Here is a 68,062-nt window from a genome sequence, read left to right on the forward strand (position 1 = left end):
GTTCTGGAATCTCTGCCTCCTTTTCCCAACTCCCAGCCTCAGGCAACCACTGGTCTGCTTTCTGTCACTAAGGATTAGTTTGCATTTTTTTAGAATGGAACCATACACAACTCTCTCTCTCTCTCTCTCTCTCTCTCTCTCTCTCTCTCTCTCTCTCTCTCTCTCTCTCTCCCTCCCTCCCTCCCTCCCTCCCTCCCTCCTCTCTCTCTCTCATCTGTTGGCCCGGGTTTTTGAAGAATGGTCAGCAGTCATCATGAAATAGTACATGCATGCTGACCTTAGATTGGAGAGGCCAGGGCCATTGTTCTTTGGGCAGTAGCCTGTGACTTTAAACAGGTCATGTGGCACTGTGCCTCACATGAGTCAGTTAGGGAATAATAATGTCTGCACTACTTCACAGATTCATTTGTGGTGGAAAAACTTCATAAAGTCTAATACTAAAAAAATGTAGAATACATCTGCCTGTGTAAGTAGTCAGATGATATTTGGTAATAGTAACCTATTATTTTTTCCTACCTAAAAAAAAAAATTTGTTTTCCTTCCTCCATTCAAGTAATTCCTGTGTTTTCCTGTGAAACAGATACCCTCCATTCAAGTAAATAACTAACTCTGTTAGCTTATTTTGCCCCAGGAAGTATTGTATGGAGTGGAAAAACATAAATGGCCTGCAGATATTCCTGGCTTTGGACTCCCTAAACCCCAACCCTTGAGAAGGATCCAGGTTTGCAGGAAAGCAAGAGGGGTGTGTGCTTCTCACACAGGGTGTTTTAGGGACTGGAGGGAGAGTGAGGGGAATCCTCTCTACAGGCTCTCAAACAGTCCCTGTCAGCACCCCTCACCCACCTCTTGCTCCCTCTCCTACCTGAGCCTCTGCGGGACTCTCCCGACCTGCCTCTTGTTGATGGAACAACCCCCCCACCCCCACCCCTCTCCTTCTGGGCTCAAGGTCGGCTTCCGTCCTCTGTCACTCCCAGCTGCTTTCTGTCTCCGTGTAATACAGATCTTATCTAGTTTCACTGAGCTCAAGTTTGTTTTGCCCACTTTTTATTTGTTATTTGTTCTACTAGTTATTTGTGGGTTGTTTTTCAGAGAAAAGAGTAGAGGAAAGGGCTTGAGCCGACTTCTTGAAAATGGATAGTAGGGATTCCTCTTCCCTAACATGTTTATTAGGCTTTTCTAAGAGCATGTCTTTAGGTTCGCAGCAAAATTGAGCAAAAGGTATAGATTTCCCATCTACTCCCTTCCCCCACCAATGACAGCCTCCCCGCTTATCAACATCTCCACCAGAGTGGTACAGGCATTGACCATCCTACGTTGGCCCACCATTACCATCCAGAGTCCATAGCTTACATTAGGGTCTGCTCTTGATGTCATGCATTCTGTGGGTTTGGACGATGTACAGTGTCATGCAGCCCCATTACAGGGTCCTACGAGTCATTTCATAGCCTTAAAAATCTCCTGTGCCCTGCCTCTTCACCCTTCCTCCCTACAACCCCTGTAAAGTGCTGACCCCTTCACTATGGCCACGATTTTGCCTTTCCAGAATATCACTGCCTAATATTGAGTGTCTGCTTTGTAGACAGCAAAATGCTCAGATTTTAACAGCATTAGCCCAACGAGTTATAGGAATGCATCCACCCACATAACCCACATCACTAGGGATATATGGAATGTTCCCAACACCCCACATGTCCCCTTGGGCCCCTCCCTCAGTTTCCTGCTGACCTTCCATCCCACCCCACTCCACTCCCAACCAGGCATCTACTTTTCTCATTTTTTTTTAAGGCCATAGATTAGTTTGCTTGGTCTAGAATTTCACGCAAATGGAATCATGCAGAATGTGGTCTTTGGGGTCTGGCTTCTTTCACCCAGCACGCTTTGGCTATTCATCCATGTTGGAGCATTGATCAGTAGAACATTCCCATTGATCAGTAGTACATCCGTAGTAATTATCTGGGTTGTTTCAAAGTCTTTCCTCTGTGAATAAAGCCGCTGTGAACATTTGCATACACGTCTTTGTGGACATGTTTTCAAGCCTGTGAGTGAAGTCTCTGGGTCACAGTGGAGCAATACATCGAGCTTTATAAGAAACTACAAAGCTGTTTTCTAAAGTGCTGTGTACCTTTTTGCACTCACACCAGCACTGTGTAAGAATTTCAGGCCTGCCACATCTTTGCCAACCCCGTTTGTGATCAGGATGTTCATTTTACACCTTCTGCTGGGCTTTTAATGGAATCTCACTGAGGGTTTTGGTGTTGTTTTTCCAAATGCTCCCAGTCCCTAGGAGAGCTTCTCAGAGCTCCGAGCAGGGGTCTCTCAGCACTACTTTTGGCTGTCATTTATACTCCAGAAATGCAGCTGTTTATGGGTAAGCAAAACCCGGTACAGGGCTTCAGGACAGTAATGTGGGTTTGCGTGTTTACAGAGGGTAGTAACTGACCCAGTGGGAGACTGCTCCCTGGAAAAGAGAAATATTAATACGTCACTTGTGGATTTAGAAAAGAGGTCTCTGAGGCCAGAAGTGGAAAATTATGTAAGCATTGACATCTATGGAATCTAGCTGTGTCCCCATAGCTTCAATGCTGTAGATAAAAATAATTTGGAGGCTGAGGATGGATATGAGAAAAGTTTCATAACTAAAAAGAAAAATGCACTGGGGGTTGCTATGGTTTGGGAGAGTGTCCTCAAAAGGTCTCTGTGTTAAAGGCTTGGTCTCAAGCATGGTGCTACCAGTAGAACCTCAGAGAGGCAGGGCCCAGTGGGGGGTCCTTAGGTCACTGGATTGCAGGATCCTGGCCTCTCGGTCTTTCTCCTTTGCTTCCTGGCTTGTGATGCAAGTGGTTTTGCTCCTCCACAGGATCCCACCCTGTTATGTTTCCCCAACCAGAGGCCCAAAGAATGAGGCCACCCAATCTTGGACTGGAAGCTTTAGAATCATGAGCCTAAACAAGCCTTTTCTCTTTATAAATTAATAACCTCAGATATTTCATTATAGCAATGAAAAGTTGACTGATATACAGGGATCTGGGGAACTGGTAAGGGCAAAAAGCTCTTTCAGCCAGGCGCAATGGCTCACATTTGTAATCCTAGCAGCTTGGGAGGCTGAGGCAGTTCACAAGTTCACAAGTTCAAAACCAGCCTCAGCAATGGCAAGGTGCTAAGCAGCAGCTCAGTGAGACCCTGTCTCTAAACAAAATACAAAATAGGGCTGGGATGTAGCTCCTTGATCTGGTGCCCCTGAGTTCAGTCCCCAGTACCAAAAAAAAAAAAAAAAAAAAAAGTTCTTTCAGATTCTGGCACCACTATTTATAGAACAAACTTTGACAACTGGTTTGATTTGCATTTCCCTAGTGAATGATTACGGGTCAGTTTTAAAATTTAGTTTATTGGGCATTTATGTACATTATTTTATAAAGTATCTGTTCAAGCCTTTTGATCAATGTTTTGATCAATACAAGACTATTATCAGGTGTATGTGATGCTAATATCTTTTCCCAATCTGGCTTCCTTATTTGTTTTAAAAGTGTCATTTTATGGGCTGGGGATGTGGCTCAAGCGGTAGCGCGCTCGTCTGGCATGCGTGCGGCCCGGGTTCGATCCTCAGCACCACATACCAACAAAGATGTTGTGTCCGCCGAAAACTAAAAAATAAATATTAAAAAAAGTGTCATTTTATGATCAGAAGCTTTCAATTTTGATGTAGTCTAATTGATCATCTTTTTCCTTTTATACTTTGTGCTTTTTTGCATCTTAAAAATTCTTTGCCCATCCCCAGGCCACGAAAGCATCCTCCTGTGTTCTTCTAGAAGCCTTATGGAAATGAGTGCTTTCTGAACTGGCCTCTGAGAAAGCCTCACAGGGCCCTGAGGAGAAAGGGTGAGCCCCAGCCGCAGCACCTCCAGCCCCTTTCATTTCCAGCTCAACTGAAGCCCCCTCTTCGTTTCATTTTAACTAAAATTTCATTCAACAAAACAACTTCCACTCTCTCTTTTTTTTTATCCACTCCACTAAACGATAAATTCCGTGAAGACAGGAACCACGCTTATATCATGTTCCTTTCTACCGTCAGCTAGGCCTGGGCATGTGGTGAACACTTAGTAAAAACAATTTTAATTGAAATAAATCAAACCGAATTTGGACTTGGAAGAGGAACTGTTTTCAATTTAGCCAATTCTTACATAAGACGTCTTCCTGAGAGTCCAATCTGGGTCAGGCTTCCAGTGGAGTGGGAGCCGAGGCCTCGCCTGCAGCCTCCATAGGAAGGGGTAATAAAAGCATCACCTTACACTTACGTAACCTTCGCTATTTATAAAGCACTTTCATATATCTTACCTCAAAAAAAAAAAATAGTTCCTATAGGTAAAAGGCCTTTGCCTGCTCACAAAGACAAGCAAGTACCCGAGAATGATCTGAGAGATGAGGAGAGGGAGAGGCAGCCCACATTTTGAACTAGGACAGAATTCTTGCCCCTCCAGTGCCGAGCAGGGCACCCAAAGGTGCCTTAATAAATCTCCCTTCCCCACAGATTCAGACCAATGTTTGAAGCCTCACCAAGCTTTACCTCTCAGGGTGACGCTTCCGCCCCATTACACCTGGGCAGACATCAGACCCCCGGCCTTCCCTCTAGTGGGCCAGGATTGGCAGCATGAAAAGGTCAGTAATGGCAGGGACATTTCCACCTAGGAAGCCGAGGGTCTCCAAAGGGCACCCTCCCAAGTCTCATAACTGCCTGGTCAGATTCCACAGAGGCCACACACACACACACACACACACACACACACACACACTGCCCACTGAGTTAGACAGGCAGGTGCCACTTGAGCTCAAAGGCAGCTGAACTTCCTGTCTGTGACAGCAGGCAGCACCCACCTCCATCAGCCGCCTCCACCCCCACTCTTGGTTTCCCCGCCCGTGGTTTCATTATGTATCTCTGGGTAACCCCATCTGACCCCCGCAAAAAAAATGACCTCAAGTCTCTTTCTTACGCAGGAAATGAATATTTGGAGATACACAATGATTAGATCCTATGGGCTTTTTTTTAAGTATTAGAAACTTATCAGTGCCTAGCACATAATAGTCACTCAGTCTGTTTTGGAAATAACTAGCAGATTTCAGCCCAGGCTTCCTGTCTGTCTCACAGAACCAGACTGAATCACGCAATCGGGCCTGGCTAAGTCACTTTTGGGGGAAAGGGGAGGCATCTTTCTAGGGTCAAGCCGAACCATAAAATCACCAACACATCCTAACTTCCCCCCCAACTTCCATCCCCATTAGAGTCCCCAGATGCTTTTCACTGGCTCCTTTTACCTTCTGGGCCAGCTTTGGTGGTCTCCCTCCCTTGGTTCCAGTGCTAAGACCTGTAGTATCTTGTCCAGTGTGTATGGGGATTGGGGAGCATGGGTGGGAATCAGGAAACCACCCCCAGCCCTGTGACAAATGTCGCCTGTCTGTCTCACCAAGGATCAGTGTTGAGACTCAAAATGATCCTTTTTGGCCAAGTTTGGGTTAGACCACTTTGCCTCTACCTGAAGCATATCATTCCCTGGGAGAGAAAATGGAGCTCTGGAGAAGAAGAGGAAGTAGGATTCAGATGCAGCAGACCTGTCTTGAAAGTCCATTCTTCTTCTCTCTCTCTCTCTCTCTCTCTCTCTATATATATATATATATATATATATATATATATATATATATATATATATTTTTTTAAGTTACATCATATGGATGCAGAAAGCAGGGCTAAGCTAGGCATGGTGGTGCACACCTATAATCCCAGAGTCTTTGGAGGTTGAGGCAGGAGGATCACAAGTTCAAAGCCAGTACGAGCAACTTAGTGAGGCATTCAGCAACTCAGCAAGACCTTGCTCTAAAAAATATATAAAAAATGGAGATGTGGCTCAGTGGTTAAGCACCCCTGGGTTCAATCCTCAGTACCGAAAAAAAAAAAAGAAGAAGAAGAAGAAGGAGGAGGAGGAGGAGGAGGAGGAGGAGAAGGAGGAGAAAGAGGCAGGGCTCAACCTGTGAATAAGTAAGAAAGTCAAGATTCTAACCTATGCTTTACAATTCCCAGTCCAAGGTTCTTTCCATTAAACCACAAATGCTGTCCCAGGTGTGTATTAGACAGTTTTTTGCTGCTATGATCAAAATATCTGATAAGAACAACTTAAAGGAAGAAAAGGTTTTTTTGGCTCATAGTTTCAGAGGTGCAGTCCCTGGTTTGATGACTCCTTGCTTTGGGCATGAGGTGAGGCAGGACATCGCAGCAGAAGGCTGAGACAGAAGAAGGCTGCTCATCTTTATGGCAGCCTGGAAGGGGCCATGGACCGACATGGTCCATGCCCTCAGGGACCCACTTCCTCCAGTCCTGCCCCACCTGCCTACGGTAATCACCCAGTTAGTCCATCCAAATTATTAATTCTTCATGGATTCATCCACTAATGAGGCTACCGCTCCCACAATCCAATTCGCTTCTGAACATGCCCTCATTGCAATACATGAAATTTGGGGGAAAACTAAAATCCAAACCATAACAAGGTGAAATCCTAGGCCACCTGCTCCAGCCTTCTCCTAGACTATTACAGGTCACACCAGTCTCTTTACCTGCTAAACACCAACAGGATGGCCACGCGTCTATTTCACCTGGGAGTGGACCTTCAGAAGGCCTGGAAGCTCCCCAGGCCCAAGAGTTGTGCCTTGTTCTTCTCATCTCCTGACAAAATGCAGGGCTTATAAGAAAATAGTCCACAGGGCACTTAACAGTCTCAGAACTTCTCATATACACTGTCTCTTTAACTCTGTGTAACATGAGAAACTATTTGCTCTGGGAAGAGAAGGAAATGGAAGGAGGTGAGTGATTTAGGGTTTAACTCTACAGTGTCAAAGCACTAAGAATCCTGAGTTGGGGCACCAAGGCAAAGTCCCTGCCTGACTGGGAGGATGGAGAGATGAATTTATTTCTTCAACACCTCCAGGTGAAAGAAGGTGCCTTTGTTGGTAGTGGTGCATATTATCTAATTTAAAGTAGTCCTGCAATCCCTATGATCGTATTTTTAATGGAGCTCAGTGCACAAAGCCCATTAATCTTTATAACCCTTGATCCATTTTATACTATCCTTATTGGTCCCTGCTTGGGTCTTGATAATTTATTTATTCTTTCTTTCAGTCATTTGTTTCAGTGATGTGATGAACAGACTTGAAACTATACACAGCTCAAGAACTAGAACACTGATCTTCATGTATATCTACTCACCCACTACTTCCCTCTCCTCCCCCTTGCTCTAGCTACCCAAGACCACCCCATGCCCCATCAATCACTTCCTTGCTCTCTTTAAGTCATATTGCACATGTATGAAAAAGTTAAAGTATATTCTTCATTTTTATCCTACTTTAATCTTCACAAAAGAACTTGCTCTTTCACACGTTATTTTTCTAAGTTCATCTAGAGGGACACTACAGTGTCACTATAGTCCCTTCATTTTCACAGCTATATGATATTCCTGTTAATGTGCCGCAATTTATCTGTTTCTCTTGTAAAAGCCTTCTGTGTGGTACCCAGTTTTTTGGATTACTACAATGCCGCTAAGAACCCTCTTGGTACATGGTTTCTGGTGTGCTCCTCTGTTTCGAAGATTCGTATACCAGCAGTTGGAACGGCTGGGTCCATATTACAGATGAGGAAACTGAGGCTTAGAGAGGTTAATGAAACTATTCAAGATCACTAGCAAGTAAAAAATCAGCATCAGGACTCGAAGAACAGAAATTTTCTGTCCTATGACCAACAGAGATGTGCGGAAAGGTGGGTCAGAGGCAATCAGAGTAATGAGGAGGGTCTCTCTGCAGGTTTATCTTGGGAACTTCTGTTTGCAAAGGTGCTGAGCATGCCATACATCTGTTTCCATATGCTTTGGCCTGTGCTGGCTTTACAGGGTGAGGGAACTGCTGGCTTTGGTTCTGATTGAAGAGTCCTTTGGTCATTTAACCACGGGCTGAGTGCTTTGTTATAGGAAGAGCTTTGTGGGCTTCGGGAACAGCCTCCTCCCAGGGCCTCCCCTCCCTCTCCAAGGCGCTCCCAGACAGCCCCAGGTAGGCACTCCTCACCCATAGCACATCCACACAGAGCCAGGGCCTCCTGGTTGCTCCTGCTCTGCCCATGATCCCAACTGCCCTCTGGCCCCACCTGCCCCACCCCCACCCCTGAGCACATGCCAACTGGGGGGAGGCCACCCACAGAGCCATTTAATCATCCCTGAGTGCAAGGCCAGGCTGGTGGTGTGTGCAACAGGAGGGGAAAACAAGACTCACAGCTGCACTGTGATCTCAGTGATGGGCAGACAGGCATTCAAATAAAAATTAGAATTATCGGGCAAATATGTCCGAGGCCAGCCAGCTGTTCCCTTCCCTCCGGCTCACAGGATTCTCAGATCCCTGCATATTGAAGTCCTGGCAGGGCCTAGAAAACCCCTCCTCCAGCCCCCTTAGGCTCAGGAGCAGGAGGCTCTTTCCCAAGCCCACTGACCTGCTCTCACCCACACCCTCATTTTCCAATGGAATTTGCTGAAGGTTTAAAGGGAGATTAGAAGAGACAGTGTAGGTTCCAATTGGAAAAACCATCTAGTATTGAAGCCCTACAGATAAAGGGTCAGGGAATTATCTTTGCCCAGGAAGAATGGTCCAGGGTCGCCTGAAATCACGGAGCCTTCAGGTGTCGATCCCAAATCCTGCAAGGGACAGCAGGGGCTGCCCGTCAAGGTGCTTCCGAGGGACTCTTCCCTCTGAAAGCTGAGACCTCAGTGGAGCTCAACAGATGCCCAGCTCTCCGTAGGTGTGGGCGAGGTGGCCTAGACAGTCAGGGCCCTCTTCAGGAAGACAAACACAGCCTCGGGGGTGGTGGGGGACGAGGCTAAGATTAGCACCATGCTGCCAAAAGCATGAGTCTGCAATCCCACCCGGCCTCTCACCTGGGTCATCAGGTAACCCCTGCAGAGCCTCACTTACCTTTCCTGTATCATGGGAATAACTCTATTCGCTATCTAGGGCCGTGGTGAAGATTAAACAATCTAACGTGTAAAATACAGGCATGTGACAGGGCTTCACAGTGGGGCCATCCCAATCCAGCAACGGAATGGCCCCTCCCCCACCAAGTCCTCGACTCACACTCAAGGTTAGCGGGTGCACCGCTCCCTTCCCCCTTCCCTATGGCCTGTTTCTTTCCACTCTTGATGGATGGTAAACGTGTACACAATGGCATTTTCTTCCATAGCTTTAGAGAGCATCTCCCTGCCCCCCACCCTTGCCCCCACCCCACAGACACACAGCAGCACAGATGCCCCAGGGGTGCTTGGCTCAGCTCAGCAGCCTGCAGGATAGGTTCCATGTGTCCTAGTAGAGGGACAAGCACAGGAGGCCAGAGTCCCTGAGTCCCTCCAAAGTGGCCAGGCCGCTCAGCCTGCTGCTAGCTGGCCTGGCTCTGGGACAGACCCTGCAGGGAAACAGGAGCAGGGGCAGGTGTTAGTGAGACAAAAAGGCCAGCAGGCTGGACAGCTGCCAGAACATGAGGGGCCCCGTGTGTGGGACCTGAGGTGAGGCCAGGGGAGGACACGTGACAGGCGCCTGGGCTACTACTGCACAGGGCTCACTCTGAGGCACTAATGGCCCATGCAGGAGGCGCTGAACACACCATGACGTCTCTCCACTGTTCCTCCAGCCCTTTATTCTTGGAGCCAGGCCTCCAGACTCCTGCTCAAAAGAGGGTTTAGCCCAGGCTGGTGAGCAGGTGGCCAGCAGCTGCTCCCTCAATAGAACAAGCGTGTCTCCAAGGCTGCAGAACAGGCCAGATGCCACCCCTCTGCACGAGAATGTTTCTTCCTGGATGGGACAAGTCCCTCCGCAGAGCCGTCTGCAACGGGCCATGTGCCAGCAAGAGGGGCGAGGGTCCCACAACTCCCCTGGCTACCTAGACACACCCTCCCCCTTTTCTTAGCAATGACTAAGTCAGGCATGAAAGGCTATTTGCCCCCTAGCAGGGATCAGTCCTCATGGGGCCTGCCCTCTCTTCAACCCCGCCATGGCCAAAGTGAGGGTGAGGTTACTTGTAAGCCACTACCCACATTCATTTGGAGTCGGCTGTCCTCCCTGTGTTGCAGGGAAAGGGTTTTTTCCTGATCCATCCTGCCAGTACCTCCTGGCTGCTGTGATTTCAATGCAATTAGGAACATGAGTATCCTAATCTCGAGTGAAGCCACACTTGAGAATCCCACTTCCGGGCTTCTCACCCCTTCCTTGCCATTTCCTGGAAGATGCTGCCAATGAAGGCCTGAAGCGTTGTGGGTTTAAATCATCCTTGCTTGTTGTTTACAGCTGACCTGACAAAGCCCTTACTGGAAAACCCCAACAATTTCATTTTTAGAACATATGATTAAAATCATTCCCCTTGACATTCCCACAAACCTACATATAGCTATTCTGTCTTCCATTTCAATCCATCTTGGAGCTGCTTTCACTGTCTCACCTAGTCTCTGAAGGTCCACATCACCACTTCCTGTGTTTCTCCAACATCTGCAGGTCAAAAGTGAGGCCGGGATAAGTTAGAGAAGAGCACACCCAAAGCGCCTGATCAGTTGATTTGGCTCAAGGATTTCTGCCAACTCAAACATCCAGATTATCTGTTTGTGTTTTGGTGCTGCATTGAAGAGCTAGCTCTGTGACCCATGAGTGATCCCTGTTATATTTAGCTCATAGGCCACCTAAGGAAAAGCACTAATGCCCTGGCTAGGGTAGAGCACCATCCTGAATGAAAGGCCCCCTGTCTTGGTCTCAGCTCACAGAGGTCCTGTTTTTGCTCAGGTACAGCCTATGTGCACCCACCTAGGTAGAACTTCTATTGCCAACTTCCTGGGAAGGATCAGACCCCAGACAAAATTGAGGCGCCTAGTGCTGAGATGGCTGTACATCAGGACCGGGACCTCCAAAGCTTACAGCTATGGTTTTTTGAGCATCTCTACAATACCAGGTCCTGCCCCAGATACTTTGCAAAAATCGTCTCTAATCCTTAAAAGAACCATGCCCAGAAATGTAGGTCTTATCACTCTCTTTAGTGCCTTCCTCTGATCTCACAGAGTGAGCACAGTGTCCGTGTCAACATTCCATCTCTGGCCTGTTCGCATCCAGATCCCATGTGCTTACCCATCACGTGGCTCTAGAGAGATCCCAAGCCCCTGTGGGTGCTGACTAGGCTGGAATTAGGGGCTGAGGGAGGGGTTGCCTCTCCCTCCTGGGGAAGGACGAGGCTGGAGCCTGCACCCAACAAATGTGCTCGTCCATAGCAGATGGAGCCAACCTTTGTCCCAGGTTGTGACTCAGCCTCCCCAGGAAGAACAGCATACTGTGAGGATGCTGGTCTCCCTGTGTTGTGGGAGACAGCAGCAGACATGTCCTAATAGAGAGGGAACACAGGACGGGACCGAAACAAAACAAACTGCCAGGGAACAGCCTGGCACATAATTCACCAATCCAACTTCAAGTGGGCTTCCCAGCATGTCTTCAGCCACCCCCATCTTCCACCAGCCTCTCCAGGAGGCCAGTCTTCCGAGTAAACCCAAATCAGAAAACTGATTCCCATTCTACTCTAACACTCACCCCTAGCAGCCGGCAATGGTGTGTGCTCACCCCTCCTCTCCTATGAGCACTTTAGCTCCAGCACCTCCAAACTCCTCCACCACCAGCTACATCCCCGTGCCTCCTCCACCCTCCCTGTCCTTTCCAGAACCTTCTGGTCCACAGCAGCCGGCTATCAGGAGGCCGGCTCTGGATTTACAACACCAGGGTTCTGAAGTCCATTCTGCCACCTGCATCTTGTCTGAATGTGGGTGTACCTTAACCTCTCTGTGCTCAGCCTCCTCTTTGGTAAGCGGGGTTGATAACAGCCTCCTGTTTGGAGCTGAATTGCATCCTCCTGAAATCCACGTGTTGAATCCTAATCCCTATTAGTACCTCAAAGTTGAGGGAAAGGATCTTTAAAGATGAGATTAGGTTAAAATTAAGCTGTTCAGGGCAAGGCTTTAGTCCAACATGACTGACCAGTGTCCTTAGAAGAAGAGGAAGGGACACTAAAAGCCTGAGGACACAGCAGAAAGAACAGGTGAAGACACAAGAAGAAGGCGGCCATCTGCAAGCCAAGGAGAGAGGTCTCAGAAGGAACCAACTTGACCAGCACCTTGTTCTTGGACTTTCGGCCTCCAGAACTGTGCGACAGGGAGCTCAGCTGTTCAGGCTGCCCAGTCTGCACTATCTGGCTTTAGCAGCCAGTCTGGCTAATGCACAGCCTCATAGACGGATCACTTTGCTCAGCAAAGTTCCTGGCTCCAGAGTGTCACCTACTAGTTTTCCTGCTTGTGCACATGCAGCTGTTACTGTTTACCTTTGCTACCACTTATTTGCTCAGTGCTAGTGCTGGTCAAGCAGGAAGTCCTTGTCAGAGCTGTATGATTTCTTTGAGGGCCCCGGGTGAGATTTCTTTCTTTGCTCCTAATCTATCCAAGTAACTGATCTCTAAGAGGTACCCTGAGCACATCTGCTTCCCCAAGGAACACCCATTGGATCTGTGGATTCAATGGATTCATTGACTCCATTGTGGATTCAGTATTCTTTCAATTAATTTTTAGGGTCCAGAGCAGTAAGCAAGACAGACCCTGCCCCTGCCCTCAGGGAGTTTAGCATCTGCCAGGCAGTGCTGAGACCTTGATCCTGAAATATCATTTGCTCTCAACGGGTTTCTTTTGCACTCAACCAAGAAGCAAGCAAGCAAGCTATAGACAGAGGTGCTGGTTGACTTCTGGGGATTCCAGTGTGATCAAAGATGCCACTTTGCACATGTCATGTGCCCACCACGTGCCACGTGCTTCCCAGGTCGCCTACTCAAGGTTCACAATGGTCAAAGCAGTGGCTCTATTATTATTGTTTTAGATAGATAGATGAGAACTGAGGCACAGAGAACTTCCCCAGGTCCACACAACTTGTAAGATTCCAACCCAGACAGTTTAGTATTAGAGCTCAAATGATCAGGAAGAGCATCTGCGGAGCCGGGGCAAAGGCAATCTTCTACGGTGTGTGGCTTTTCTGTTGGCCTAGCTGGGCACTATGACCTGAGGGTGGGCTCAGAATCACCTCTGTGCTATGGAGAGAACTATGGACAGTGGAGGTGGCACCTACAACACATCCCTCAGGCCTTCAGGGGCTGCAATGAACCAAATGTTTATGCTCCGTCCAAAAGAGTCACGTGTTGAAGGCCTAATTCTGATGTGATGGTATTTAGGAGTGGGGTCTATGGGAGGCAACCTGGTCCTGAGGGTAAAGCCCTCAGGAATGGCATCAGTGTCTTTTATAAGAAGAACCCAAAGAGCCAGCTTGTTCCCCTTCCACTATGAGGGTGCAGTGAGAAGCTGGCAGTCCACCAAGCAGAAGAGGGCCCTCATCAGAGTCCGATCATGTGGGCACCCTGGTCTTGGGTTTCCAGCCCCAGAATTGTAGTAAATAGACTTCTGTTGTTTATAAGCCACAGCCTCTGGTGCTTTGTTATAGCAGCCCAAACAGACTAAGCAGAACCCAGCTAAGAAGAAGGGGGTTATCTCAATTACCTCTTTTGCCTCTGGCCATGGCTCTCCCTTGGTTGATGTAGAGTCAGGACTCGTTTTGTCCATGAATACTGTGTGTCAGTGAGAGGCCAGGCATTGTGCTATGTGTGTATAAGCTCTCTGTCAGGGCCTAGGAGAGAGAGCTAAAATACCAGAGCGGGTTCCAGACCAAGCAAATAGTCTAGGGAGGGAGTGAAGAACCAGAAAGAGGGCACGGAAAACCTGATCCATAGGGGATAAGACCAGGGGCTGGAGAGAATTTGTGAAGGTTTGTGGAGAGAGCTGATCATATGCTGTGTGCCCCACCTGCCTGGGAGGAGGAGGGTGGGTTGCCCGCCTCCTGCCTCATTCCCATGGGAGCAAGTTCCATGAGGTCCTTGGAGAGCCTGGCATGTGCCCCTGATGCCAGAGGACCAGGCGAAGGGTATCTGATTCCAGCCTGAAACTCAGTTATGAGAGTAATGGGCTTTTGGGGGGCCCTGGCTGCACAGCAAACGGGGAGATATATTGTCTTATAACTTCAGGGCCCATAAAACCTAAATGCGCCCAACGGGTTAGCAGTGTGTGTGTGTGTGGGGGGGGGGGTCCCAAGAGAAAGCCTGGCATGGGTTCATCTCAGGACCTGTCCAAGAGGACAGACTGCAGGAGCAAACAGACTGTCTCCCAGAGGAGCTGGAGCACTGTCCAGGAAGGAGCAAGCCACCACCAAAGTGGGAATGTTGGCCCTCCTGGGGGGGACTGCAAAGGGGGGTTCCCAGGAGACAGCAGTAGGATCCACCAGAGCACTCCAGGTCCAGGGAGTCCACAGCCTATCCCAGATGGCATCTACACCAGGCACGAGCTCCCTGCACCCTCTCCTCCTGCCCCCAAAGTGGGGCGAGAAACCCCAGGTGGCAATAGGGATAGAAGGAGTAGAAAAGCCAAGTTGGAAAGAGAGAAACCAGCCACTTCCCCCTTCCCAATGGTGGCCTCCTGCCTGCAGCAGCCCCCCCACCCCCCCACCCCCCGCCACCACGCATGAACCCATCTGCAAAACTGGAATTTGGACTGATCAAATTGCTTACTTCAAATATGTACATTTTATTGTACTTCGATTTTGCCTCAATAAAGCTATGTGGGGGGAATGGAATTTGGGGGTTATCATTTGTGTAACAAAAGCTTTTCGTTGAATCCAAATGATTCACCTTGGAAAAAAGTTTCCAGCCAGGCATGGTGGTGCACGCCTGTAATCCCTGCAGCTCAGGAGGCTGAGGCAGGAAGATGGGGAGTTCAAAGCCAGCCTCAGAAAAACCGAAGTGCTCAGCAACTCAGTGAGACTCTGTCTCTAAATAAAATACAAAATAAGGCTGGGGATGTGGCTCAGTGGTTAAGCAACCCCAAGTTTAATTCCAAGTACCAAAAAAAAAGAAAGAAAAGAAAGAAAGAAAGAGAAAGTTTTCCTTAGAGATGGACCTTCTCTGGTTTTGTTTTAAATTATTTGGATTAAATAATTTGGATTAAAATTTTGTATTTCTACCTTATCACCCCACCTGAATAATGAGCTTTATGCCAGTAGATGCTGTGGCATATTCTCCTTTGGTCCACTCTATGGGACCTTATCACCAAATAGTCAAAGATTTGAAGGCTGATCACAGCTTTCAGAGGCTTGTCAAATGTATAAAGTGAGGTGCAGCCATAGACCAACTCGCTCCATTTTCAGGTTGCTCCAGCTAAACAAATACATAAACCATCCCCAGCCTTTTCTCTCCCTGCCTTTCCAAACAGTAGGTGATACAAATAAAAATAACACCTGGCATTTGTATAGCACTTCACAGTTTCAAAGCCACCCTTATAATCCAAAGCTACTCTCCACCCCCACACTCATCCCAGACCATTCGCCTCCCATTTCCACCCACACCTCTGCTCTTCCTGGTGGCCAACCCCGTGCCAGACTCTGCAGAGCAAGGCCACGTGCTTCCCCTGAGGAGTCCACGTGTTCTGTGAAGAGTCTCCTCATAAAGAATCAGCCGACCAGAAATGTGGGCAGAGAGCAACGGGCAGCTTGTTCAGGTTCTGTTTATTATGTTGTCACAGCCTTGTTGATAGTAAAGGTGAATGACATTATTCCACTTTACATGGTAATGAAACAACTCAATGAGGACTCCATCAGCCAAGCGGTTTATATGGCGATGAGCATCTACAAATCTGTTGTGCTGGCCAGTGACCAGCTAATGCTACCGCGGTTAGAGTGCACACGGAGCCCAGCCACCTTTTCCGCACCTGGCAGAGGGGAGAGAGCAAAAGGGTCCAAAGGGAGTAAGAATCAAGAAAGGAACAGTTATTTGAAAAGACCCAGACCCCGAACCCGGGAAGGCTAGTGGCCCCATGCTGAAGTCTCCCATCATGGCCCAGAGCATTGTGGGAGTCCTGAGAGGCCACAGGGACAGGAAGACATCTTGGCTCTTGGCTTCTTCCTCCACAGTCTCATGCCAAGTGGCATGGTGGCACAGATTCTCGGTGCCAGAAGTGACTTTGCCACCTTTCTTGTTTTAACCCAGAGGATATAGGTTTTGAAAGGGCTGACACTTGGCAGATTCAAGGCCGAGGATGGGAAACCAGGGTTCCTCTGCCTGGCTCAGAAGTGGGCAGTCTTGTTGGTGGGAGGCCATCCTGCCTCTGAATGTGCCCCTTGTCACCTTTCCCTCTGGGACATGGAGGAGCAGGCGCCACATCCGCAGCTTGTCTCTCCTGCCTGCTCCTTCCTCTTCAGTCTTCCCATCCCATCCTTCCCAAACTCTCCACACAATAGGCTCATGCCTTCCCCTCACAGCACACGGAGTTTCTCTATTGTCCTGGGCTTAGGGTCACAGGCCCCATCAGCCCCACTGCAGATCAGTGCCCAGGGCCTGCACCCGGCGGCTGGCCCTGCAATCTGGGCAGGATGCCTTCACAGCTTTGGTTTATCGGAGCAGCAAGTTCTGGAGAGAGCACCAGAGAGTCAACTAGCTAGCAGCTTCCCAGCTGCCCATCCAACCTGGGACCAAGAGGGAAAGCAGAGGGCTTGGAACAAAGACCAAACCCCCTGAGATCTTGGAAAAGCTTCCCAGATCTTGATACTCCCCAGGATGTGACACCCTCCACTGAAAAATTTGGAAGTCGTTATGTTACTACTACTACTGTCACTACCACGACACTCTGCACACGCTACCTGAGTTCCAACTACCCTATTGCATGGCCTCGGGGACAGAGGCACAGCCTGACATGAAACGGCGAAACACAGAGCATGGGAAAACAAACAGGGGACAAGGCCCAGGAGGCCAGACGGGAGGAAGCACTGCCAATGAGACTCAGAAGGCGTGGGGAGGCATGTCTTGATCAAGGTCCCCTTCAGCTCCCAGCCTGGCACACTGACTGCCAAACCACGCGTGTGCTTGGCCAGAGCACTTTGACTTCAAAGGAGTGAGTCAGACTGGGAGGGCAAAGGCAGCTACCCCAGGAGTCCCACGCAGAGCTGCCAGGTTTCCTGATCATTGTGCTTTTTGCATCTGGGTGGCCTCCAGTCCTCTCTGGCCCTGCAGCTGTTTTACCCTCAGCTGTGTCCCCCTGACTCCTCAGGCCAGTGCTTCCTGACCCCCTCTGCACACCTGAGCCACCTGTGGAGCTCTGATTTAGCTCTTCTGGAGTGGGTCCTGGTCTACCAGGTTTTTAATGCTCTCCAGGTAAGTCTAATGAGCAACCAAGTTTGAAAGCCACTGTGCTAGACCATCTTTATTCAGAGTCCACAGGTCACTACACACACGGGAGCTGATGAAAAGTGCGGATCTCTGGCCCCACTCTCCCCATTCTATAAGCTCAACACCATTAGGTGTGGAACCTGGGAATTAGCATTCATAGCAGGCCTTCGAGGTGATTCCTGTGCATGCTCAAGTTTAATAAGAGCACTGATCAGAGGATCCCTCCTCGCCCCAGTGGTGCCCAGGGTTGCTAATGGTTGTCGATGACTCTATTCTACTCAGTCCACCATGGCAAGCCGCAAAACAGGTTAGCACTCCAATGGGACCAAAAGGCCACTCAGAGATGGAGAGCAGATCTCAAAGCCCCAGCACTACCCAGCCTGCTTCTCAAGCTTGCCTTGAGCCTTCACAAGTTCCAGGACCAGACCAACCCTTGAGTCTAGAAGATGGCCATCCACACAAGCCTGGCATGAGGAGCAAAGGAAGACGTTCAATGGAACTGGCACCTGGGATGCCGGACTATGAGGTGTATGAGGCTCATGGAGGAGGAAATGGGAGAGGGAGACAGGACTGGTGACATGGAAGGTCAGGGATGAGGTATGCTTGAATATTGCTCTAGATGTTGTAAACATTTCTCTTTCATCGCAGACCAAAATCTAGGTTGGCATGACCAAAGTGCCTAAAAGTGGGCATCAGAGCAGAGACCTCTGAGCCTTTTGTGGGAATCAGGGGCTACAGGGTGTGAGGGAAGCCACCCTCACAGAAAGATCATGACTGCAATGTACTACTCCAGTGTTCACATTATTACACACACATACGCACACAGAGACGCTCCACGGGAGAACCATAAATAGATGTATCATGTTACTATATGCATGGACACACACCCACGTGCCCTTGTCTAGCTGCAAAATTCAAGACACCCAAGCATGGTCCTTCACACCTCCCATGGTGGGAGGGAGTCACCGGGGCGCCATGATACCACCATCTGCAGCCTTCGTTCCACCAGAACTTGGCAAGAACTCCAGGCCCCAGTTGAGGTGGCCACACAGCATTCTTGTTTAGAACTTTCTCCTTGGGATGGTGGAAGTGGTGAAAAGGCTCTCCTAGGACATTTCACATCTCCATATCTCTGTGCAGTCCCAATTTATATGCACCTCATCTTCGACAGTAGAGTTGGCAGCAGATGCACTTTTCATATGTAAACAATTTTCAAAATACCCTGTTAGAGAATTAATCATTAAGTTAGTTCTGGCAGCTTTAGCTAAGGATTGTTTTTGACCATGGTGGGGAGATACGATCTGATCTATTTGGGAATACAATGTGAGGCTTTTGAGTTTTTGAACATGAACTTCCACAGGTCTCTTCAGTGTGAAGCCTAGGAAGCAATTGTCCTCTCTCTCCTGAAGTTCACATAGACTTTGCCAACCCCCACTTACAGATGACAAGGTGCCATGGCACAGCAGCAGGCACTATCACTAGTGGGATTCAAGGGCCTTCTTGGCCTTTTGTGGTTGGTATTAAGGAAGGGAGTGATTCTCAAAGTTACTGGGCAGGAATGCAAACCCTGGAACCCCAGTATAATCTAAAATAACCTAGCACCCCACAAAAGAAGAGTGCTCCATCAACCAGTTCTTCATCCCTGTACTCCAGAGTGTGTGTGTAATCGTGCAAATCCACTGTCAGCCACGCCAAAATGTTTGTAGATCTGAAATGAATCCAAATCCACTGATCATAAATTATCCCAGTAGCACCTCCACCACATTCTTGGTAAGTCAGTTCCCCTGGATACGAGCGTCTTCCAGGATCTTCTTTCACCTTCTGATCGTTCTGCTGAGGATTCATTCCTTTGACACTGCTCTTGCAGCAAAGTCAGCTTTTTCCTGGGCAGCCAGAGAAGGTTCTGTGTTGCTCATTCATCCTCCAACGAAGTGTTTCCTGACACATTTCCAAAGTAGCCCCAGGGTACCATGACAGCTTTGTTGGAAGGTCTCCACAGCCAGGTGTTCACAGTGATCTTCTTAGCCACACTTATTTAATGTTTAATCCCAAAGACCAGAGACCAAGAAGAAAGTTGTTTCCTAGTAGCCAAGAGAAGGATCTTTCTAAGAAAGCATGTTCCCAGGAAGCAAGCTGCAAGGAGTTCTGGTCCAATTTCCCATTCTCCCCCATCATAATTACATAGCCTGCATGGAAGGGGGACGTGGAGAGACAGGGAAAATATTAGGCACTGGGAGAGCTGTCATGCTATGGGATTCACCTCCTTTTGCCAAGCTCTCTGTCATCCTAAAAGATCGGTGATGTGTGATGCCACAGGGAGGCGAGGGCAGAGAATGCATTAAGCAACAGACACAAAATTCTACTGGTGCTACATTCCCTGGTCATTCTGCATCTGGAAAAGTTCTTGGTAGAACTGAGGAAGATTCTCAAACTGTGTCTTTCTTAATGACAGCTTCACTCAGAAGTTCCGAAGGAAATCTCCCAAGACCCTTTCTGGAAATGGAAGAGTAAGGAAATCTTACAAATTTCCTAGGCCAAGATGGGCAGTGATCACAGATTCTCACACTGGTCCGATGGAAATGGAAGGAAGAGCCAACTCCGTGGAGTTTACCCTCTCCCAGAGGTCACCTGTCAATGTGCTAGAAACCTGGGACTCCATATGACAATCCTAAAAAAAAACTGGATTCTGCAGAGACTTCTCTCCTAAGCTGTGAGGTCCCAGCACCCTAGGCTGGCCACTATGTTGTGACAGCAAATCACAAGAGAGAGGCCAAATCTTCCAGCTACTCCTCCCAGGGTCCGGGACAAGTGGAGAGTCAGGAATCCTAACTGGAGAGGGTGTGGAGGTGGTGGAAACTGCATTTGCTCTATTTACAGATTAGCCTAGCACAGCGGATCTGCCTTCTCAGTGGAGATGACCCAAGGCATTATAAAGGGCAAGTTGCTGACCCAGAGAAGGGTGACAGCGGCAGGGTGCTACCACTAACCAAACACAAACGTGGGTAAATGGAAGAGTCCAAGCTCTGGCAGCTGGGTCACACTTTGGAATGGCCCTTCGTTCCCTCCTCACCCCCAGCCTCCCACCCCAAATGCCACTGCCTTTGAACATCCATGACAATTCACATTAGATTATGGTCTTGGCAGCGAGGGGAGGGGAAGGCCAGTGATTTCCAAGAGTCCCCATCTGAGGTCTAACTGAGCCTCCTCTGGCTTTGGGACAGCAGATCTAAGTACATTTTGGACCTCAGGAACCTAGGGTAAGAGTCTTTCTCCATGAGGCTGTGTACTTTTCCCTGGGCCTGGTCAAAGCAAGTCAGGGACGGCTCTTGCATGTTCTTCCTTGTGGCTTCTCGGGTCTGGAAGTCGATGTTTACCTAGAGACACAAACAGAGAGCAAGTTCACAAACCCCCAAGGGCCAAGCTATGTGATTATCACTAATGATAGCATCTTATATCTTTAAGGTGATATAGGCTTTTTAAGCTGCCATCATGGATCTCATCTCTGGGGATCACAGCAGGAATCCTGTGCCATCTGAAGACCAGATAGTCTTAGTTTTAATTCGTAAATAAGGACACTGAAGAAAAGAGAGACTGCAAAGCTTGCCTCGAGTAGAAGGAAAAGTTAGGAACAGAGTCAAATTTTAAAACCCCAAATCAATTTACTTCTAATTCAAACATCTTGATTTCAGGAAAGGGTTAGAATCAAGCCAAGTGTTAATGCAGGGTCTCTGAAGTCAGCTTTCCCGACTGTACTTTCGTAACTAGTGCTCTGTAGAGAAAGACCCTGGTCAGAATGTACGGCTCTATTCCAATCAGCATTATAAGGATCCTCTAGCATCCTATTCACCTGGTGAAGACCTCATGCACTCCCCAGCCAATACATAATTGAAGAGCTCCAAATATGCAGCACTCCTGCATTCATAACAAGTATTTTATTCAGTTAAAACTCTCCCAAGTGAAATTCTGCAGGATAACTCAGAATGGCATTTCACAGAAATTCACCTCACTATACATAATTATAAAAAAATATATAAGGTCTGGGATTGTGGCTCAGCAGAAGAGTGATCGCCTCACATGTGTGAGACCCTAGGTTCAATCCTCAGCACCACTTAAAAATATATGAATAAAATAAAGGTTCTATGTCCAGCTACAATTAAAAAATAAATATTTAAAAAATATATATAAATAACTCTAAATGTTCATTAATGAGCAGTGGCAAATATTGAATAGGTGCTTTATCTCTAACAGAGTAGTCTTGAAAGACAGGTGATATTATTCCCTTTTACACTGAGGAAAATGAGACTCAGAGAGATTGAGTAAATTGACCAAGATCATACAGCTAGTTAGTGGTGGAGCTGAGTGAGATTGGAACCAAATCCCAAAAGCAGAGCTTATTCCATTAAACTCTACTGTCTTGTAGTAGGATAACAAACAAACATGGACTCAGTGGCATCTACTCTTGCAAAATCCCTATAGCAACACAGTTCCTGATAGCATATGTATGACAGAGAGCTTCTGCTCCTAAAAAATAATCCCTTTTCATTGAGAGTCACCAGAGTAATGAGGCTCAGTTCAGTAGAAGAAAGTCCTCATCACACCTGCATCAAACCCTCTCCAAGGAGAGAGATGTGGGCCAGGAGCCATGGACAGAGGTCTGACAAGATGGGTGCCCTGGCCAACACACCTCCCGTGGAGCCTGCACATCCACAAACTCCTCAAAGATCCTGTGGGCCTTGGAGACCAGCTTGGCGGTTGACCTGGTCTTCTTGAACTCCTCACAGGCCAGCCAGAACTCCAGGTTCTCCTCGCTGAACTCAGTCTTCAGGAAGGCGCGGAAGGCGGCCACCCCATCTAAGGAAGGGAGGGAGATGGAGAGAAAAGAGATAGGACAAACTTAAGTCCAAGAACTAGAGAAGATAGAGAGGTAATAATTATGTGGGGGTGCCCCTAAGGGTCCAAGCTCACTGATGCCCACCCCCTTGACGACTGCTTTCTCTGACACACAGGAACCCTGAGAGCAAACTGTGCTTCTCGTCCAAGGATCAGAGCGATACCAGGGAGGAATGTTCAAAAAGCCATAATCATAAACATGGGGAGGCCTGGCCACATCTAATCAGCCCTCAGTGTTTATGACCCATTCCCTAATGCAGGGTCGGTGGTCCCTGGGGCTGCTGGTTGCTAATTAGGCCAAGGTAATATAAGCATTCCATACTCTACTCTAATCCAAGTCAATACCCTGAGAAAACACACGATCTGCTGCTGCAAGACAAACTAGAGGCGAACATGTGTATCTCAGAGCCAGTCAGTGACCAGAAAAATATCTGAGTAAACCCCTACCAAAATTCATTTGGTAATGCCATCCTGCTGCATGGACCCTATTCCCAGCCTCTTTTAGAAAACCTTTGAGGCCCTGTTTTTTGATGTTTTATTCCATATATTCTTTACTTAAGATTTGCCTATCAAATTATGTTTTAATTGAGGTAGATTATAATTTTCCTACCAAATAATTTAGCAATTATCATCCCCTTTCATTCTTATTAATCAGTGTCATCCACATTGCCAAGCAGAGCTTTCGATCGGCACAAGGTGATCAGGGTCACCACATCAAGTCCAGAAGGAAAACAGCATTCATTTACACCCTGTGCTTTCAGTTAAATGTTTTTATTTTAAATATTTTTTTCATGAATTATTTTAACCCTTAAGGCTCCCCTCTAATCCAGGAACAGCTACAGCTTTCCATATACTGTCCTCAGAAGAGGAGCAGATACAACCCAAAATAAAGAAGTGCCACAGTGGTTAAAAGTGACTCTGGTATTAACTTTTATTTCTTTTCTGAAGTTCACTAGGAGGACCAACTGTTCACAATTCTTAATTCTAGATGATGATGATGACGACTTGGACATCTGATGTCCATGGATATGTACCAGGTCAGGGTGTTGGCTAGGATCATTGAATAGGTTGTCGGCATCAGGTAGTTAATATATTTAAATGTTTGTTTTTTGATTTTTTGATACATTTTTATTCCTCCTAATTAAAAATAAATCATTGTATGTTTTTGTCTTTCAAAACAGACGTTCTAACGTCCACCCTGGAACAGTCATAAAAGCCAAGACTTTGCATCGCAAGAACCAGGGACTTGAGAAAGACGAGGGTTTTCATGGGGCTCCTGAAAGCCAAGCTTTAAATCACAAAGAGATTTGAGTTTTGAGATCTGAATTTAACGTGTTTTAGAAAAGTAGGGTGGCTGGTTAATTTACCATCCACACCTGGACATCTCTGCAAGTGAAGGATGTCGTGTTAATGACATGGGGACAATCTGCATAAACCAAGACCATCACAGATGACACCCAGAGCACATGGTCGCCAGACTCTGAGCCATGGAGAGAGGGGACAGTAGGGTATAGTGTAGGGTTACTTCCCATCAGCAGGATGGAAGTAAAATCATTCCCGTACCTGGGGAGGAACAGGAGAGGGACATGGTTTAGGCTAAAATGAGAAGTCTATTCAGGGCACCTCCCACCCACCCCATTCCCCCACTGGGGTCAAAACTCTAGAAGGGAGTAGGAATCCATGATACATTGGGAATCCCAGCAACCACAGAACAGTAACATGGCAACATTTAGGCAGAGATGGCCTGAGAATCATGCACTCAATTCAAGTGGTACTTGAATTGACTAATGTGAAAAGTACTGACCAAGGTCTCTGGATATATCAGAGAACAAATCATAAAATCACTTCCCATTAAATCTCTCTTGGATGCTTTCTTTGATACCCCTCCCACACTGGGGCCTCTCCAAATTTCCCATATGGAGATTCAGAAGTTTCCAGAGGTGGCAGAGTAAACTTGGGTCTGAGAGCAAGCATGCCTTCCAGAAGGTCTCCGCTGCCTGGACCAGCCTTCCAAGGACATCCAGTGCCCTCCGGTTCAGCAAGGAAAGACTCTGAGCAGTGACCACAGAGGACCTGAGAAGACCTGGGGCCCCCAGGCCAGAGGTCTGTCCACCTGCCTCCATCTTTTCTTTCCAGGCTTGTTTTTTGTTAAGTAAACTTATTTTTTTAATCAATTTTTTTAAGAGAGAGAGAGAAATTTTTTTTTAATATTATTTTTTAGTTTTTGGCAGACACAACATCTTTGTTTGTATGTGGTGCTAAGGATCGAACCCGGGCCACACGCATGCCAGGCAAGCGCACTACCACTTGAGCCACATCCCCAGCCCCATAAACTTATTTTTAATTGGTACATAAAAATATAAAAATCGTACATATTAGTAGGGTAATGAAATGTTTCATGCATGGATAGATTGTGTAATGTTTAAATCAGGTTAAACTCCTGAAACATTTATCATTTCTTTTTTTTATATTTATTTTTTAGTTTTTTAGGTGGACACAATATCTTTATTTTACATTTATGTGGTGCTGAGGTTTGAGCCCAGGGCCACATGCATGCTAGGCGAGCACTCTACCACTGAGCCACAACCCCAGCCCCCATTTATCATTTCTTGACAGTAAAAACTTTCAAAATTCTTTCTTCAAACTTTTTTAAATGTACAGTATATTTTACTTCCTATGTAGTCATGCTATCATGCATGCAATAACACCCTAGAAATTCTTGCTCCTATCCAGCTGTAGCTGAGTACCCACTGACCAGTCTTTCCTGATCCCTCCTCCACCTCTGGTTACCAGCACCCGACTCTGTGAGGCCAACTTGCTCAGAAACCACCTCTGAGGGAGCTGGTGGGCCTTGTATCTGTCTTTACACACTTCCCATGAGGTCGGAGAGTAGGAAGGAAAGGGGAGTCAGAAGGGCCTCTGAGCCTATGTGTTCACCTAGAAGAGGAACTGGAAAGGGACTCATGAGAGTCTATTGTTTTTAATCTCAAAGTGACAAAGTTCCTTGAATGGGAGAATTTGTGTTGGATTTTATTTTGTTTTTCACCAAACAAAAACAGGTGTTTGTGAGCAAGTTGAATGTAGTTAAAGATAAGGAAGGGAAATTCCCTTGCTGCCTTCCTCCATGGTATTGGTAAGGACATCCTTGTAAGGAAGCTCTGTCCGGCCCTAGGGGAGACAAGGTTCATACAGACTCTCTTCTAAACTAGGTCTCAGCTTTGGTGGGCCTTGTGTGGATTAAAAGAAATAACACCTGCAAAGTGCCCCCCCCCCAAGAGAGTTACCGTCCTTCTTCCTATTTTACAGAGGAGGAAGTTGATGCTGAGAGAAGCCGCTGGCCTGATTTCACACAACCAATAATATGTCGCATTAAATTTAAGGTAAACACCATGCCTGTAACCCCAGCGGCTTCGGTGTCTGAGGCAGGAGGACTCCAAGTTCAAAGCCAGGCTCAGCAACTTTTCAAGGCCCTAAGCAACTTAGCAAGACTCTGTTAAAATAAAAAATAAAGTGGCTGGGGATGTGGCTCAGTGGTTAAGCTCCCCTGGGTTCAATCTCTGGTACCAAAACAAAACAACAACAACAAAAAAAAAAAAACTTAAGGTATACTAACCCCAATTCCATGTAGTAATGATGCCATTCTCGTGGATTTATTTATTCATTCACCCTCAGATGAACTGGCCTTCTGCTAAGTGCTAAAAGCAGACACAGCAGCAGGGTGTCCTATATACACTTGCCATCAAAGGGCAGTTTGAGCCAACAAAACATAATTGGGGCAACATGACAAAGTGTGATAAGCTATACAATAGGGAAAGTACCTAGGGCTAAGAAAGGGCCTAGGAAGGGCACCTGGGCCAGCGCTGAAGCAGGAAGGAAGATCAAAAGAAGAAACAAGCTTTTAGGCTCAGACAGGAAGTTAAGAAGGAAGCTAAGAGAAAGAAGGAAGGGAAGATAGAGAATTTCAGGAAGAGGGATCCACATGCATAAAGGCTAGCATTAGGAAAGTTCATTTGAGTAATTAGAGTTAGAAATACCAGTGTTTGATAATAATCAAATGGCTAAAAATGATTGGGCTTTTTAGAATGGGCTTTTGCCAAGAGGCCCATGAACGAGCCAGAGGGATGGGAGGCCTGAACAGCCCTGCAGATGGCCAGGGAAAGATCACTACCAGGACGAGGAGTGGCTCCTGGGTCTAGGGCTACCCAGAGCGCTAAGCCAGGGTTGTTAGAGCCATGCAGTCACAGCGGGCCGGGGACCTGGTCATACTGTGGTAAGGATAGTGTGACTGAGAGGGAGGAAGTGGAAACCGTCCATTCAGATGTGTCTTGCAAGAGCTGAGAAGGAAGAAGAGAGATGAACCAGCAGAGCTGAGAGGGAGCCATCAGGAAAAGACTTGTGCTGCTTATTGGTTTGTTTATTAAGTTAGCTTTAGGTCTGTTTAAAGGTTGATCGGATCAGAAAAGGCTTTCTTGAGCAAGATGAATTGAGGTTAAAGGAAAGAAAGGTTAATTTAAAAAAAAAATGCTGCCTCTAGGAAGGCAGAAGAAATAGGTCTGAAAGCAGAATTATGAGGGTGAGAAAGAGGAAAGGCCATGTGTGAATGCAGAGAAGTTTCTAGCATTAGGTGGGAAATTGAAGGAGTTGTCTGCTGTTGGCTGGGGAAGGAGGGAGGAGTTAGGGAAGGCAGAGTCTTTCTTCTTACTTATTTATTTAGGATTTGGGGTAGGGGCTTTATTTATTTACTATATATCATTGGTAGCTTGGGATTTTACAAAACCCCAGCTCAGTTTATTTTCACAACGCTGTTCCATAGATACCATCACCCCCATTTTCCACAGGAAGAAACAAAAGTTTAGAGAAGTTGATTCAATTGCTCAATTACTCCATTGGTAAGAGGAGAACCAAGATTTCCAGCGGGTTCCGCGTCACTCCAAAGTAAACTCTTTCCAGATGTGTTTGCCAGCAGAGGGGGGAGCAAGGCGGGAGAGAGCGGAGAGGAGAAGAATGGTTATTTGGAAAGAAGGCAAGTTTTACAGAAAAGGGACCAAGAAGTAGAGGAACTTGTCCTTCCTAAGGACAAGTGAAGAAAAAGAGAATGGTAGATGAAGACAGAATATAAAATACAAAGGAATGTATCTGAGATTCATTGAGCTGGACAATCCTGCTCTTTATAAATTTGGGGTGAGGTTGCCATATGGACTACACCCAGGTGCTAGGTTTTGGAGCTGTGTGTCTGACAAGAACAAATCATATAATGCCACCCCTCACAGAACTTTCAGGCTAGTCTAATGTAAGAGATATTTAGTAATAATTTAAAATGATTAATTGAATAAGTGCAATAAAATAATAAAATAATTAATTGAATAATCCCAGATGCTAAAAGAGTGCAAGAGTAAGCCAGGTAGGGTGGCAAACACCTGTAATCCCAGTGGCTTGGAAGGCTGAGGCAGGAGGATTGTGAGTTCAAAGCCAGCCTCAGCAAAAGTGAGGCGCTGAGCAACTCAGTGAGACCCTGTCTCTAAATAAAATACAAAATAGGGCTGGGGATGTGGCTCAGGGGTCAAGTGCCCCTGAGTTCAATCCCCAATACCAAAAGAGAGAGAGAGAGAGAGAGAGAGAGAACAGGAGTTGGGAACAGCCACCTTGGAAAAGTGAATACAAATGAACAAATGTGAAGGCCTAGACTTTGAGGACAAGTGAAGAAAAAGAGAATGGTAGATGAAGACAGAATATAAAATACAAAGGAATGTATCTGAGATTCATTGAGCTGGACAATCCTGCTCTTTATAAATTTGGGGTGAGGTTGCCATATGGACTACACCCAGGTGCTAGGTTTTGGAGCTGTGCGTCTGACAAGAACAAATCATATAATGCCACCCCTCACAGAACTTTCAGGCTAGTCGAATGTAAGAGATATTTAATAATAATTTAAAATGATTAATTGAATAAGTACAATAAAATAATTAATTGAATAATCCCAGATGCTAAAAGGGAGGGTTACCATGCACCAAAAGGGAGAAAGAACTTTTAATTTGAGAGTGTATCTACCTCTCAGAGAGAGGACCACCCTCTCTGAATGAAACTTGAACCTTGAAAACAGCCAAGATTTAGGAACTGGAAGTTGAGGGGAAAAAAAGAAAGACAGATATCAGGAGTTTAAAAAATCAGAGAGGCATTTTAAAACAATCATAGTGAGCATTTTATGAGTAATTACTTTGGGCACCACACCAAATGTTTTATGCTCCCTATGGCACTTGCTCCTCATGGCAAATCCATAGCAGAGGTCCTGATGTTTTACCATTTGAAAGGAGAGAAAAATAAAGCTCAGAGAAGTGAAGTGAGTTGCCTGAGGTCCCACAGCAAGTGGCAAGGATTCCAAACTACAAAGCCAGCATTTGCCTGTGTGTCAGTGGTCCAGGACCAGCACGATGGTGGGGCCCAAGAGCTGCCTCTGCCAGTGTACAGAGCCTGTATGATCTTGGAAAAGTACCTTAACATTTTTTTAATTTTTTTTTTAGTCATACATGACAGCAGAATGTATTTTGACATATAATACATACATGGAATGTACATACATCAATCATATTGTCTATTCTATTCTGCTGCCCTTCCTATCCCCCCTACTCCTCCCCTCCTCTCCCATCATTTCTCTCTATCCAATCTAATGTGACACACCTTAACATTTTAAAGCCCAGGTCTTCTCATCTGTAAAGTGGGAACAATCTCAGGACTCGCTGCCCTGGATTGCTGCCAGGATCAAACGAGGCCATCCATGCAAAAGTGCCTCGTATTCATTATAGGCTGTCAGTGAATGTGAGCTCTTCGAGAAGTTTGTTTTACAAAAAGGAAAGTGGAATGTAGAATGTTGAATTGTGTATGGTCACCTGGCCAGTAACAGGAGGGAAGTGGATTGTGCACATCGGTGTGACTTCAGAGGCCACACTGCCTGCCCCTCCTCTGATAGTTGGTGTACGGCTGTCCCAAAGGAAGGAGGGACAGTAACCCTGGTTAGGCAACCACACTGGACACATGTATGCTGCAGCCCTACCAATGTGCATTCGGCCTACAGTCCTGGAGAATCTCCAGCAGGAGGACACCTGCCATCACCTTCACTGTGGTGAGAACTGAGGCCATTAGGTGCCACCGAGAACCTGGAATCTGCCTACCCGCTCTTCTCCCCCACAATGCTGACCACCAGCCCTAGCTCCACTCTTACACTTAGAAAGACCAAAGCATCTTCCTGGGGGGCTGTGGCGCTGCCCAGAGCAGACAGGCGTCTTTCCACCTATGACGAGGGACTGCAGGATGCTCTTTCAGGCCATCTCAACCCAACTGGAGGCCAGCATTTCCAGGATGGGTCAGAGGGAACAGGAGGGGGACCCAAGCATAATATGGCACTTGGAAGTTGCCAGGAATTTCAAGGGCAGAGCTGAGGGATGAGGAAGGAGAAGAGAATGGCCCAGCTCTAGAAGGCCCTTCTGGGGGCAGGGGGAGGGCTGGATCTTGAGAAACAGCAGAGAACAGATTGCCACCAAGATGCCACCATAGACAAAGGTCACAAAGGCCCAGCAGACTGCACCTGCCCTCAGCCCTCTGCTTCACACTTTTTCCTCCTACCCCCTCTCAACCCTGGCCTCCTCCTACCCTTTTCACATTCCCAGGACCAGCACTAAGGAAGGCACACCGTGGAAGGTCACTGTGCAAAGATAAGCTGTAGCCTGGAACAGTGGAAGTGAGAAGGGACAGGAGGCGTCCACTGCTTCAGAGCCCTCCTCCTGCCTGGAGCAGATGGCGGCAGCAGGCTTCCAGGACAGACCACTTGCCCCCCACATGCACACCCCTCCTGCTTAGGCAACCTAGCAAACAAATTGCACAGGACCAGAGCGGCTGGGATTTGCTCCTCTCGTCCTTGTCACTTCTCCCCTCCATCCACTGCCCCCCTCCTCCCTGCAAGCATTGTGCTCTCTCCTCCTGCTAACTCCTCAGCACCTTTCCCTTGGCTTCTGTCCTGTGCCATCCCCCCCACTGCCTTTCATCTTTCCCCTCCTCCCCACCAGGACCCTCTCCTTGACTTCTACTTATCCATAAACTGCTGGCTTATCTCTGAGCTCATCACTGTCCTCCTGCATCACTCAAGGTGGCCACACTGGTAGCCACAGTGAATACCATTCACTGAGCTTCCTCTGCCAGGGCCCATGCCCCCTGCACACTGGACCCGGGGAACCGGAAAAGAACAACTTTTCTCAGACCCCCAGAAGCCATTCTGCCTGAAATGGTGTCCTGGCTCTGACGCACACCAGCTAAATGTGAACTTGAGCAAGAAGCTTGACCTCTCTGTGCCTGGGTTCCCTCTTCTGTGAAACGCAGATGCGAACAGCACCTCCTCGGGAGCGCCATGTCGTACAACAAGCTCACACATGTCAACAATACGCAGAATGTGGAACAGAACGCTCCATCCGTGCTAGCGACGGTCGCTTCAGTGGTGTTTTGGTGGTGCCTAGTGCAGAACATAACACACCCAATACCAAACACAGTCTGGTGATTTAAAGGGGTCAGTGGGTGGTGAGCCGCTTCTAACAATGGGAAAGAAATGGGGGTGGGGGGAAATCTGTCTTTCAGTCACTGAATTTCATTTGGGTTTTCTTTGCATGACCCTCTCTAGGAAAGTCACAAAATTTTTATATTGGTGCCTGTCCAGTGGCAGGAAGAGAGAGGCTCGCCCAGGAGTCCTGGAAGGGTGGACAGAATATTGCCATTCTCTTGAGCATCCACAGAAACTCCAAGAACATACCGGAGCTGCACATGCTGTGGCTGCTGGCTCTCTCCCTCTAGTTCTTTGATGCAGGGTGCTTACATAAGGAAAGAAACTGGGTCACTATAAATTAGCAGTGCAGCTGGTGCAGCAGGCAGGGTGGCTTAGGTAACAGTTCAAGGTCCAGCAGCCCTGGTTAGCTGGCTTCAGGGGTGGGCTGGAGCCTAGCTCCCTTCCCAGACTTGGAAAAATACAGGATCACAAGGCGGAAAAAAAAAATTAAGCTCTAGGTTTATTAAAGTTCTCCCCCAAAGATCAGAGTCCTCTTGTATTCCTGATCAATTGGAGAAAATAGCCCAGTGAATAGGTTCCAAGGTCAGACAGAGGATAAAACTTTGAAAGAAAATTCATTTATAAAATACAAGACATATATACCAGTGGTGAAATCAAATTGTCCTTGGTTGGGAACCATGCCACTGATTTGAAATTTGTGATGAAAATACAATCAGGAGCAGAATGTTTATTTTGTGCTCTCTATGAAATGAAGGTTTTTAACAAATAACTGGAGCTAAGCAAGATTTAGGTAGAGAGATAACAACTATTGCCAGTTATTTATTGGCAAGTAATAGGTATGCTAATTATACTTCAGTCTTATGAGTAATGTAATTTTCTTCAATGATCTGTACTTTGTTAGTGTATATATAGTGAGATGACATATTTTAATCATAGTAGGACTAGAAAACTGTGAGAATCTTTGTGCTAGGAAAGACTTGATCGTGTTCTATGTTGGACACAGAGAAACAGGGATGCTCTAAGGCTGCATGTACCTTACTCCTAGGATGTGAGAGCAGAGGAGGAAGGAGATCCTGGGCCTTCCAACCCCACTTCCAATGTTCTATCTTAATCCACAAGCAGAAGTTGAGCTAAGCCATCAAGAAAAACAAGGTAGAGACGGTATCTACAACTACAGCAAGAAATTGACAAGGAATTTTCTATCAATGGGGGAAAAAAATAGACATACCCCTAATTGGGTGAAAGCATAGCATTCACAAATGACTCGTTTAATAAAGAAGTAACATAAAACCTCATGTGCACCCGTCCATAGCCTAAAGGATTTCAAAAATTAAGTATCCAGGATTTTTCTCAAATTGGTTTGATGGGGGAATACGGCAGAGACTCTCAAAGAGGGAACATATCAAATTCACTTGATGGGCTTTTAAAAAATACATCCCTAGGAGAATTCCCTTGCTTTCATGGGAGAAAGAGGGAGGAATGAGGAGGGGATTCCAAAGGCTCAGGGGCCCATGAGGTGGGTGATACAGAACCTGAATAAGCCCCACTAGTGATAGTATCCCCAATCCACTGCCTCAAGCTGCCCAGGGGATTAGGAGGCTGGTACAATCTTGGACATAGAGGATCCATAAAATGCATGTTTTTAATGTCATGTTCTAACAAAAATAATAAAAACAGCTACTTTTCATTGAGCTCCTCTGTGTGCAAGTCGTCACATTTAGCATTTCACAACAGCTGTCACAATGAACGCTCTTGACTACACTAGGCAAGTCCTCCCGTCCCCCTCTTACAGACGAGAAGAGTGAGGTTTGCAGATGTGAACTCATTTGCCACACAGCTGGTCAGACAGAATGGGTAAGGGAGTTTGTCCAGTGGCTTCCATCCAGACCTTTCCACCAAGCCTGGTAAGTGGCCTGGGACAGCCCAGGCACTCCTTCCACAAAGGCTAGATGGGCAACATTCCTGGGTGCCAGTAAATACCCAACAACGTGGAGATGGTGGCAAGGAAGCAAAGACGTATCTGTTCCACGCCCTCCACCTCAGTTTCTCCAGAAAACACACAGGTCATCTTTGTTGATGTCCTGTTGACCCTCCTCCCTACCTACATGGAATCCGTGCCACATGCTGGATGGTTAGAGGCCCACACAGCCTGAGAGCTGCAGAAAGCAGCAATACAAGATACAGTATTTTGTGTGTTTCTTGGAAAGCCAGGGCCACCTGCTCCGACAGCAAGCTCCAGACTCATGTTTTCCTGAGTGTGTTGGAGAACAGCCCTTGCTGTACCCCAGTGTGCACAGACGTTCCTAAGGGGCTGGTAGAAAAAACACCCCAGGGGTTCTGATTCTGGGGATCCTGAAACAGGATCCAAAATGCTCATTTCTCATAAGCTCCGGACAGGAGCTGGTGCTACCTTCCTTGGATCTCACTTTGAATAACACGATTCCAGAATCTTCTGGCTTAGAGAGGGTTATGGAGGGGCAGTGAATGGAAACTGTGTGTTCTAGACTTAAAGGGCATTTAAATGAATACTTTAAGAAATTTAATGAGCCGATAACTTGGTCTTTGTTTATTTGGTTGGGGTTTTCTGCTTGGTGACTGTGTGACCACTTCAAGTCATTATATATTTTTTATCTCAATCATTATCTCAAAGGGAGCTAATTTTTAGAAACTCAAAGCTTCTTTATTGGTCTCGTTTTCTCAAAGATAAATGATCACTCTGCAAATGCAAAACATTGTCCTATTGCACTTAGTGTGCCCTGGGCCAGATGGGGACAGGTCAGCATGGACCCTCCATGCTCTGTGCAAACGATGAAGCAAGGCCCAACTTCCAAACAAATGCCCAGAGTGAGGCAGGGTGTGGGGTCAGGTGAAAGAAAAGGGAAAGAAATGCAGCCTACCACTGTACCTTAAAACTAGAATGAGTCCAATTATTTGTACAAAGAAAAAGGAATGAGAAATGGAAACGGGAGACAAAAAAGAATGGAGAGAGAAAGGGAGAATTTATTCAGACACAGCATGTCCCTCGAGAAGCTGGACAAATCACAGCATATGCCTGAACTGCATCAAGAATGAAAACAGAAGACTAATTATTTTGTTCCTGTCCTCTAGCAACCTGTCAGTAAAGATCTCACCCAAAAGAGGAAGCTTCATTCTCCTGGGTATGAGTTGCAAAGCAGAAAGACCTCTGGGGGCTCATATGTGTGCACAGATACACACTTGTACACACACACACACACACATACCCCTTGGGGCAAATGCGTGCACAACTCACAGACACCAAGTCTGATTGTTAGTGGGAAAAGATGCCAAATTAACATACATTAGAAACCCTTCCTAGTTAATGAAGCCATCAGCAATTTCAAGTTCAGTTACAAAGAAAAAAAATGAGCACTTAGCTAGTGGTTACCTCCTAGGCCTCCTTGGGTGCCTTTCCTCTTTGTATTGCATTTGTAAACAAATATGATTGGAAATAAAACTACTCCAAATATTTGCCTTCCAGATTTTTTTTTAATTCTAAACCTTAAGAAATAGCAAAGTTGCTTTCCTTTTGCCTGAGATTTGAGCCCATGAACTGCTCTGCCAAGGAGGTACTGTGCCAAGGAGGGCAGAAGCCTGGAACAGGGGCACCTCGGTCCCCCTTCTGGTAGCTGGAGCCATTTCAGCTTTGAGGCAGTTTTACATAAGCCTACAGGCAGCGCTGAGTCAAACCACCTGCTGTAGGTGATTGGTTACTGTCCAGCCCCCACATTTGCTACAGAACACCCCAGGACAAGGGGGTAGAACTGGATCCAGCTGTAAATACGAGGTAACAGATTTTTCAAGAGGCTAAATAGTACTCCATCAAGGGCACCCAATTATCCAGTAGCAGAGCTGGGTCAAAATCAGGAACATAGATTTGACTCTCAGTCAGTGCTATTCATTTAATTGTTCAAATACCTGTTCTCCGGTGAACTGGAAACCATGCTCTAAACTAAAAGCAGTCCTTGTGCTCCAACACTTCTAATATGGACAGGACAGAATTTAAGAGGGTCGATGAATGTCAGGATTCCATTTGAAATCTCAAGGCCACCTACAATGTGGTCACACACTCTATTTTTTTCTTGTATTATTCGTATACATGCCTGTCTCCTCGGACAGCTACATTCTCCACCAGGCATGAACTGTGTCCTGTTGATTTTTGTGCCCTATCCCAGCTGCATAGTATAGATTTTGTACATAATGAATACTAAGTACCTCCTTTAAAAAATAAATGAGTGGCCAAAACATCTAGGCAGAGGAGGGATAACAAAGGTATTCTATAATTATCCAGATTTTCATGGAATAAAAATCTTAGGGAGGACAGCCGCCCACGTGTGGAGAATTGCCAGGGAGTGGGTTCCAGACTAATGCATGTTTTCTAGAGCTCAGTCATTCGGGGACTCTACTTTCTACTTCTTAGGATGTTTTCTGTCTTAATTGAAAGCTCTGCACACATCTCATCAAAGCCATCCCTCCTAAGGGACTAGCACATGTACAATCCCCTTGGGAAAGCTAATCAGTCCTGATTGAGTCACAACTTCAACCCAAATTCATTAGACTTTTAGAAAGTTGTCAACACCCTTCAAAGTAAGCTGGCCTCTAACTCCTCTGTAGCCCCACAGAGGGGTAAACATTCATGTTCAAGTTCTAAAAGCTTGAGATTCTACCAGTGATTCTTAACAAGGACTCCTTTCTTCTCAAGGACATTCATTCCACTGGCTTTTTATTCCAAACTAACAGAGATAAAAACAGAAAATCAGATTCCAAGAAAGATCATAGAACTTCAAAGCTCAAAAAGCCCATTTCTGTCGTTATTTGACAAAGAAGCAAATTGGTGTCAGCTTGAGACTCCTTAGCCAAACCCCATCTCAGAAAAGTGTCCTTGCATTCCTGGAAAACAAAAGCATCTCTGACAGACGCAGAAACAAGTATCTTCAGATTAAGAGACACTGAATTGAGCAAATAAAATTAAACCTCTTAAATCTCCAGGTATTGCCACTGCCACAATACAAATGCACCCCAAGCTTCCAGTACCTAATTTCACCTCCATAAACTTGTCTATAAGGGCTTAATATTAATCACTGACTACAAAAATTTGCAACCTTATGCTCAAGGTATAATTTATTTTACATTTGATAAATTTTTAAAAATCATTTTTTAAAATTACCACCTTATCCTTATACATATCTTTGAACAGAGAGCCCAGAATCCTCTAAAGGCGTCTGTTCACTTATGAAGTTTCTCATATGCAGGTGACAGGTAGCAAGCAGGTATTTCTAACCCCATTTTAGAATGAGGAAACAGCCTCAGGGACTTGATCTAAGTGAATCCATTGTGAGGCGGAAATAGAAATTCAACTTCAGGATGACCTTGAATCAAAACCAGCCAGAAAAGGCAGCATAAATTGGTAGTGACACTTGTTTTGGCAAATTCAACCCCAGAAAAATCTTCAGAATAGCCTCATTTAAAAAAAAGAAAGAAAGGCATTACTGTCGAATCCTAAATGTTATCATACATATGCCGTTACCTTGCTAAATTCATGGCGTAAGCTTGCTGTGTGGGGTTTAGCCATATGGTATGTATGCTGTATCTATGCTGCTTTATTTTCCTGTCTAAGTACAACCCATGGAATACTAAAATGACTATTTGTCTCACGAAATTACTTGTTACAATATGTGCTTATTCTTAGATTATGCATTTTATTTTAAAATCAATTCAAAAGAAGTTTATTAAGAATCAAGGGCAGAGTCAGAGGAAACTCTTCAAGTGGAAAGAAAAAAATCACTCCTAGAGACATCTTCTGAAGACCAAGGGTCTCCATCAAGACCACCCACCTATATCAGGCTGACTTGGAACTGGGGACAGGTCTGACTCCCACCCAGCACCTTTAACTTAATTGTACAAACCATGTTCCCCAGTTAGGTAGAGTCAACAGCCAAACACCCCTGCTCCCAAACCAGTCACTGACATGACTGACATGACACATTAAGGGGAACACCAAATGCCTACCTGAGACCTTCCAAATCTTACAGCACCCCTTTTTTTCTTCCCCATCCCTGCTGTACAACATCCTGTTATTTAATGACACTGGGACTTCAAAGCCCAACAACTTTGGACTTGCTCAGAAAGAAAACAGAGAAAGAGCTGGAAAGTTGGACTGATAGCAAACTCCATCCCCATACCACAACAGGATAACTCTCTCTGTCTTTGCAGCAAATAAAAGATACCACAGACAAAGAGGAAATGGGAGAGGAAGAGGGATAGCAGAGGCTGTGTTCCAGTCAGAAACTGGGGGCTCGATGCAGCTGAGGCAGTCATCCCTCAAAACAGAACAAGAAAAGTCAAAATTCTATCTTGAGTAAATACCGAGCCCAAGATTCTTCAATGACCTGCAGAGAGGTCATTTAATTTTATAAACAAGATCCATATGGAACATAGAGTCTCTCAGACCATGGAGTCCATCACTCCAATCCCCTAAACTAAACTCTCTTTTGTTAAAATTGCTGATTGAATAAAATTGCTGATTGAATATTTCTGAAATGTCCTCCTCTCCCTCAAACACCACTAAGATTTGCTCAGGGGAACACCTAGGCACAAGAGGGGACAAATGAAGATCATATCTGGATTTTTTTTTTTTTTTTTTTTTTTGTGTGTGGTGCTGGGGATTGAACCCATGGCCTTGTGCATGTGAGGCAAGCACTCTACCAACTGAGCTATACCCCCAGCCCACATACCTGGATTCCTGCAACTCAACTGCTGTAACATGGAATATGGTAGGACCATACTTTGAATCCAGAAAACAGATGACCTTCATCTCTCTACACGTAAATTATCCATTTTCTTATCTTTGTGCTCCTCCAGAAGGCTTTGTGAGTAGGGGACCCACACAGGTCTGGACCGCCTCACCCAGTACCTGGCGCCCCAGAGGCATCTATCTGGTGCAAACTTTTATTAAATGAATGACTCGCTGAAACGTGAGGCCACCTGAATTCTACTTACATTTATGAGAAAGAAGCACGTCAAAGGAATCTGCCCACCTTGTAGCTTCTTCTGTGGATAACCTCCTAGGAAAGAAGAGACACCACTCTTGAATATTTCTGAAATGACCTCCTCTCCCTCAAACACCATTGAAATTTGCCCAAGGGGATAAGTAGGCACAAGAGGGGACAAATGAAGACCAGACCTGAATTCTGCAATTCAGTGGCTATAAATTTGTGCACTCCTAAGTGATGGTTGGAAAAACTTCAAGGTGGGAATTTGGGAAATTCTGTATATCAACTTTCAGTCTAAACAATGAAGTGAATTAACTGGTTTAAAGACATCAAAGTAACGGTGGAAAGAAACTGGTCTTAGAGTCAGAAAAGTTAGGCTCAGCTCGTGACTCCATCTCTGACTGTCACCTTGATATCTTCCCCGCTGAAACAGAGATAAATCATGCCCATTTCTGAGCTGTGTGAGGGTTAAATGAGGCGACACCTGTGACATCACTTAACACAGTGCCTGCACAGAATAGGCGGGGAATCCAGATCATCTGAATCTAAGCATATTTTTAGAGTAGGTTTGAGTGTTTATTTCCAAATTGAGAGCTCAGATTGACAACTAAGTAGAACCAAGAAGTATCCTTCGCCACCCACAGCTTTGTGAGTGATGGGGGGTATGGTTTTCTTTGGAGGAAAAGGAGGGTTCCTATTCCAACATCGCTAAGCCATACATTCCTTTCACTCATGCTCAGGGATATTAAAGCAGCTGCCAAGAGGCAGGAATTTATTGTCCTGTGGCTTATCTGGTCAGCAACCAGAAAAGAATGGGTTATATAACCCCATGGTGGGCACCCCGCAGTGGGCACCCCAGGAGCGCTAGGCCGCCATACTACTCACTTGAGAGCACGGTTGGGTTTGTCGGGAAGAATAGCTGTGAAATCACTACATGAGTCTGACTTGTGAGACAGGCAGCCCAGTCGAGTCCTCATGCCTTTGTTCCTGCAACAAGCACGGGGGCAGAAGGACGGGACTGTCACGATCATAGTTGTCAGCTCCAAAGGGCCCCTGGAACTGCGGCTGCAGGAGCCAGCACTGTCCCCCTACCCCCAGGGGACCCCTGAAGAACCAGAAGAGAGCACCTAGAGTCTAGGGCTCTCCTCCCTCCTTAATGTGACTGCTAATAGGTACCCTACCCTACTCTAGAGGCTTAATGCTTTTTAAAGCTGACACGGCAAGTTGATAGTAAGTCAATGAAGGTCATTAGCTTGGAAGAATTTCTAAATTAGGATTCTCTGTAGGGAAAGGAAATACAGTGGTGACAAAATAACAATCCACATTTTGCTTTCCTGCCAGGAGGGCAAAGTAGCAGCAGCAGCAGCAGCAGCTTCTAATTGCAAAACCCCAGAAGTAGTTCCACACCACCAGGGAAGGACAGCTTGCAGAAGGCAGAGTGCACATCAGAGAGTCAGGGCGCAAAGCCTAGGGCTTGGAGGCTGGTCATTTCCCTCTCGGGTTCTCTCCACTCATCCCACCCATAGATTATATAGGAATGAATGGCTGCGGACCTCAGGGATTGATGTCTACAGGGGAGCGGCAAGGCAGTTAACACAATCCACAATTAAGAACCAAGATCTCCTTCATTAGTTCTTACACTTGCTTAACTAAATTCCTGTATTCCTATTCATACTTTGGCTTATGTCAATGGGCATATTTAAATTTTTAACACTTTTGTTTAATTTCTCATACTTTTTATTTTCCGAAGGACCCACAAGGTAACAGGATCCAATGAGAAATTTTCCCACCGTTTCTGACTCTCAACATTAACCCTTATTTACCTTTTAACCAGGGGTTGGCAAACCAAAGCCCTCCAAGGTGCCTGTTTACGTACATAAAGTTTTATTGGAGCACAACAACGCCGTTTGTTTACATATTATCTAAAGCTGCTTTCAACGACAAGGGTGAAGTTAGGTAGTTAACCCAAACAACTGAAAAATATTTGCTCTCTAGCCTTTGACAAAATAAGTTTGCTAACCCCTGACCTTTATCCATGGTAACTCCTCCTGTTGAGGGCAAAGGTAAGTAGATGGGGTTTTGATCAGATCAGGGCTTCAGATTAACTTATAAAAGGAAATGCCACGTGCACATGGGTAACCAATTACCATGGAAATGGTCCAAATTACCAACAGAAATGGCCGTTTCCCCCATTGTAAGCAAGTCCTTTGGCCAGACTTTCTTTCCCTCCTTTTCCCAATCCTGGGTCTAGGCAGAGGCCTTAAAGATCATCCAATTCAATCACTTCCTTTGGCTCAAATGGGTTTCCATCCCTGACCCTGTAATTCTCTTTGTTCACAGAAATCTCATCCTACAAATGTCTTCCACTGAGTTGGCATTATATTTGGCAGGGATGGACAACATTTGTATGCTACAGCACATCTCCAAAGAGCCTCTAAGGGCTGGAACATCCAAGTTTCCAGAAATATTCTCTCTCCTGCAGAAAATTGGCCTGCACATCCCTGTTCCCATCTCTGATCTCCGCCGGACCACACCAGAGTCATCTACTGGCATTTCAAAACATCGGCGAGAGACATCGCCTCTCCTGAGACAGCAAACATCTCATGTGTCCACTCACTCTTACAAACCCCAGGGTGCCCAACAACAGCTATGCAAGCAGCTGATTGAAGTGGCTCTGGAGTCATCCAGTTCTGTGAATTCAAGTTAAAGGTCCCACTCATGCTGTACCAAGACGAAACTCGACTTCCAGCCAGGCAGTTCGTCCCAATGGCCTGGGGATCATTAGTCATAAAACAGTCAGGTACTGCCCCCGAAGGGCAATTAATGGACTCTCAAAAAGTGGCAAATTCACACAAGCCATTTAAGAAGGCTTAGCATGGGCCAATGTGAGGGGGGGCTACTTGTTACCAAGACAACGTGACTCTCCCAAACCACTGGAAAAAGTCTTCAACAAAATATATTCTTTCGGGGCTGGGGTTGTGGTTCAGTGGTAGAGAGCTCACCTAACACTCGTGAGGCACTGGGTTTGATCCTCAGCACCACATAAAAATACATAAAATAGGGCTGGGGCTGTAACTCAGTGGCAGAGTGCTTGCCTAGCATGTATGAGGCACTGGGTTCAATCCTCGGCACCGCATAAAAATAAACAAATAATATAAAAATAAATAAAATAAAGGTATTGGGTCCATCTATAACTAAAAAAATTTTTTAAATATTCTTTGGGGCAAAATGTTTTTTTTATTTTCCACTTTTCTAGCTGAGACCCAAGTTGTAATCTTTTAATAAGTTAGTTAGAGCTCAAATAATGGGAGAAACAAAGGTAAAATTTTAAGTTACTTAAAAAAGAAGAAGAAGAAAAACAGGTCATGGTGGCACAGGCCTGTAATTCCAGAGACTCAAGAGACTGAGACAGGAGGATCCCAAGTTCAAGGCCAGTCTTAACAACTTAGCAAGGCCCTGAGCAATTTAGACAAACCCTGTCTCAAAATAAAAAATAAAAAGGGCTGGGGATGTAGCTCAGTGGTAGATCATCCCTGGGATCAATCCCCAGTACTAATAAATAAAAAAATATATATTAAAAAATAAAAAGTTAGACTTTCCCCCGTCTTCCACCCCAGGAAATTACAGAGGTCTTAAATGGTTCCATACAAGCTCATGCACAGTCCCTTGCTCCACCCCACCAGTCACAGCCAAGAGGTCCTACCAGTCAGCGGGAGAGTGGAGCTAAGGCAAGTTCTGCTTGCAAAACCCCAGCTTTGCAAGAAGCACACAGGCAAGAGCAGCTCAGTCCACACAGAGGCCTGGGGGACAGAGGCAAGTGGACCACCCAGGGGCTTAAGGCTTGGGCCAGGCTCGCACAGCAGGGGAGGTGGGAAAGTGGAGAAAAGAGGAGAGGACAGGGACAAGAAAGGTCATGGATCCATTACCTGCGTGGCATCAGTAAGGCAGCCATACAGGCATCCGCTTACGGTTAACCCTTGGGCTGGTTTGCTGGGACGTCGGGGCAGCAAATAAGACTGCGGGGGTCAGGGATTTACCCTTTCACGTCCTCTCACCTAAAATCAAAGAATCTGCTGTAAGAGGGGCCACCCTCTCTCATCTGACTACACATTTCCTTCAGAGGACTATCCACTAATGGAGCACCTCCCCACACCCCAGCTCCCACAAATGCCTACTTGTCCTTAGCAGGGGTGACCAACCAAGGATGGACAAGAACAAATGGTTGGGTGGCTTTACTCCGTTGACCACTGGTAGGAAGTCCCTACCTCCCCAACCACTGGCCATCAACAGAAAGTGGGACACGTGCCTCCAGGGAGACACGGGCCTGACAAACCAAAAATCACTGTTCTCTTTCTCTTACTAGAGTGGGGCCCAAGTGACCAGCCAGGAAGGGAGGGGGAGGGGGGCAGCCCTTGCTCCAGAATAATGTGGTTGGCTGCTGCTCTGTCCCAGGTGGGAGTGTGTTAAGGCTTGGGAGATGGGAGCAGGAGGGAGGTTGGAGCAACTCCAAGGGAGCCCTCTCAGGGACCCTGCTCGCTCCTTTACAGGGATGACAGGCTCAGCCTGAAGAAATGAATATGCAAGTCACTCTTTCAGGCCCATATGGAGGTTGCGTGACCTTCCTCAGCCTGAGGACTGGCCTACTCTTGACCCGAGGAGGGAGGACAGGGGGCGGGGAGAAGAGGATACTGAGGTGGAAGGCTGATTGACTAGTTATAGTCTCTCTCCTGAGGGTCCCATTCTCAATACTTCAGGCCCTTTGTTCCCACAGAAGAGAACTGATAGGAAGGAACACGTGAAGAGAGCAGCCTATCCATAAAGGGTTCCCCTGGGGAACTCTGACACCAAACATAGAATCCATTTTCAAAGAAACCTAATTTAGATAGATAAGGCTCCTATGTGAGCTACGCCATTTAAATTATTTTGGTATTACCCTGAACATTTCACAAATACTTTTTTTAAATTGCTCCCCTAATAATACTATAATTAACAAATTTAAAAAGAATGCTTTGCTAAAACTAAAAGAGGAAAAAATTAGGTTTTATGCAAAGACTCATCCCCATAGAAATTGTGTTCCCCAACACTAGAAATACTTCCCCCAATCATTGTCCAAACTGGGCTTACACCTGCTTGCCCAGAAGTCAGGAAATCAAAGCCCTTTACAATGGTAAGGGCCCCTACAAATCATTCTTGGGGCACCTTGCTTATGGGATTCTCCCCCAGGAGTTGGGGAAGCCCCTGCCGGTGGCCTCCATTATCCTGGAGCTGAGCGCAACCAGAGACTACTACCCACATATGACAGGCAAGGTCATTTAGGGCAGGAGACCACTCAACCTCTGTTCCTGCCTGGTCGTCCTCCCATCCTCACTGCCAGCCCACACTGGTTTGCCCATGCTGTTCAGACACCTGTCTCTCTGTCTTCCAAATCCAGCTCTGCCCAAATTGCCCCTCAGCCCCGCCCCCCCACCCCCACTGATCCTTTGATGAGCTCAACCTTGAATTCCATTAAATGAGAACTAGGAATATACTCCAACCCAGCTGCTTTGACCATTTCGACACCTTGGGGCTCTTATCCCAATTGGTCCTAGACTTTTGGGGGGTGGAGGGTGGAATCAAGGGGTTGCCCAGAGCCCAGGAAGTTCAAAGATGTGATTGCACCCATAGGCGAGTATGCTCTGGTAAGTGAACACCACCTCACAGGTGACTCTGGGGCAGACAGGATGGGACATAATGGAAAAAAGGATACTCAAGGAAAAAAACAGGTTAAAAGAAGGGGAGAGAAACTAAGAGACTCAACTGGGAGAAAGCAATCAATATGCATGAAGAGGCAGGTTAATTAAATATGGATAATGCAATCGGTGCACACGGACACCCCAGGGAGGAAAGAGAAAAGCAAAAGCAATACTCACTGTCGTTGACCAGTCCTCATGGCCTGCAGGTCTTTACCAACTGGATGATGAGAGAGGCTGTGGGTTAAGGAGCTCTGAGGAAAGAGTAGAGCTTGCTTTTAGCAGTGAAGTCCTTGGCAGGAGAAGGGCATGTTTGCATGGACACAAGCTCGCGCACACATACATACACAGGCATGCGTGCACAACACACCTCCCACCACTTGAGCCAGGCAGCAAGCGGCCCTGCTGAAAGCTCTTCTCTCTGCTTGTCACATCCAGTAAACACTGAAGCAGCCTACACCCAGCAGGCGGCAGCTCGGCTCCCGGGCACGGTCTGCACGCCCATCCTCATTGGCAGGATGCAAGAGGTGCCCCTGAGCAGAGCTGACCTGGCACGTTTCCCGCACCTTCCTCCTCAGCCTCACTAACCTGCAGCTCCTCTGGCTGCAGCTCAGGGAGAAGTCTCCATAGCCCACAGCCGCCTCTCTGCACCCAGCGAAGAGTAGGTATTAACTCTTTCGGGCCACCAAAGAGCTGAAAATCAAGTGTCCAGAGGACCCTCTTCTAATGAGCTCTGCTGCTGGTTGAAGGCTCGTTGCTGCACAGGGAGCAGGGAGCATAAAGATCTTGCCCCAGACAGCTGCTGACAGCAGGAGCCAAGCCGAATCAAATCTCCTAATGAGCCAGGAGGAGGGGGGCTGTCTTGCTGGGTGTGATGTGATGTGATAAATGCAGAGAGCAAGAAAGCTACGGGGCAGGTCACACATCTAAATTCCACCCCCTTTCTCCCAGTTTCTATTGTGCTGCACTACCAAGCCAAACCACACAGCCCTGAAATTACCCCTCTCTGCCACATCTCATCTGTCCCCTTACTCTACAGAGGCACCTCTCCCCCAGCCCATTTCCACTCCCACCCCCCACCAGTGCCAACCAACGGCTCCCCACTTCTTAATGAGAAATTTCCACCTCCTCCGCCTCCCCAAACGTGCATATTTCCAACCCTGTGCTCCTGCCTCTCACCTGGTTTTTCCTACAGAAGAAACTCACCTCTCTCCCTCATCCATCACCTAGCAACTTCCCCTACTTGCATTTGTGATGGAGTGCGACTTTTCTCTTTGTTCTGCCCTATCTGCACACATCTTCCCTATTTTCTGTCTCTTTTCCAGTTTTTCTCCCAAGCCTCCTTACCCACCTGGATTTTCACACTGCCTGCTTCTGTTCCACAAGGAAGCCTTCCTGCTTGCCCCCGTACAGTGGTTCTCAAAGACTGGTGCCCAGACGGGCAGTCTCAGCAGCATCTGGGAATGTGTGGGACATGCCAGTTCTCAGGCCCCACCCAGACCCACAGCATCAGAAACTCTGGGGACCGTGCTCAGCCTTCCAGGTGATTCTGATGCAGGCTGAAGTTTGCAAACCACTGCTCTGGGATAAAGCTTGCCTTCTGTTCATTACATTCTGGGTTTCTAAGGCTGAGTCTTCATTTTCCCCCAGGAATCGACCAGTTCCAAGTACACCTAGACTAGCTGCAAGTCATTTCTGAAACCCAGCAGGTAACAGAAATCTCTACAGAAAGTAATGGTTTTATAATAAAGGTAATAGATTCCATTTGCTTAATCTCTTACAGTGCATAAAGGACACATACTGACACTCATCAATCACATGCCATGGTCAGAGAGGGTGTTATTATTCCCAAGTTACAGATGAAAAAAACTGAGGCTAATAATTGTAAAGTGGCTCTTTTCAAAGCAACGCAATGCATAAGAGGCAGCACAAGGAATTTGTGTCTTGTGACTCTAACAGCAGAGCTTTTTCTCCTACGTCATGCCACAACCCAGTCTTTCTGGGCAGATCTATTGGTGCTGAACCTATATTCTGACAGTGAATGATTCTGCCGCAACTATTCATTGCCTGATGATAGGATGAAATAAAAATTCTGATGCTAGCTCCATAGTGACTCATTGTCTCTCTCTGAAAATGGCCACAGTGCTTCTTGATAAGGCCAAGGAAATTTTGTGCTACAAAACAAGATGCAAAAGTTTTCCATTCCTTGTAACTCCTGTCTTGAACCCTGATGCTAGCTGGAATTTAGAACTTAAGCAGAAAGAGAATCCTTCACTTCTGGGCATTTTTTCGGCACAGTGTATGTAAGGAAACTGATACACAAATACACTGATAAATAAAAGCCCATGGATAAGCACATCCCTAGACTAGGATATATTTAAAACATAAGGTAAATTCACAGAGCTAATATTTAATGTGCATAGTTCAAGTTTAATAAGCATTTAGTATGGGCCAGACAATGTGATTCCCAAACCTCATACACTGCACAACCGTCAGTTACCCACTAAACAGGTACCATAAAGCAGATCACCTGTACAATAATCTGTGCAGGTTCCATTGCAGTTCCACACTGTGCCTGACAATAGTTGGTCCTTGAGTTATTTGATTCTCACAACAATTTTCAAGGTCAGCATCTTTATCAGCCCCTTTTACAGGTAGGAAAACAGAGACAAGTCATTTATAAGTGGCAGAGCGGAGGTCTGATGTCAAACTCAGTGCTGCTGTGCCCGTCACTTTAACACAAAGATGGCATCATGAAAACCCCCTCCTAGTCTCCCGCTGCCAAGTCTGATATCCAGGATGGAAAGGGATTGGGGAGAGAGGGCAGGGCTGCAGATGGGCTCAAGTCTCAAGTGGAAGCTGATCAATATTAACCAGCCATCAGAATCCTCAATTAGCCTTTAGAGAAATAATATAGTCACAGGAAGTCAATAAACCACATTGAAGAAAAGAATGAGCTTAGAAAGAGCAGAGAGACGAGAGTGTGTGGATATGTAGAACAGGAAGAAGGAGAGAAAATGAAAACCAGCCCAAACATTTAAACACTAGGGAACTCCAAAGCACCCCAGTTTGAGAAATACAGACCTAGTCCAGGTACCTTCTTACAGAACTCTAACGTAATATTCCAAAGAGATGGTGCATAAGGAATTCCAGGGGGATATCATCAGGCTGAACCTAAGGTTAAGTCCTCTAACATGGTCTTCTTCCCTGAAGGAAGGAGACAGGGAAAGACTGGTGAGTTTGAGTGCCAGGAGGTTGGAGCACATCCATTTGTCCTCTGCAGCCCCCAGGCTTACAGCCCTGGCCAGAAAGGTCAAGTTCTCCATTCTTTTCTGGATGCTGCTTCTGGCTTACTAGCTGAAGATGGCACAGGACATCCCAACTGGCCGCGATTCCTGATTTTTCCCAGAAACCTGAAGACAAGCCCCACTCTGATTCCTCCGGCTGCCCTGCACCCCTCTGCTCTTGCTATTTCTACAGCACTCCTCTTGGGAAACCTGCCCGCTCCAGGTGCACACTTCTGCTCCTCAGGTCTTCAGTCCTACTTCTAGGGAGCTCCAGGCTGTTCATCCAGAGATGTGCTGGACAGCTCCTCATGCCCCAGACCCGCAGGCGCCACTGTATGGGGAAGAACCACCCCTCTTCTCCCAATCCCCCATTCCTGCAGGACTCTCTGCTTGTTCCCGACATCACTTTACTCAAGTCCCTTGGGGTTAGACGTACAAATATTTCTGAATTCTTTTTCTCCGTTCCTCTGGTTGAATTGTTTTTAACATCTCTTCATTATATATTTGAAATACTTCCTAACTTCAGTCCCTCCCATCCATGGGCCCTGCAGTCAGAGGTTATGCAGCTCATAATACAGTGTGCATCCTCCCCTTTACAAGTTGGATCTCCCTGCCCATTCCTTCCCCAGCCAGCCACAAACCTCACACACCGCACAACCATCAGTTACCCACTGAACAGGCACCATAAAGCAGATCATCTCTATAATAATCTGTGTAGGTTCCATTGCAGTTCCATGCTGTGCCTAACAATAGTTGGTCCTGTTTACCCATCCAGCTTTATATCTCATTGTTCTCACACACACACACATATGCACCCATGCACCTGATTTTCTCTGCAGCTCCCTCTGCTCAGAATGTCCCCACCCTCCATCTGCCCGGTAACTCCCAGTCCTTTTCTAAACCCATCATCTGTAAACTAAAACTTCCCTTCCCAAGCTTTTTCAGAACTCTTTCAAACAGGAGGAGCCCCTTCATACCAGTGCCACCAACTTGCTGAATGATTCCAATAGCCCCCATCCGTCTTCGTTGACCCTTTTGATGGATAGTTTCTGATCCTCCCAACTGACTATTCACTCCAAAAAGACAGACTCCATGCTATCAATCCTCATTGCCTCAGATGGAGCAGGTGTTTAATAAGTCTGCCGAATTTGATTTTGTGTTCATGAAAAAAAAAAATCTGAAAAAATCACCAGGCATTCCTTATAGCAGAAACGAGTTAGACTTCTGCACATCCTGGTCAGTATTGAAGTCAACAGAATGCTAATGGAATTCAGGGGCAGCAGTACAGGTACAGAAGGCTTTTGTAAACTATCCCAACAGCCTAGTCAGGGCAGGGTGGAATTAATCAAGAGCAAAAGGAGCACCTGGCATTGCCACACAGGCCATGAAAATGTAATTAAATTGAAGATAAAGAGAATTAAAGCCTGCAATATAATATTTTAAAAAGCTGGGGCTTGTAGAAGAGGAGGTTTATTGCCAAATGCCTCCTGTGTGTTTATTTAATCAACATACCACCTAGAATAGGACCACATTAAAAGCTTTTAATAAAACAGTCATTTAGATATTAGATTTGAATTCTGGTCAGATGCTCAAGCTCTTCCGCAAATCTTTTAAAAGCAATTTCCACTTTGTAGCTTCCTGGTAACAGTAGCAACATGGATCAACATATGCTGCATTGATTTGGGGTTTCCATGGAGACTGGAAGGACACAGGGAAGGGCAGGACAGAAAGAGGCCACTTGGCCCAAAATTCTACTTTAAAAAAAATGCATCTCAGTTTCATTCCTCTGAGCATTCGCAGCCTCATTTCCTGTTCATCAGTTCGAGCATCCAGATATTTAATTTGTAATAACCCTCCTCAACTCCTCATAAGGAACATCAGAAGGGACGGAGAGAGAGGTCAGCAACTAAAGCTGGGAGCCCAGGAGGTTTGCAAAGAAAACCAGAGAAACACAGGATTTGAAATCACAAGAAGATGTCTTTGGTTCTGTCATTAACTAGCTCTGTGACACGAGTCATCCTTATTAGCTTTATGATCACCAGCTAACAAGACAAAAGCTTTGAACTTCACTTTTCTTATCTGCAAAATACAAATTAATACACCTGCCCTGTCTATTTTTCAGGGTGAATATAAGAAAAAAAATGGGAAATTATGTGGGAAATGCTTTGTAAATTCCAGAACAAAGTTCTTTATTATTATATTTGGAGATGGCCTTTTAAGTGGAATTTTGCCAATGAGCAAATATATGCACAAGAAAGATTGCTGATGTAGGTGACGGGGGACAGATCTAAGGAAAAAAGTCCAGTGGCTTTGATAGCCCCAAGTTTTATTCTCAGATCCAAAGTTTTCAGGTCTGTAACAGCAGGCAGGTTACTTGTTCTCTGTATCATTTTCATCATAGGTAAAGAGACAATAACTGTACTAATGTCATAGGCTTGTTATCTGGATTGCACTAGATGATGTAATAGGGCATTTACCACCATGTTTGGCAAGTGGCAGGTGACTCTTAAATGTGAACCATCTTCACCAGTTTTGATAACTAGGCTTACAATTGTTCCTTAGGGCACCTAAAATATTATTAGCCTTATCAGTTATATATTTTTAAACATTTTTTAGTTGTAGATGGACACAATGCCTTTATTTTATTTATTTGTTTATTTTTTTTATGTGGTGCTGGGGATTGAACCCAGTGCCTCACACAAATGAGGCAAGTGCTTTACCACTGAGCAACAACCCCAGCCCTATCAATTAAATTTTACCATCTGCAAAAGGGCATCAGAATTCCTACTACTTCCCTACTTTACATAGAGCAATTTCTTATTTGATGCCTGTTCAGCTACTTTATAAGCTGTTTGAGAAAAAAGTTCTATAGAAGTAGAATATTATTATTTAAAGATTCATTTTTTTTCCCACTTGCTCACTGGGGTGATACAGAAATGAGTAAGACATTTATGAGAATTTCCAAGCGTCCCAGTGGATGGGGTCACACAAGTTTTTGTTACCTTTCTCATTTCCTTTTATTCCTCTTGGGCCTTCATCTGTCTCCTGACCACTCACTGTAGGTTTTTCTTCTTTCTATCCTTTTTTCTTTTTTCACTATCTTTGTACTTTCCCTTCTAAGTGTGTCTGGAAAGGAATTTTAAAGTTAAACTTTGGGGACTTTGATACCTAAGCTTACAATTGTTCCTTAGAGCTCCTAAAAATAAATGGTATAGCCACATGGAGGAAGATGACACAGAATTGAGAGACACAGGATTACACCATGCTGTCTCTCAGACAATGTTCATCACTGTTTAAAAAAAGAAATCAACCAAATGCATGGACTTTATGTTGGATCCTAATTCAAATCAAAAACTATAAAAAATTGATGAAACAATCAGGAAAATTCAAACACTTTCTGATCTAATGACTGTCTTTCCCCTTGGCTCTTTAGCTGGCTCTGCCACCCCATGAATGCTGGCATTTCCCTGTCTCTAACCTGGGTTTCCTGCTCTTCTCCCCTGTCAAGCTTCCTGGGCGAGCTCACCCCGGCTCATAGACCAACCACACTGAGTTTACTGACCACATCTCCATCTCTGTTCTCTCTCCCAATCACACAGACTCCTACAGACTGGGTCACTGAACCTACTCCTCAGGTATCCCACAGGCACTGCGGATGCAAATATGTTTCTAAAAAGTAAGCATATCGTTCATAACCCTTCTTTCCCTTACCCATATTATCTGCTGTCTCCTCCCACCCCTCCTCTCCCCCACACAAACACAAACACAGAAGTGGCTTCCACTGAAATTGCCGTTATCAGTTTCTGATACCACCATCCGCTGAGTAATTCATGCCAGAAATAGAGAAGTAATTAGAAGCGACTTCTTTTCTCCAATCTCCTATCCTTCACCAACAACCAAACCATGCTAATTGCCTCTCTTTCACAACGTTCAAATCTGTCTCTTCCCCTGCCTCCTCACTACCACTGTCCTGGTTCATGTCCTCATGGTGCTGATTCAGGGTGTCTGGCTCATGTCCTCACAGTATCTGGTCTCTGTGATCCAGCCTATGTCCTTAAATTTAGTTCCATTCTGCAGCCATAATCACTAGTTTAAATATCAAATATGACTGTGTTCTGACACCCTGTAAGGCCCCCTAGCCTAAGCATGAAGTTCAAGCTTAATAAAGATCCTGATACATAAACTGCCTGAGGTCTAGGTCCTGCCTCCCTTGAGAGTCACCCACCCTTCCACTGGCTTGGGCTTCAGACTCCAAAACTCCACATTGTATACAGTCTTAGGCACATCTCACAGGGCTCCTTTACTCCGTTCCCTCTGCCTAGAATGCCCTTGACGTGATGAACGCCTACAGGTCCCTCACGCTGCGCTTAAAGACCTCTCCTCCAAGGAACCTCCCCAGAACACCCCAGTGTGGAATGGGCCCTCTGTGTACCTGTGGCTCCTCGAATACCACTCTACCTCAACACCTGGCACAGGTAGATGCCCACAATTGTCTTTTCCTAACCCAACCATAAGTTCATCAAGGGCACAGGAAGTCAACTCATTCGTTCAACTCACATTTAAGCCTCTCTATGTGTCAAGTAATATTCCAGGCAGGGGTGCGTTACGTACATTCCATACACGGGTCAAGTCTGTATTCTTCATCTCTGCATCTCCAAATCTTAGCAGAGTGTCAGACACTTGGAGATAATCCATAAGTGCTTGCTGAACTGACCAGAATCGGTCACTGTAAACAAGTGAGACTAAGTTTGGGTTTGAAGCAGAAGGCTGGCCCAGCAGGGCAGCTTGGGTGTCATAGAAATGGCACCACCTCCAGGGTGGACAGCTCAGGCTCAGGCTCCAACACTGCCCCTTCCTGATAGGCTCACCTTAACTTAGGACCTTGCTTTCTCAACTCTGAAATCAGAATCACTAAGGCCATACCAACTTCCAGTATCACTGTGTAAAAATTCACAGAGACAGAGAAGCAAATATGGGTTGCAAATCATTCAGCCTTATGAAAACATGAAGTCCACATGGAGAGCCTCAGAATCAGAGAGGGCAGAAACCCAACCCCAAAAGGGAGTGGAGGTGGAGGCCGCAGTGGGGGAGGGCAGTGGGGGAGGGCAGTGAGGCTGGGCATGGGGAAGCAGGAGAACCTGGCTTCAAAGCCTTGGGGCTGAGATATAAGGGGGAGGCACTAGCACAACTGAAATGTGGCTCCCTCTCCCTCTCTCTCAGTGCCAGGGTGCTGGTTATCAATCTCTTCCCGTCTTAGGCAGTAACAAAAGCTTTACCATTAGCCATCAGGGTCCACAGCTGTGGGCAGAAAGCGGCTTCAGCACTCTCCCCCTCCTCTGAATATAAAATAAGCTCTTTCTAATCCTCCATTTTTAATGACTTCAGGCGACGGCTTTCATGTCCTTCCAGCTCATTCTAGCCAGCCGCCTAACTCAGGAAAATCCACAGCCATCCGACCCAAGAATGGGGTTTAACTGCGGCAATGGCAGCAGGAAATAGTGCTGCACAGACGGGGACCCTGGGGACAGTCTCCCGCTGGAATCTGCTCCTAAATTCACAGAGCCCTCTGGGAAATGAGAGCTCTCAGTGAGACGCCTTGCTTTCGGGCATGTGCCGGTTGCACTTGAACGTCTGCACTGGGGGCGGGAGGAGGGACGAGGGCTGTGTGGGTGCTCTCTGATGCACAGAGATGCTGAGCAAATTCTCCCTGACACTTTTCCTTGACAGACAAGGCCCTGGTAGGAATCTAACTTAAGCCACTCAGCTTCTCTGAGACCCTCTTCTGCAGAGGACCTGTAATTGAAGAATTCAAAAGCCTTTCGGAAACTGCATGCGGAGAACACTGACCAAGGTCCTGGGGAGAATGCTGATATTCCTGGACGGTGGGATATCCTGATCTACAAGTCACAGAGGGGAAGCAAAGGAGCATCGCCAGCACCTAGAGATGTAGGTATTCAGACAAAGAGGAAATGAGAGAGCACGAAACACAGTACCTGGGATGGAATTGACAGAATAAATGTTCCATGCCAAAAAGTCACCATGTAAAATCAGGGTTATGTTTGCATGGCTCAGCCACAACTTATAAACTGCTTTCACTTCTGCTGAATGTGATCAAGAATTTTAGCCTCCTTGAGCCTCAGTTTATTTCAGGAAGTTGGGAGGATTCAACAACATAACGTAGGGAAAGTGCCCAGAAAGCACATCCTGACCATGGGCGGCTGTTATTGCTCCTTTTGTTGAACCTCACAAAAAACTTTGCAAGGAAGTGGGACATTGTAATTGCTCTCATTTTCCAGATGACCAAAGTGAAGCTGCTCAGTGATCCTAAGTGAAGGGTCCCGGGTAATTCAATGAAAGGTCCTAGGAAGTCTCGAACCCAAGACCTCCAGTGCTTTTTCTACCCCACCAGCATCTCTGAGTGTTTATTGCTGTTGCTGCTGCTGCTGCTATGCTGACCCATCACCGAGATTCACACTTGGAGGGGTTTTCTTAATGCAAGGATAATGGATTTGGCTCAGCCATCCATCCACACTCTCACTTAGTCCCCTGGGAGTACCTGGCATTTGTGACATGCTATTGTGCCTAAAGAACTACGTTCTCCAGGTCAGAGTTCACTGACCTCTGGGAGAAAGACCACAGCCTCATTAGCAGGTTTAATTCAACCAGACAGAGAATATGAGCAAGTTTCCAGGCCCCTTTTATGTTAGGAACTAAAGGAAATTAAAACAAAGAAGAAGAAGAAGAAAGAAAAAGCTAAAGGGATCTTATACCCAGGGGCAGCTCATCTTGATCAACTTGACCGTGGTGAGATGCAGGCCATATTACACTCTACTCCCACCGGCCCATCCAGCCCTAACACACGCTTCTTCCAGGAAACCTACTGTAAGGATGAGCACAGAGCAAACAATTAATAACAGCCACATTACTGGAAGGATTGCTATCATTCCCAGCATAACACCGCTGTGCGTGTTCAGAGTGTCTAACTTTCCCCTGCACTGATATGACCTCTCAAATATGGTTATCTCACTCTCACTTCCAATCCCTTCCTCCATCCTCGGAAAACCTTGAAGTTCCCTAAATCTATAGGAACGAGTGATCCAAAATTAACCCAGATTGAGGAATGGGTTAAGCTTTCCTTCATTATTTCAGCAGAAGGGAAGCACCCCAAGGCTAGAACCTATGAGTACCTTAAAGCCAGGTTTTCAGTTCATGGTCAAATAGTGGTTTTCTGTGGAGTAGTCCTAACAAAAGCAAGAGCCACCCCTCTCCTCCACATTCCAAAAGAAATCACTATCTAGACATGCCAGGGACCCGTCGCCTTCTGGAGGTAGTAACTTTGCCCCCAACCTGCTCCTTAGAAATTGGTGACCTCTGATATATTTTAATCTCCCTCCAGCTCATTGTGATTGTGAGTCCCTCTGCACTGGAATGTGTCATTAGTGTTAGTCACCGGGAGCACTGGAGACCTGCACGCTGACGGGAGACAGATGCTGTGTGCAGCAGGCTGTTGTGCAGGGGACCCGTTCAAAACAACAGAAAAGAACATGAATGAAACTGAAAATAAGGAGACCCAGTCACAGTCCAGATATCAGCCTACAATACTTTTCAGAGCCCCCTAAGAGTAGAAATAGGATTCCTTTCAACCAGAAAGCAAGTTTCAGGGGACCAAGGAGTTGGAGTTGAGGAGAATAGGAAAAAAAAAAATTTTTTAAAGAGCTTGCAGCTTAGCACCAACTACTAGGAAGAAAACATATTCCTGCTCCCTTGCTCTGGACACGAGTGCCAGGCTTACCAGCCTGGAAGATCCCTATTGAGGGATAAATTGGGACCGTGTCAGGGGAACAGTGCCTCTGGTGCTCCCAGGTATCCTGCACCTCCTGGCTCACGGACTGCTCAGGGACCCACCAGGCCCTGCTGGGAGCAGCTGCTCTCTTACCTGTCTGGTGGTGGGCAGCACAGCTGGGAAGATGTGGCTGGTGTGGGCCCCAGCTGGGCATGCCTCGATGAGGCCCTGAGTGACAGAGTCGGTCACTTCCTGGGACATGGGAGAGGGTGGCAGAGGATGGCCTGCTGCCCCACAGCCCCCTAGAAGAGCTGCTCCAACATGCTGCTCCGACTGGCTCTTCTCGCCAGGCTTTGCATCTCATGAAAAGGGAAGAGTGAGCGAGCGGCAGGGAAGGGGTGGGGAGGGGAGGGAGGGGAGGGAGGGGAGGGGGCACTCTGACAGATGATGCGCACTGCCACGCAGTCGGGGGAGGACCGCAGGCTCCAGCAGGATGGCACTGCCTGTGTGGCTCTCCTGCTGACAGCTCGCTCACGGGCAGCTTCCTCCAAGGGGCCAGGGGCTCTCTGGCATTCAGTGAGAGGCAGAGCGAAAGGGGGTGGCAGACGACAGAGGTGGGGGCCAGAGATCACCTGGGGCACAAGGAGGCGAGGCAGGGTAACCGGCATGGGGGAGAAATGGTGACCTGCTTTTGCTCAAAATCAGACCAGGGCAGAGCGTCTGCTTTATGAGATGGAAATGAGGAAAAGACAAAGCCCCACATTCCTCGCCTGGCTTCGTGGTTTTCTCTGCCTCCTGGACCCACCAAAGCCACTTTGACTTAAGACTTGGATGGCCAAGAAATTTACATCTAGCACAGCTCCAACTTTCTCAAAGAGGAGGAAAAATGAGATACAGATGAGTGTCCTGCAGGAAACATTCCCTGTCATTTTTCACCCTCTGTTGGAGCAAGCCTGAGCACCTGCTCTGCCACCTGCCCAGCCTGTGACTGGGGAGTCATTGTGGTGGCAAGAACAGGTAGCAAGAGAGAGGATCAGGAGGGGATGGAGAGAGTGCGCCAGGTGACACTCCTGTCTGTCAAATTCTATTTGGATGGAACAGAACCTTCTAGACAGTTTGGACCCATGCCAGGTGTCACTTTCCAGTGCAAGGGATGACCCTTGCCATCCATTCTAGAATCTGCATGCAGCAAGTTTTTTGCCCAGGCCCAGGGCTGAGAGTCACCAGCTCTATTTACAGCCACAGTCAGAGATAGATTCTGACAAGGAAATAAATAAACAAACAGTGGAAGCCCGAGAAGACCAGAGGGAGCTGCAGCTGGGGACTCTCATCTAACACAGCTCATGAAGGGCCTTCTCTGGAGGGAGGGGACAGGATGCAGAGGGAGCAAAGAACAGAACGAGGCTGCTGCAGATTTCTAGGGAACCCACTACAAGCTGGTTCTCTTCAGTCGGGCTCATCTCCAGAGATCTGCCTGGCGCTGACCTAGGAGATGACCTCTCAGGGATGGCTACAGCAGGATGCTGCCTCCCTGGACTCTCATGTCACTGCCCAAAACACTGCACCAGTTCAACCAAGTCAGGTCAATATAGCAAAGAACTGAGGGGGATGCAGAGGCAACCAAGGCTTCCTCGCCAGGTCAGGTGACCCAGAATGGAGATGAAGATAATCATCCTCAACTCCAGGCACTGGGACTGACTTAGATTCTCAAACTCACGCAGCATAAGAATCCTCGCCTGTTAAAACACAAATGGTGGCCACCCCCTCAGAGATTCCAATCCCGTCAGCCTAAGGTAGGGTCTGAGAATTTGCGTTTCGAAAAGACTCACCGTGATGCTAACGTTGCTGGGCTCAGATTTGCACTTGACAACTACAGGCTTAGAGTACTGCATCTTGGATTTTCACAACATGACACGTGCCAAAAATAATTTCTATCTGGAATGCTAGAATCAAGGAAGCCCAGGGTGCTGCCAGGCTGCCCAAAGGCTGAGGGAAGAAATATCTCAGCATACAGAAGTATATGTTAAGCAAATGCATAGGGAAGGTTTGGCTCACAGGAATGGGAAAAAAAGGGGGTCAAATAGCAAAATTTAAGAGGATAAATCAGCTGTCAGAGCAATAAAAATGGATTTTGCTTTCAAGAAGAGGAACTCTTTCATCTTTCTATCTCCAGCACCAAATAAAGTATCCAGCATGTACAAGGACATGATGGTTGTTAGAATAAACTGAATCGAGAAGTTAGATCAGAAAAGGGCTTAGCTTGAAGGGAGAACACTATCAAGGTTAAGCTGTTTTTGGAGAGTGAAGCAGGAGAAATTGTTGCCTGCGGAAACTACCAACTGGACCAATATCCTCCAAAAAACTGCAGAAATAAGGAAGAAAGAAATCCATGTTTGAAAAAGCAGACACTTTAAAAAAAAAAAAAAAAAAACCTATCCCTGGCCAAGAAATTCCACCATTTCATTAGCAAAGAGAGACAGGAAGAAATTGCAGACCAAATTATCGTCTGTGGTACATTTACACAGACTCACAATAAGCGTTTTCTAGTTGTTATATACTGTCTTCTGTAGATGTGAGGTTTGGAGACCTTCTACTATTGTGTAAATCCCTTTATTAATTCACTGCCAATTTTCTGTTATAATATTGATCCTTTTCTAGGATGGGAAGACTTAAGTATTAAGAGGGAGACATTAAAGAGGTTAGATATTTGTGTGGGTTTTTTTTTTTAATTGAAATGAATCTCCCAATCAATTGTAAGCTATTTGAGGGCAAAACTGCCAGTATCCACACAGTAGATAATCACTCCCACCCCCTCAGCCCCCCCAAAATCCTTTATTTTTAAGGGAGAGAGGATGAGGGGAGAAGTGGAAAGGAAGGGAGGGAAAATCAAAGAAGGAGGCAGAGTATAAAGGATTTGGGGAGCAGGGGCACAGTTAGAGGGTGTGGTCAGCAGATTAATGGCCCTCAAAAATGTCCACATCCCAATTCCTGGAAACTGTGACATGTTCCTTACATGGCAAAAGAGACTTTGCAGATGTGACTAAGATGGGAACGTTACCCTGGATTGTCTGGCCCACTCCAACAACACACATCCTTAAAAATGGAAGAGGAAGTCAGAGATAAGACCCAAAAGAAAAGCCAGCGAGATTCCCAGCAGGAGAGGCATTCCGCCTGTGGTGGCTGGCTGAGAAGCGGAGGAGGAAAGAGAGCCAAGGGACACAGTGGCCACCAGACGCTGGGAACCAGCTCAGGTGACGTCCACCAAGGACCCAGGAAGACCGTCCTGCAATCATAGGCACTGGATGCAGCTCAACAACCCAAAGAACGAGAAGTAGATCCTTCCTGAGTTTCCGGAAGGAACAGCCCAGCCTCCAGGCTGAAAGCTAAGTCTGTGTCATCCATTGAGAAGTCACTGCCTAGGCAGTAACTGCTGCAGCAGCAACAGAAAACTAAGACAGGCCATTCTTGGCTTTAGGAAGGGCATGTCTGCATTTAGACAGAAGCAGAAAGCAAAAGATGGTGGATATTAATAACAATATGGAGATATACAGGACTCTTGAGAACCAAAATTAGAAATTAAATGGCCTCTGACTTTCAGTGAAACGTAAGGGCTGAATATCTCCCCAAAAGTAGTCTCTCTCCCCCTCTTGTGCACTCTCTCTCCCTCTCTCTCTCTCCACACACACATGCACATGCATGTCCTACAAGTGAGTTTCTGAGTTCATTTCAAGCATATCTTAACTTACATGTTTATCTCTCTAGATTATTTAGCCAATTTTGAGGATGCCACGTTACAGCATGTTTTGGCAAGCTATAGTAGGTCATGTAAACATACATTATCATAGGTTAAGGCATACTGTGGTATTAAATATTGTCACATTTAATGCCATATTATGTTGTGCTACCTGATGCCATGGCATGTTAGGTATGTGATAATATGTTATGGGTGTTATACTGTGCCATCTTAGGATATATTACGTATATTATCACATGCTGTGGTACGTGATAGCATATTACCTACTACGTGTTGTGGTGTGTTATCTTGTGTTTTAGTATGCTGTCATGTGTATGGTATGTTGAAGTATGGCATGGTATAGTATGACATGGCATGGTCTGACATGTTCCCATATATAGTGAATATCATTGTAGGTGACAGTACATCATGGCCTCTTGTGGTGTGTTATTTGTTATGATAATATTCAGGCTGTTGTGTGTATAATGGTATGTTGCAACACATTATGGTTTGTTATCATATGTTATAGTATGCTATCTTTTACATGACAAGGGTGTTAGTTTCTGTTATGGCATGTTATAGTGTGTTATCATGTAATATAGCATGCTATTATGTGGTGTGTTATGACATATGTAATGGTATGCTGTTATGTACATAGTGTCTTAAGCTATATTGTGGCATGGTGTGTTTTTGTGTGTCGTTGCATGCCACAGTATTTTCATTGTTATGGTATATTATGCTACTTTGCAGTGTGTTAACATGTTGTCATGGGTATGGCATCTCATGGTGAGTCACGTCACACTATGGCATGTAATGGTGTGTCATGTTTTATGTCATGGCATGTTACAGTTGTTGTGATTTATATGTTATGGCTTTCTATGACATGCTATCTTATATTATGTCATGTTGTGTTATTTTATCTTTTATGGTATGTTATTGTATATTTGTTTATCTTAAGTTATGACCTGTCATGGCATGTCACTGTATGCTATGTATACCATAGTATGTTATCATACATTATGGGTTGTTACGGCATGCTATCATATATCAGATGTTAACCATCTCAGATGTTTAAAATATGTATCAGTTCCTAGCTCTGTCTCTGTGAGCAAATTGTTTTACTTCCTGGGGCCTCCATCCTTCTTCTGTAAAATGACAGGGCTAGACTAGGTTATCTACATATTTGTTTTCAGTTTCTGTAATTCTGTGCTCCATTTCTCCTCATGACCTTTCTGAGGTAAATTGTTACAACAGGACAAAAGAAGCAGAGTGACTGATAAGATGTAATGCGATTATGAACAGGTATGGTAAATCGTTGATGTCATTATCCTTAATTTGTTCTCGATTCTCTGTACTCATGCCCTTGGGTACTCTCACGTGACGCTCTGAGGTCAGTGGGCAATAACAATGGAGGCTTGAAAAGTTTACGTATAAACTGAGGCTTGCTGCCTCTTGCTTCACCTGGAATCCTCAAGCTTCCACTTGAAGAAGCCTGCAGTGGCTCACTGGACGGTTAGAAACGTGATCCAGTCACCACTATTGTACCAGCCAACAGCCAGTCACCTGCCAGATGTGAGTGAGGTCACACTAGATAACAGAGCCACCAGCCGATCCAGCAGCTGGCTGTTGACACTTGAGTGAGGCTAACCAAGATTAGCTAAACCTGCCCAAACCAGAAGGCGGGTCCAAATGACTCATGTAATTTTTTAGCATGAAGTTTTAGCATGCTTTGTTACACAGCAAAAGCTCACCGATATGTCATGGAGCAGCCCAAAGTTGAGCTCCAGTCCCTGAATACCAGCCATTTTAAATGTACCCATCCCAACCTCATTTCTGATATTAAAGCAAAACTGACAGAGGAAAGTAAATGGAATCTGGGCTGTATTAGAAAATTCATTTGTGTTCATGCCCTCTGAAACTTTGGCCAATGCTTTTCTTCCTCAGAGTGATTATTTTTTATCTTAAATATAGTGTGTATTAACTTTCTCACCTATCATGACATTCCATTTAGATTGTGGCTCAGTGGCAGAGTGCTCGCCTGGCAAGTATGAGGCACTGGGTTCACTCCTCAGCACCATATAAAATAAATAAATAAATAAAATGGAGGTATTATGTCCATCAACTAAAATAAATATATATATATATATATAATATAAATAAATATATATGTGTACATATGTGTGGATATAGATATAGACATAGATATAAAAGTAGCTTTGGGAGATAATTCTGAGCCATACATTTTTCCCAAATATCTAGTCTTCCCCAAAGGCAGTGCCTACTGTTAGAGAGGAGTCATCTTTTCTTATCCTTCCAATGCTACAGTAAGTAGCCTTTCGGTGACATCCAGATCTGTGTGAATCACCGCCTAGTGACATTTCTTTTTAGTTCCTACTCAGGAATCACAGAATAATCAACCTTTTATTTTTCCAAATAAGATCATTTAAAAATGCCTATCTGCTCTCATCATCATTTTATAAAAGATAATCTTAATTCCAAAAATTCCAAGACACGATTTCAGGATAAATCATAATTCTTCACTCAAACACATAGTTAACCTTGTGTCCACCCCTAGGCACATAACGGTTGCTATGGAGACATATACACCCACATATACATGAACATGCCCAGGGAGGTGCACACGCACACATACTGTATCGTGCTAACGTTTTTTTCTCTCATTTTTCTGTGGCCAATGATTAGTTTATCTTTGGCACCTATAGATGGACTTGACCTGGGAACCACTGGCCTAGGACACCTGGAATACCAAAAGACCACAATCAGAAATTCTGCTTGATGAGAACACCTGAGGAATATCTTAGCATTCCCACATTCCACTACAAAGGTTAATCCTTTCTCTTTTGTGTATGATTGGTGCATTATAGTTGTGCCTAATGGTGGATTCCTTGTTACATATTTGTACATATCTACCATAAAACATAATTTGGCCAATATCATTCTCCAGGATTTCCCCTTTTCTGCCCCCCTCCCTTTCCCTGGTCTCTTTCCTCTATTCTACTGTTCTCCCTTCGATTTTAATGAGACACACACACACACACACACACACACACACACCTTTCTTTTCCTTTTTCCTCTTTGTCTCCCACATATTAGAGGAAATATAAAACTCTTGACTTTCTGAGTTTGGCTTGTTTCACTCATCTAATGTTCTTAACTTCATTCTTCTTTATGGCTGAATAAAACCCCATTGTGTACATATTCCACATTTTCTTTATCCATTCATCTATTGATGGACACCTAGGCTGGTTCCATAGTTTGGCTATTGTAATCTGTGCTGCTATCAACATGGGTACACACATATCACTGTAGTATGCTGATTTTAATTATTTAGAATAAATACCAAAGAATGGTAGAGCTGGGTCATAGGGTGGCTGCATTCCTAGTCTTTTGAGCCACCTCCATACTGATTTTTATAGTGGTTGTGCTAATTTACAATCTCATCAACAGTGTAAGAGTGTTCCTTTTCTTCCACATCCTCTCCAGCATTTATTATTGTTTGTATTCTTTTTTATTTTAATTTGTTATATATGACAGCAGAATGAATTTCAATTTATAGTACACATATAGAGCACAATATTTTCATGTCTCTGGTTGTACACAAAGTAAAGTCACACCATTTGTGTCTTCATACATGTACTTAGGGTAATGATGTCCATCTCATTCCACCATCTTTCCTACCCCCATTCCCCCCTCCCTTCCCCTTCCTCCCCTTTGCCCTATCTATAGTTCATCAAATCCTCCCATGCCCCTCCCCAACCACTTTATGAATCAGCATCCTTAAATCAGAGAAAACATTCGGAATTTGGTGTTTGGGGATTGGCTTATTTCACTTAGCATTATATTCTACAACTCCAACCATTCCCTGGCAAATGCCGTAATTTCACTCGTCTTTAAAGCTGAGTAATATTCCATTGAGTATATATATCACATTTTCTTTATCCATCATCTATTGAAGGGTACCTATGTTGGTTCCATAGTCTAGCTATTGTGAATTGAGCTGCTCTAAACATTGATGTGGATGCATCACTATAGTATGCTGATTTTAAGTCCTTGGGTACAAACCAAGGAATGGGATAGCTGGGTCAAATGGTGGTTCCATCCCCAGCTTTCTAAGGGAAATACCAATGTCATTGATATTTTGTGGGTGTTGCAGAATATGTATACTGCTTTTGGTACTATATCCATACTGCTTTCCATATTGGCTACACCAATTTGCAGTCCCACCAGCAATGTATAAGTGTGCCTTTTTCTCCATGTCCTCGCCAACACTTATTATTGTTTGTATTCTTGATGGCTGCTATTCTAACTGAAATGAGATAAAATCTCAGTGTAGTATTGATTTTCATTTTCCTAATTGTTAACAGTGTTGAACATTTTTTCGTGTATATGTTGATCATTTGCATTTCTTCTTTTAAGATGTGTCTGTCTAGTTCATTTTTTCTTTTATTTATTGTGGGTTTTTGTTTTTTTTTTTTTTTTTTGGTGTTAAGTTTTTTGAGTTCTTTGTATATTCTGGTAATTAATCCTCTATCAGATAAGGATTAACTAGCAAAAATTTTCTCCCATTCTGTAGTTTCTATTTTCACATTCCTAATTTTCCCCTTTGCTGTGAAGAAGCTATTTAATACGATGCGATCCCACTTATTAACTCTTGGCATTATTTCCTAAACCTTAATGGTCCTAATGAGAAAGTAATTGCTATGTCTTTATGTTAGAATATTGATCATACATTTTCTTCTAAGAGTTCCATGAGTTTGGGTCTAATTCCTAGGTCTTTGATCCATTTTGAATTGACTTCTGTGCAAGGTTAGAGATAAGGGTTTAATCTTATTCTTCTACTTATGGATAACCAATTTTCCTAACACAATACATTTAAAAGGATATTTTTTCTCCAGTGTATGTTTTGGGAACCTTTTCCAAGTATCAGATGACTGCATCTGTGTGTGTTTGTCTCTGGTCTTCTACTCTGCACCATTGGTCTGCATATATGTTTTCATGACAGTACCATGCAGTTTTTGTTTCTATAGTTATGTACTATAATTTCAAGTCAGGTATTATGATGGCTTCAGCATTGTTTTTGTGTGTGTGTGTGGCTTAAAATTGCTTTAGCTATTGTGGTTCTTTCATTCTTCCAGATGAATTTTAGGATTATTTTTTCCTAGTTCTGTGAAGAATGTCATTGGTATTTTAAGGGGATTGCATTGAATATGTATGTATACTGCTTTTGGTACTATGTTCATTTTTAACAATATTAATTCTGCTTATCCATGAACATGGAAGGTCTTTCCATTGTCTGTGTCTTCTTCAATTTCTTTCTTCAATGTTCTATAATTTTTAATTTTAGAAGTCTTTCACTTTCTTGGTTAGATTTATTCATTTGTTTCTTTGAGGCTATTGTGAATATGATTAGGTTTTTTATTTCTTTATTTATGTATGGTGTATAGAAAACATTAATTTTTGCTACTCCAGTGAATTTGTTTATTATCTCTAGGAGTCTTTTGGTGGAGCTTTTTGGATCTTGTAAGTATAGGATCATGTCATCTGCTAATAGTGATAATTTGACTTCTTCCTTTCCTATTGTTATCCCTTTTATTTCCTTGCCTTGCCTAATTGCTCTGGCTAGGATTTCTAGTACTACATTGAATAGGAGTGATGACACTGACATCCTTGTCTTGTTCTAAATTTAAAGGAGCTGCTTTCAGTTTTTCCCCATTCACTATGATGTTGGACTTGAGTCTGTCATATACAGCCATTATGGTGTTGAAGTAGGTTCCTTCTATCTGTATTTTTTTTTCAGAATTTTTATCATAAATGGTTGCTGAATTTAGTCAAAGGCTTTCTTTGCATCTATTGAAATAACCATGATGTTTGTCTTTAATTCTACTTATGTGTTGAATTACATTTATTTATTTGCCTATATTAAACCCTCCTTGCATCCCTGGGATAAAAGCAACTTGGCCATAATGTATAATCCTCCCATACAATGTGAAAATATTTTGTTAATATTTTATTAACATTTTTTTCTAAGTTCATCAGAGATATTGGTCCATAATTTCTTTCCGTGATGTATCCCCGTCTGGTTTTAGTATGAGTGTGAGACTGGCTTCATGGAATAAATTTGGAAGTGATCCATTCCTTTCTTTTTCATGAAATAATTTGAAGAGCACAGACATTAGTTCTTTTTAAAGGTCTGATAGAATTCAGCTGAGATTTGTCTGTTCATAGCCTTTTCTTTGTTGGAAGACTTTTTATTACTGCTTCTATCTCATTGCTAGTTATATCTATTTATGTTCCCATGTCCTCTTGATTTGATTTGGCAGGTCATGTGTGTCTATAAAGGTATCCATTTCTTAAGGGTTTTTCAATTTTTAGAGTTTCAGTTTTCAAAATATTCCCTAATGATCCTCTGGATTTCTGTGATGTCTGCAGTTATTTCTCCTTTTTGATTTCTGATTTTATTAATTTTTCTGTTTTCTTTTTCTTTTGATTAGTTTGAATAAGAGTTTATGAATCTTGTTTATCTTTGCCAAAAATCAGCTCTTTGTTTCATTAATCCTTTGTATTTTTTATACTCAATTTCATTGATTTCAGCCCTGATCTTAGGTATTTTCTTTCTTCTACTGGTTTTGGAATTGGTTGGTTTTTGTTTTTCAAAGGCCTTAAAATGTCTCATTAGTTTATTTATTTGGGGGTCTTTCTGATCTGTTTATATAGGTACTCAGAGCTATAAGCTTTCCTCCTAGGACTGCTTTCATAGGGTCACAGAGGTTCTGATATGTAGTATCACAAAGCTTGTTTGATTATAAGAATTTTTAAATTTTTCCCCCAGTTTCTTCTATTGCCCATTTATCTTTCAAAAGTGTATTATTCAGTCTCTATGTGTTTATATAATTTCTGTAGGGGTTTTTTGTTGTTGTTGTTGGTGGTGGTGGTGGTGGTTTCTAATTTCATTTCATATGATCAAATAAGATGCAAGAAATTATATTAATTTTTTTGGCTAGGAGTTGCTTTGTGGCCTAAAATATAGTCAATTTGGATAAGGGTCCATGGGCAGCTAAGAAGAAAGTGTATGCAGATATTATTGGATAAAATATTCTTTAGATGTCTGATAAGCCCATTTGATTTGTAATATTTTTTAGGTCTGAAGAGTCTTTACTGAGTTTATGTCTGGAGGACCTATTTGTTAATGACAGAGGTGTGTTGAAATCCCCCAGTATTATTGTACTAGGATCTATCTGAGGCTTTCATTTTAGTAGTGCCTGTTTTATGTAATTAGTGCACCAACATTTGGAGCATAAATACTTACTATTGTTATACCTTCTCGTCAGATTGTTCCCTTTATTACTATGAAGTGTCCTTCTTTGTCTCTGATGATTAATTATGGCTTAAACTATGCTTTGTCAAATACAAAAGTAACTATCTCTACTTGATTTCATGCTCTATTCACATAGTATATCAATTTTCATCCTTTCACTTTTCTAAGACTGTCTTTGCCTATAAACTAAGACTCTTATAAACCACAGATGATTGGTCTTTTTTTAAAATCCATTCTGCCAGCTTATATTGTTTAATTGAAGAGTTGAAGTCATTTACACTCAATGATATTATAGAGAGATGTTTATTAATTCCTGCCATTTTGATTTACTTCTAATGTTTAATTTGGTCCTGTTCCTCATTTGCTCACTCTCTCTTCAGATAACATTTGTCCATTTGTGAGCTCTGGGTTTTTTATTTTGTTTTGTTTTGTTTTTGTTTGTTTGTTTTATTTCTTCTGTATGAGATACTTCTTTAAGTCTTCTCTGTAGTGCCAGCTTAGTAGTCATGAATTCTTTTAGTTTTTGCTTATCTTGGAAAGTTTTTATTTCTTCTTCAATTCAGAATGATAGCTTTGCTATATATAGCAATCTTGGTTGACAGTTGGGTTTTTTTTCAGGGCTTGGAACACATCATTCCAAGTCCCCCTGGCTTTTAGAGTTTGTGCTGAGAAATTGTGAGTGATTCTGATTGGCTTGCCTCTAAATGTGACCTGACACTTTTCTCTTGAGGCTTTTAAAATTCTATCCTTTTTGTGTATGTTAGGCATTTAGTTGCAATGTGTAGTGGAGAGTTTCTTTTTTCTTTTTTTTTTTTTTTTTAATCTTGTCTATTTGAGATTCCAAATGAATCCTGTATTTGAATGTTCATCTCATTCTCAAAGTTTGGATATTTTGCTGTTATTATTTCCCTGAAGAAGCTACCCATTCCATTAGCCTGCAATTCAAAACCCTCTTCAATTCCAATGATTCATAAATTTGGTCTCTTAATGTTGACCAGAGTTATTGTATATTCTGATCATGATTACTTCTTTTATTTAATATTGTCTGAATGTTCAAGGCCAGTCACTTTGTCTTTGAGTTCTGAGATTTTGACTTCTGCATGATCTACTCTATTAGACATACTTCAGATGAACATTTTATTTGATTTATTGTCTTATTTCCAAGATTTCTGTTTGGTTCTTTTTCAGTATCTCTATCTCTTTATTGAATCTATTATCTATATCCTATACTGCCTTTCTTTTTGTTTCTCTGTGTTCTCTTGGAATTCATTGATCATTTTTATAATCATTCGTTTGAATTCTTAATCTGATATTTCACCCACTTCAATATCTTTGGAGTCAGTTGCTGGTGAATCATGTTACGAGATCTCATGTTACCTTGTTTTTGTTTTGTTTTGTTTTTGTTTGTTTGTTTTTGTTTTTCATATTTCTTATATTCCTCTGTTGGGTTTTATGCATTTATCGGATAGATTTCTCTTCCACTCCTATATTTGAGCATTTTAGGGCCAACCTTCTCTTTCCAAAGTGTCCTAGAGTGATCTAGATTAAAGCCCCTTGTAGGTGTATTATCCACAGCTTTCTGTTAATTTTGTTTTTGCCTAGAAGTAAATGCCTATGCATGGGGCCTGAAAACCCCACTTAGAAGCTGTTCCTAGTTGGGGCTTGGTCACTTGTTTTGTTTTGTTTTGGTTTTGGTTTTGGTTTTTGGTTTCTTGTTTGTTTGTTTTTTCACTTATATGCTTTGTATCAAAGCATTGCTGAGTTTGCATGTGGTTAATTTGTGTCTGGAGAAAGGTGAGCTGTCTCTTAGGTGGGTTTAGTGTAGCAGCAGAGTATCTACCCTGGAAACCTGTAGTGTTCCTGTAGGTTCTCAGCACCTTAAAAAAAGAGAGAGAGATAGAGAAACAAACAAAACAAAAACTGAAGCAAACAATATAAATCATTAAAATAACTATTCAGTACCTACTATGACATCTGCAACATTAATTGCCACAAAAACAGGAATGATGGGGTCAGCAATTGCCAACAGCCAAAATAATAAATAGCTGTGAACTAGATCTGTCATTAAAGTAAACAGAAGGTGACAACTATGCCACCCACAGTACTAGTAACTGCAACAATATGCATGGTGGGGGGTAGTAATTATATAAACCAAATAGTTATAAAAGATGGTTAAAAATACAGTTCATTAAGACAAAAGAAAATGTAATCAGAAAGTTTATAATGTTCAAAATGTAAACATTTTGCATTCTCTGAGAATGCAGAAGAAATGTAGCAAGTGCTAACTATAAAGAAGGAGGAAAAATTGGGAAGGAAAACTAAAGGGAGATTTAAAGAGAAATCAAGAGAATTCGTTTGTGACAGGAGAAGAAAGGAGAGAAAGAGAAAAGAGCAAACAGAAACAAAACAAA

At 44.8% G+C, this 68,062-nt stretch overlaps 1 protein-coding gene and 2 long non-coding RNA genes across 8 annotated transcripts in view; 1 reads left to right on the top strand and 2 right to left on the bottom strand.

The window, feature by feature from the left end:
• The window catches only part of LOC124075912 (uncharacterized), an 11,948-nt gene extending 7,981 nt beyond the window's left edge, over positions 1-3,967 (top strand). Inside the window, exon 4 of the long non-coding RNA XR_006846210.2 lies at positions 3,776-3,967. This is a non-coding gene — a long non-coding RNA (uncharacterized LOC124075912). The remainder of the gene's footprint in view (positions 1-3,775) is intronic.
• Positions 3,366-6,772, bottom strand: LOC124075913 (uncharacterized). Its single transcript, XR_006846211.2, has 2 exons — positions 6,598-6,772; positions 3,366-3,641 (listed from the first exon to the last, which is right to left on the bottom strand). It is a non-coding gene; the product is annotated as an uncharacterized LOC124075913 (long non-coding RNA).
• An 8,412-nt stretch (positions 6,773-15,184) lies between these two features.
• Rgs8 (regulator of G protein signaling 8) lies at positions 15,185-54,941 on the bottom strand. Of its 6 annotated transcripts, none has more exons than XM_058571381.1 (7): positions 54,736-54,790; positions 43,693-43,766; positions 41,710-41,838; positions 38,669-38,770; positions 37,791-37,855; positions 22,023-22,189; positions 15,187-20,712 (listed from the first exon to the last, which is right to left on the bottom strand). In XM_058571381.1, the coding sequence occupies exons 3-7, from the start codon at positions 41,733-41,735 to the stop codon at positions 20,530-20,532; spliced, it is 543 nt and encodes a 180-aa protein (XP_058427364.1). In that variant the 5' UTR covers positions 41,736-41,838; positions 43,693-43,766; positions 54,736-54,790; the 3' UTR covers positions 15,187-20,529. The 6 variants fall into 6 exon arrangements, with proteins under 6 accessions (XP_058427361.1, XP_058427363.1, XP_046275517.1 ...); XM_058571382.1 differs by lacking the exon at positions 54,736-54,790 and adding an exon at positions 44,101-44,317; XM_058571378.1 differs by lacking the exon at positions 41,710-41,838 and having other exon boundaries at positions 15,185-20,712; positions 54,736-54,941.
• Between the last annotated feature and the right edge of the window lie 13,121 nt (positions 54,942-68,062).

The sequence above is a fragment of the Marmota monax genome, unplaced genomic scaffold (assembly GCF_021218885.2).
Source record: "Marmota monax isolate L192 unplaced genomic scaffold, Marmota_monax_Labrador192_F-V1.1 WCK01_AAM20220418_F8-fsc00209, whole genome shotgun sequence".
NCBI classification, from domain to species: domain Eukaryota; kingdom Metazoa; phylum Chordata; class Mammalia; order Rodentia; family Sciuridae; genus Marmota; species Marmota monax.

Coding starts and splice junctions, on each gene's coding strand:
- Rgs8 (XM_058571378.1), bottom strand. CDS start 54,843: ATGTCCCAGGAAGTGACCGACTCTGTCACTCAGGGCCTCATCGAGGCA. Junction 43,767..54,735: donor TGCTGCCCACCACCAGACAG/GTAAGAGAGCAG, acceptor CTCTTTCCTCAG/AGCTCCTTAACCCACAGCCT. Junction 20,713..22,022: donor ATGTGCAGGCTCCACGGGAG/GTGTGTTGGCCA, acceptor TTGTGTCTCTAG/GTAAACATCGACTTCCAGAC.